The sequence below is a fragment of the Myotis daubentonii genome, chromosome 3 (assembly GCF_963259705.1).
Source record: "Myotis daubentonii chromosome 3, mMyoDau2.1, whole genome shotgun sequence".
NCBI classification, from domain to species: Eukaryota; Metazoa; Chordata; class Mammalia; order Chiroptera; family Vespertilionidae; genus Myotis; species Myotis daubentonii.
In genome coordinates this window covers 204,408,287-204,478,425 of record NC_081842.1, presented here as the reverse complement: position 1 = coordinate 204,478,425, position 70,139 = coordinate 204,408,287, and the positions used below count along the sequence as shown (strand labels likewise).

Below are 70,139 nucleotides of genomic sequence, written 5' to 3'. Positions count from 1 at the left end.
AGTCTCCATTTTACAGGTGAGAAAACAGAGGCACAGGCAGGTTAGATAACTCACCCAAAGTGTTGCAGCTAGTAAAAAGCAGAGCCAAGAGCTGAACCCTGGCAGCCTAGCTCTAGAACCAGTGTACAAAACCACCTGGTTTTACTGCGTCAATACAACAGAAAGACCAAGTAAACCACTTATGAAACAGCAGAGGTGTTTCTAACCTTTTTCTTTTCTTCCTCCCGTAGTTCCCATTCCAAGCGGGCTTTTCTGGCTTCCCAATTTGCAGGTAACTTCAGTCTTTTATCTTCTTCCACAACTTCCTGGTGATTTAATTTACGGGCTTCATTCTACAACGTAACGAAAGTTTATAGCTGAAGCATGAAAATCAATCCAAATAGATCTTGCCTTCTTTGAGGGTCAGGTAAGACACATTACCAAGGGGACCCCATTTTATCTTAAAGCAAGAGAGAGCCATCAAAGGATTTTAAGCAAGGGAACCACCTAGCTAGGTCTGCATTTGTATCGAGTCAAAAAAAAAAAAAAAAAGTGTTGGGCTGCACGGATCTGCTGCTCCAGAGGCCTGGAGGTTCATGTCAGCTTTACCTCTGTTTAGCGGTGCAGTCCCTTTGAGCAGGCCCCTTGGGGTTGGATGGGACAAGGTTTCACAAAGAGGAAGGACTACTACAGGGGCACTAAAGACTTCAGATGGCACGGAATGATGGTAAACACATTTGAGAATGACGTTCTACTTTCCAGTCTCTTTTCATCTTAACTCAGGAAAAAGCCTCAATTTGGGGCTGGGGCTCTAAAACCTATCTTAATAGGTATTTCTAATCCTTTCCAAGTCCTCCCTCATTTTTAAATATTTTAACAGTTTACATTATGGCAAATGAAAGAAGTTTTCCAGTTGGATTACTCTGTGAAGAGTCTGTTTTAAAATAAATTTAACTGCATATAATAAAATAAGTATACCATCTTAAGGAAAAATTAAGTTTGATGTTTCTTAGGTCACAGGCTGGTGGCAGTAAGTCCAGGAAGCCATGTCTCCTAATTTCCAACCAGATGTTTTTTACACAGTTCATCCAAGTAAACATTTAAGTGTGTTTAAGTCTTTATTATATTAACTTTTGGGGGGCAAAGAGAGAATGTCCTCTCAACTACCATCCCTTATTTATTCTTGACGCTGACAATACCCTCCAGGTGAAGACACCAAGGAAACACCTGAAATCAAACAAAGTCGTGTGTGTTGCCCTGAAAGAGACAGCAAACCAAAGGGAACTGTAGGCCATCTAGGTGAGAGTGTTAGGGGGTAGGTATAGGATTAGGGGGTAGGTGTCAGCGGCCTGGGGGGGAATTCGAGGAAGCGTGGTTGTGCTCTGGATTGGCACTGTCGGAAAGCCAACGCATTTTTGATTGAGCATCTTAAGTTTTTACAAATGAGGCAGGATTAATGGAGCAAGACTAATGTTTTATTTGATAATAACAGTCTATGATGTTAGCAGAAGAGGGGGACGTGTGGTCATTCTGTGGTTTGGAGAGTCTTGTTTTTGTCTCACTACAACAGTCAGAGTGATGCTGGGGTTTTGTGGAACCATGGCCGGGCTGTCAGGCCACTCCAAGTTGAGTCAAGGGCTGTTACTTTTTATTTCTCAGCTCCAACTGCAGCCAGTTATTTGCTGGACTCTTATCCCTAATATGAATTCTCTTCCTTTGTATTTGTCCCCTCTGCTTGGGTATTTTTTTCCTCCAACTTCTTTGTCTGATAACACCTTACTAATCTTTTAAGTAGTAGTTTAGGTGTCTTATATAAGACACTCCCTGGAGCCCTCCCCCGCCCCCCCATACTGTTTTAATCTCTCCTCTGTACTCCCCAGCCTTTGTTCCTAACTCTAGCATGGCATTTACCATAATGAAATTCCTAGCTGTAAAGTTGCCTCCTCTTTTAAGAACAGAAGCCTTATCTTAATCGTCTTGTTCCCCACTGACTAGCTCAACCATTGACACTAGACTTTTACTGAGCTTTTTCACGGATTCAACCAACCTGAGATCTAAAACAGCATTTTCATATTCACTGACACTACAGACTTTCAGAGATTTTTTATATTGATTTTGAGAGGGGGGGGGGGGGGAAGGAGACAGTAACATTGATAGTGAAACGTCCATCTGCTGCGTCTGGCAGGCACCCTACTGCAGTTGGAGCTCACAACCCCCGAATGTGCCCTGATCCAGAATGGAACCAACCTTTCCGAGCAAGGGAATGACGCCCTACCAACTGAGCCACACTGGCCAGGGCTGCTGCTTATTTTTGAATGAAGAGGCAACCAGCTCTCTTATTAGCGTTGGACAAGTTTCTACATATTTCCCTAGCAAAATACAGAGTTTATTAGAATACACCAAGGAGGCTGTTAGTAATAGAAACTCCCAAACCTAGTCTAGGTAAGTTAAACCAGATGTAGGGGGGAAGGAGGTTGGAGGGGGTATGTGTACAGTTGACCTCTGGACAGTGCAGGTTTGAACTGCGGAGGTCCACTTAAACCAGATGTCTTTCAGCACCTAAGTACACTCGGCCCTTCCTATCCCTGGGTTTCACACCCACAGATTCAACCAACCTCATATCTAAAACAGTATTTTCACATTCCCAATGGCAAACCAAAAATACAGCTGACCCGCTCTAGACGGTTTGGCTCAGTGCATAGCGTGTTGGCCTGCGAACTGAAGGGTCCTGGTTGGATTCTGGCCAAGGGCACATCCCGGGTTGTGGGCTTGATCCCCAGTAGGGGGCGTGCAGGAGGCAGCCAATCAATGATTCTCATCATTGTTGTTTCTATCTCTCTCTCCCTCTCCCTTCCTCTCTGAAATCAGTAAAAATATATTTATTTAAAAATACAGCTGACCCTTGAACAACGCCGGGACTATGGGTGCCGCCCCCGCACAGTCGAAAATGCGCGTATAGCTCATACTGTTTTCATTCTGCGCGGTTGGTTGAATCCAAGTGTGCGAAGGGGCAACTGTAGCGTCCCAAGTTATATATGGGTTTTCGACTGCGGGGTTCAGCACCCCTAAACCCAGATGCGATGTCCAAGGGTCAACTGTATTTTCAAAAGTGACTAACGTGCTACCAGCGTTGAGAACCACCGGGACAGATCTTGCATCGGGCCACGCGGGTTTGTTAGGCTCGCTGCTGCGATTTCCTCGTCCCCCCACCGACACCCAGGGGCCCGGCCAGTGCCAGGGCTCAGCACCTACTCACCCGCTTCAGGTGCAGCTCCCGGAACTTGCGCAGTCTCTGCTCGCGCTTCTGGGCGGACAGCTCCTCCGCCGCCGCGAGGGGCTGCTCCTCCTGCGCGCTGCTCGCCAGCACCTGCGACAGGGAGGGACGGCGGTTGGCAGGGCTGGTCGGCTTCTCTCGGGGCTGCCCAGGCCCAGTCCCGGCCGGGCCCGACCAGGCCGCGCCGGGCCCGCACTGCCGACCCCGACTCCACAGCGCCTACTCCTCCCTGTCCCAGCACCCAGGCATCTCCTCCACCTCTCGCCCCTGTCGGCCCCTGTGAGTCGCCCCACGAAATCCCCTGGGTAGAGCCGGCGGCACTTACCTTCTCGGTTAGAACCGCAGTCGCCATCACAACCCTCTCCTTCCCACTTCCGGCAACAACACAGCACTTCCGTCGGCCTTCTGATTGATGTTAATAACCTACGATAAGCCCCGCCCCTTCCTGGCAGCCTCGGAGGTTGGGACCAATCGCTGCTCTTTCTAGCAGTGAGCCGGTTTTCGATTGGGTAGGGCCTTGCGCAGCCGCAGAAGACAGTGGGGAGGGCGGGGAGGTGGGGAGAGAAGGGCTGGAAGCGCGCGGAGGGGGACGGGAAGGAAGAAAGGCGACTGCGGACCTGGTGAGGAGGTCACCTCCGCTGCGTGTTGCTCCCTGGGGCGGACAGTGCCTATCCTGACTGTCAGCTCGCCCCTGACTGCCTTGTCTCGCGTGCGCTTTCAGTACCGTCACAGATGGCCCCGTTTTAATTTTCTCAAGAGCGTAGGAGATTTCCCTTTGTTCGTTTTCCGTTTCCCGCGTCAGCGTTGTAAACAAGCAGCGCAGAAGCGTCCATCTTGTTTACTCTTCGTCTCCAGCAGGGAACCTGTGCGTTAAGTTAATAAAAGTAAGGTGCTGGATACAAGAGGCATATGTGAAAATGATTATTTTTTGCACTAATAACCACTAATTCGACGTAGAAATGAATAAGTAAGCCCCCAAATGAAAAGATACCTAAGTATAAAATTTAAACGGTAGCAGGAATAAAAGCATAATGTGAGGTACAAAAAAAATTAAGTTTGAATAGGTGAAGGATTTTCTGGTTCGAAGACAATATAGAAACGTATCCCAAAAGGAGTCTCTCAAGCAGTGTAACTAATGTTCCCATCAGAATCTCGGTGGGTTATTTTTTTCTGTTTGGGGAACTGTGCAATAATGGCAAAAATCCAAAAGCTCGGCCACACCGACATTGGTGAGACCGGTTGGACTGAACATCGGTGCAACCCCTAGGGCTCAGCTTCGCGGGTCTTGCTGGGCGGTGCGGGGAGAAGCCACCCGGCCGCCTGCAGCCCGCCCTCCCGCCGCAAGTGCCGGTTGGCAGCTCGGTGGGCGGCTCGGAGGAGGAGAGCCCCTCAGGGCAGCAGTTCCGGGACAAAACCGCCCCCTGTGCGTTTGTCCATATGTGACTGTCATTCGGTGGCATCTACAATCCTCAAGTAACTAAACAGTGACATTCATCCTTTGGGATTCCTGTTTCAAACCAATCCTAAGCAACGTGCTTACATCACACAGTCCTTGAATAGTCAGTCAGTATATCCCTCTGGCCTTCTTATTCAAGAACAATTGCTTTTCCATCCTTACCACATTGTCCCCTGAAGCAGTGAAGTAACATTTAAAGATATAATTCAGTTGAATGCCTCGTCTCCCCCTACAATAAAATCCAAAAGTCTGCTGTGAATGGCCTGTCATACAAGTAACATCTATTTGGGTTTATTTCCATCCCTGTGCTAACAAACTTGATTTGTCCTCGTGGTAGAATGAAGTTTGAAAATTAAGTCACCAAGAAGTTGTGGGGGAGATTACCTGCAAAAAAAGCTCTTGTGGAATGAGCATTGCAGGAAAAAAAGAAAAAGGTAAATACAACTCATACCATCCTCATAAGCTATAGCTCCAAAGATTGTGTTTTGTTGAGGCAGTGTACAGTCAAGCTTTCTGGCTCTGATTCCTCATCTGTAGCTCAGAAAACTGAGAATAAAATATGTAAAACATTGAGAACAGTGCCTGGTACTGGAAATTCACTCTAGCCCCAAAATGATAACCACCCACCATATGACTATTGATTACATGAAATGTGGCTAGGGCAAATTAAACTGTGCTTTAAGTGTAAAAATACACACTAGGTCACAACACACACACACACTAGTACACACACACAGTGTAAAATATCACAGTATTTCTTTTTATTTAAATAACTCTTTACTTTCCTTCTCCAGATAGGAAGCCTACAAAGTTTATTATGCTTTATCAGGAAAATACAAGGTCAGTCTTTCCTAAGAGGCCTTGTATTTCAATTCCCCGGGCCAGAAACTGCTACTGGACAGACTGAACCAAAGCCAAAGGGAAGATCCACTATAATCAATCTACTTTCTGACCAATGGCACAGGGTTCCTGACCTCCTCCATTCTCCGGATTCTATGTCTGTTCAGCCCTGTGAGCATGGGCACTTAGGAGAAATGTGCACATCACTTCAATGATTTCCCCACTCCTGGATTAATCTGGGTCCACTCAAAGTCTGCTTTCTGCCAACAGTGAACCCCAGGGGTCAGGAGGCCGAAGGTTCTCAGTGTCTACACGGGGTTCTTCTGGAGGCCCAGCGACGACCCTTTCCTTCCAGATCCATTCTAGCCGAAACCGGTGTTGCTCAGTGGATAGAGCATCGGCCTGCGGACTGAAGGGTCCCAGGTTCGATTCCGGTCAAGGGCATGTACCTGGGTTGCGGGCACATCCCCAGTAGGGGGTGTGCAGGAGGCGGCTGATCGATGTTTCTCTCTCATTGATGTTTCTAACTCTCTATCTTTCTCCCTTCCTCTCTGTAAAAAATCAATAAAATATATTAAAAAAAAAAAAAAAGATCCATTCTGTACCTTTGGATCATGCTAACCACACACAGTCATTACCCACGTTCCCGAGGCCAGATGACATCAGATGAGGATGAAGCCGGGACCAAGCCTGCTCAAGAGAAGGCGAGGTGGATGCCTCACAGCGTTCCTTATATTGTGTTGAAATATTTTAGACTAGAGGCCTGGTGCACAAAAATTTGTGCACTCGGGGGGAAAGAGGGGTCCCTCAGCCCGGCCTGTGCCCTCTCGCAGTCTGGGAGCCCTCGGGAGATAACGACCTGCTGGCTTAGGCCTGCTCCCGGGTGGCAGAGGGCAGGCCCAATCCCTAGGTGCAGCCCCTGGTCGGGCTCAGAGCAGGGCCGATTGGGGAATTGGGGCGCAGGCTCCTGTCATGCACAGAGCAGGGCAGATTGGGAGGTTGCAATGCCACCCTTAGTCACGCTCAGGGTAGGGCCGATTGGGGGGTTGGGGCACCGCCCCCTGTCACACTCAAGGCAGGGTCGATGGGGAGGTTGTGGCGCCACCCCCTGTCATGCACACAGCAGGGCCCATCAGGGGGGTTGGGGCTCCATACCCGGTCATGCACAGAGCAGGGCCCATCAGGGGGTTGGGGAGCTCCCCCCTGTCACACACAGAGCAGGGCCCATCAGGGGGTTGGGGAGCTCCCCCCTGTCACTCACAGAGTAGGGCTGATAGGGGAGTTGGGGCACTGCCCCCTGTCACAGAGCAAGGCAGATCAGCGGATTGGGGCGCCGCCCTCTATCACCCACAGAGCAGGGCCGATCAGGGTGTTTGGGTGCTGCCCCCTGTCAGGCTGATCCCAGTGCCGGGAGGCCTCGCGGCTCCGCTGATCCCGGTGCTGGGAGGCATATTACCCTTTTACTATATAGGGTAGAGGCCTGGTGCATGGGTGGGGGCCGGTGGGTTTGCCCTGAAGGGTGTCCTGGATCAGGGTGGGGGTCCCCACTGGGGTGCCTGGCCAGCCTGGGTGAGGGGATGATAGCTGTTTGCAGCTGGTCACACACCCTTCAGAGTAGGGGTCCCCACTGGGGTGCCTGGCCCATCTGGGTGAGGGGCTGAGGGCTGTTTGCAGCTGGTCACACACCCTTCAGGGTGGGGGTCCCCACTGGGGTGCCTGGCCAGTCTGGGTGAGGGGCTGAGGGCTGTTTCAAGGCTGGGGGTGACTGAAGCTCCCAACCGCTCCTTTTTTCCTTTTTTTTTTTTTTTTATTCTGGGCCAGCTTTAGCTTGAGGCTTGGCTCCAGCTCTTAGGCCTCCGCTGCTGAAAGTAGGTTTCTGGCCTTTGCTTACAATGTTGCGATTCTGCTGGCTGAAGTCCGGCAGTATTCGTTACAATGTTTCTTAAACTGCAGGCTCAGAGGCCTGCAGACGCAGGCGGGGAATGTTGGAGTCCTCCGTCACTGAGGCAAGCAAGCCTCATGTTAGTTTCAAGCTGCCTGGCTGCCAACCGCCATCTTGGCTGACAGTTAATTTGCATATCTCGCTGATTAGCCAATGAAAAGGGTAAGGGTCATACGCCAATTACCATGTTTCTTTTATTAGTGTAGATAGATATACTGGGATAAATTAATTTACTGGTGTGAATTAATACCGTATTTCTATTGGACAGCACTGAATCTAGACTCTTGATACAAATTCTCATCTTGCCATAGTCATGCAATGCATAACTGTTTCAGTTCATGATGGAATGCAAATATAAAGGGTGGTCCTATGAAATTACAATGGAGCTGAAAAATTCCTATTACCTAGGGAAGTAGTCATTGTAGCAAAACACATTACTCAGGTGTTCCTGGTGATGCTGTTAAACAAACCTAGTTAAGTATAGCACAATTACATACAGTACATAATATGTAACAAATGATTGTTACTGGTTTATGTATTTACTTTTTTTCTATTTTCTTTTTTAATGTTGCTTTTTAGAGGAAAGGAGAGAAACACACCCCACCACCACCACCAAGAACTGAGCCCACAGTCTGAGCATGTGCCCTGACCTGGAGTCAAACCTTGACCTGTTGGTTCCTGGGTCAACATTCAACCAGAGCCACACCAGCTGTGCTACTGGAAGTGTACTCTTAGTTTGCTGTAGAACACTAGGCCACGTTACATCATGTTTACACTCCTGGTTGCATTTGCTCGTGTGTGCTTGATTTCTAGCTCAGGAGCAATAGGCTAGCTAGACCAGTGGTCAGCAAACTCATTCGTCAACAGAGCCAAATTGTCAACAGCACAAGGATTGAAAATTTCTTTTGAGAGCCAAATTTTTTAAACTTAAACTATATAGGTAGGTACATTGTTATTATCTTAATTAGGGTACTCCTAAGGCTTAGGAAGAGCCACACTCAAGGGGCGGAAAAGCCGCAGGTGGCTCACGAGCCGCAGTTTGCTGACCACAGGATACCATCTAGCCTACGTGTGTAGGCTGTACTATCCAGGTTTGTGTAAGTGCCCTGTTTGCACAATGATGAAATCGGCTAACTACCCATTTCTCAGAACATGTTCCAGTGGTTGAAGCGGCACCCGACTGTATTGTCCACAGATTAGATGGTAACAGGGCATCACACTGAGTAATTGTATCCCAATTATGTAATGACAGTTTGTCTGGGGGTATGCAGTTTCTTCTGTGTTTCAAAGTATAGGAGAGATTAAACATAGTCCTGGCCAGGCTGAACTAATAAGGTTAAATTAGACAAGGATGGGGCAATTATGAAAAAAAAAAAACAAACAAATATAACTATATTCTTTTCAGCGTACTGGGAAGAGAAAATGAATAGACTAAGAGAAAATTAAATAGGGAAGTGTCAAGCATATTAAGAGGCTGAAGTCTACTTCAAAGCTAATGGTGAAGGCAGTTGAGATCACAGAAGTGCAATCTCAGAAGTGGCACAAATCTACAGCAACTACTAGCCAGACCTCTCCTCTGTTAAACAGCTATTTGAATGTAGGTCATAATCAGATTGGGTACTTTCCGTTACCAGCTAAGTGACAGTGAAAAAATCTAGTACTGTCCATTATTTCAAGTCTCCCTTACAAGGAAATCCTTGAGTTATGTAATTTTACTAAGAGACCAACTAATACCAACAGGATGCTCAGGTTAACCATATTTTCAGTTACAAATCTTAAAGCCAATCCTTGTTTTCTCTGACTTTACTGTCTAACCAGGCCAATGGCCACCATGTTCTGCACACACCTCCTGGTGGTCAGCGCACATCATAGTGGCCGGTTATTCCACTGTACAGTCTATTTGCGTATTAGGGTTTTATGTATATACTAGAGGCCCGATGCATGAAATTCGTGCAAGAGTAGGCCCTCCTTCCCCTGGATGCTGGCACGGGATTCCCTCTGGCAACCGGAACTCGGGCTTCCCTCGCAGCCCCCGCTTCATCTGGAAGGATGTCCAGTCTAATTAGCATATTACCCATTATTATAGATATAGACTAGTGGCCCGGTGCATGCACATTAAAAGGGAATTAGAGGAAATATTTTAATATTGCTATTTGCCCTTTCTCTGTAATAGAAGTGTCAGAGATGGAAGAAAATTAGTAAAATGTATATGAAAATCTCCCTCCTGTCACAGTCTGGGGTGCACCATGGGACCCAGAGTCAAGTCCCTGCCCACCCAAGTGCACCTCAAAATCCTGCCAAGACCCAGACCAGGCTGGCCCCACCCTGTCAAGCCTGGCAGGGCGGGAAGCTTGGCCTCAGGTCCCCTGGCCCAAGGGCATGACAACCATTTGCATATTAGCTCTTTATATAGGATGGCCAGTGCATGTCACGCAGCTCCTGCATTGACCATCTGCCTTCTGATGGTCACTGCACATCATAGCTACCGGTCAGACAGACAGACACTTAGCCTTTTATATATATAGATATATATAATAAAGTGAGACTAAAATAGTAAAGACAAAGATTTATTTACAAATATATATACACAATAGTTTAATTACTGTTTCTTATAAATTCCATTTCTATGTAACCAATTGATATTATACAAAACATTTACAAGTATATATACAAGACTCCCACCTGTACACAACTCTGGTCCATCTGTGCTACTATCTGCAAAATAAATCTAAGATGTTAACAATTACCACTGAGTTGCTCATAGGAATGAAATAATCCCATAGAAAACACAAACTTGCAGTAAAGTGCATTTCAAGAAACCTTAGCCATCAGTTCTCTTTTTAAATAGGTTTCCACAATTCATATGGACTTTTTTTCTGATTTATTTTTAGGGATCCTGAAGAGGTCTCTTCAGCGGATTTCTGTAAGAGAACAAATTTTCAAGTCAGCTTCCCAGACACATATATATTGTACATACTTTAAAATATTTGCTTTTCACAATACATTAAATAATTCCATTTAAGACTGAAATTTAAGAGACACCAACCAAATGCCAAGTGTGAACCTCATCTGTAACCTCACTCAAACCTAGGCCAAGAAACTGCCAAGTATAATCAAACATATGCAGGACATACTACAATTGTGAGGTGTTAAGACCTAGCCGGTTTGGCTTAGTGGATAGAGCATCAGCCTGTAAACTGAAGAGTCCCAGGTTTGATTCCAGTCAAGGACATATGCCTGGGTTGCAGGCTTGATCCCAAATGGGAGGCGTGCAGGAGGCAGCCAATCAATGAATGATTCTCTCATCATTGATGTTTCTGTCTCTCCCTCTCCCTTCCTCTCTCAAAAAAAAAAAAAAAAAAGGGGGGGGGGGGGTGACGGGACAAGCCCTGGCCAGTGTGGCTCGGTTGTGTGTCTTCCTATGCACCAAAAGGTTACCCATTCCATAGGAGATGTGCAGGAGGCAGCTGATTTCACTCTCACATCAATGTTTCCCTCTTCTCCTCCCTCCTCTCCCCTCCCTTCAATCCCTCTCTGAAAAGCAATGGAAAAAATATCCTTAGGTGACCTGAGAATTACAACTGTAGGTGGGTGTGTGTGTAGATACTAAGTCTATAAAGTGACTTAGTAGGCCCCCAATTATCACAGCGGACAAAACAATGTATCTTCCAATAAAAATAAAAGCCCACATAACAGATGTATGTTCCAAGTCCAATTTTTGAGTAGTCAGTGGTTAGATACTTACATTAGAGCTAATGCTTTTTTGCTGGGAAGACTTTTCATTGGCATTTTTAGTTCCATCTTCTGTTAGCTTTCCGGATAGCTAGACAGGAAGAGAAAATATATATTCTTAAAACCGTATTTTTGGTTTACAGTACTGTATACAAAGCAGCCCAACTGCATATAAATTTAGCTGTGGAGACACAGCAAATCAAGTTGGATCTAACCATACAGCTAGTATTATAAACACTGGACTGTTTTTCCCGTTAACAAAATTGATACAATAAATGGATCTGATGAAGACAGGCTTCCTCATAAAGCTGTATTGTATTCCCAAATACAAGTTAACTCTGAAAGTCAAGCCATACCAGAAAATACCTAGTTACAAAGAACTAAGCTGCGATTTTAAACCGGTGTACTTCAAGAATTTCTATAACATGCAATACCTGACTATTTAGTCAGGGGCACTGATCTCTTTTCCCTTTTATTTGGCAACAGCCAACACAATAGCCATCTGGTGTGAATGTATCAAAATAATACCTTTTAAGTCATATCAGCAAAGAAATATATTTTTTGGTGTGCCACAGAATTTTATTAATTATAATTTGTGTGTGCCATGAGATGAAAGAGGTTGAAAATCGCTGAACTAAGGCATTAATTAGCCCAGTTGTCGAAAAACCAACTAGTTGTCTGAAAAAGCAACTCAACTAAGATTTTGTCTACTAGTAATAAAGCATACCCATAACTGGGTCGGAATGATAGGATTACCTAGGTAATATCTTTCCTGTTTACATAGACTATCCATTCTTAACTACCTTAAATTTCAAAGCTATGGTTTTATGCTCTGGGTTTCAACATTAACTTAAAGAACAAAGTGCAGTTTGCCAATGCACATCCTGCACATTTCTGTAGAATTATAAACTTATCTGCAAGTGAAGCAGGCCTCTTCTTCTGTAATCTCTCAAAACATCTGGAATATATTGCATATATTATGAAATGGACATCCTGATCACAGATGCCCCAACATTACAAAGTGCACTTTAGTTTAAAACTGTCTTCAGTATCTTATCCAAATAGTACCTATCCCAAATTCTAACATGCACATGGATCTACCAATAAAAACTAAGCTTTCAGTGTGTGAATATAAACTTCAAATTAGTTAAACCTCTGATGCTTATGCCCATGTATCAATTACCAACAGATTTTCTTCAGCAATGTCTGGAGACCACATTCATGATTTCTATAAGACAGAAATAAAGCAGGTAAACTATACTGTATGTTGAGTACAGAATTTCTGGGAACATTATGCTGCAAATGAAAACTACAGATACTCTGTAAAGACAAGTTAGAAAAAATTGGTAACTACATAGGAATCACCAAAGTACCAGCTACAATCATGAAAGCAATTAATTCTGTGTCAACTGAAAATAATGGTCAATAATCTCCCACTTTTATGGAAGAGACTAAATCCAGTGATGTCAGATCTGCTATTTTTACTTTAACAAATTATATTTAGCTAGCCTTTCCAAGAAGGCTAAGAAACATTGAATAAAAATTGCTAATCAGGTCTGGCAGCAGCTTTCGGAAGATTCTGTCTGGATAAACCTAGAATACTTACCTCAAACTTTGCACCATTATTTGATACAGCTGTTCCATGGTTTGTTTCTTTAGATACAGGAACAATTCTGAGACTAGGGGGCAATTCAAAGTTGGTTGTTCCTAAGGCTTTTGCTGCATTGGCTTTTGCTATTTCTAACAGCTCCATTCGATCTACAAAAGAAACACCAAGATATTCCTTAATCTTATAGTATTCCCCAAGAGAACTCAGAATCACAAAATAAGGGTGCATTTGATTTATAATAGCAAGACAAACGTTTATGTAAAATATACCCTTATTCGTGAAACAATTTTCTACCTCTTTTGCTGAGTAAAATAAGCATCCCTAAATAATTTCAAGTTTTCAGTTTTCCTTATAAAAGTCCTAGCCTTCACTGTTTTTGCTTTCTCTTCAAATACGTATTCTGAACATCGTACTTAAAAAACTTTTCATACAGTACATTTCTCAACTAATGAACCATCATTGACAAATTACTAAATCCATCTTCAGACTTAAAAGTGTGTGTTTTTTTAAAAAACCTATCCTCTTTTCTGTTCCATGCTCCTGTCCTGGAAGTCATTTGTTTTGAAATACTGGAACAAAATCCTTGTGTGTGGTTTTTTTCGGTAATACAGTATTAACTTTTGAAAAAAGCAATGTTTTGACCCTGTCCTTCACGTTCTACAATGAACTTAGCAGAGACTTAGGGCCGGCAATGGAAGTCACTAAGACGCCTAAGTGCCGGCCCGAGCAGAGGAGGTCCCCTACCTCCTTGTGGCCAGAGCCGCTTACCGCCACGCTTAGTCCCAGGGCAAGAAATGTGTCCAGTTAAGAACCTGGGTGTCGCCTGTAGTGTAATTTAACTGGGAGCCTGATAATGTCTTCCTCCTAACAGAACTATTGAGACGTCAGGCACCAAAGAAAACCACACCGCAGCTTCTCATGCCGGCGGCGCACGCGTGGAGGGGAGCCCGGGGAGGCGTTAGCTGCGCTCGCTCACCTTTCTCACTCAGGCGGAAAGGCGTGGGGGACCGCGACCGCGACCTGGACCTCGACCTGGACCTTCCCCGCCAAGTCCCGTGCTCCTCCGGGTCCACCGTGCGGCCAAAGCCGTAGTAGCGGCGCCCCCGCGTGACCGCGTAGGCCCTTCGGTAGTACGACCGTCCCCGAGAGCGGGACCGGCTGCGCGACCGGTCTGGCGAGGGAGACCGGTACCGCCTGGAGGAGCCGTAGCGCCTCTCCCGGTACCGGCGGCTGCGGGAGCGCGACCGGCTCCGCGAGTAAGACCGCGAGTAGCGCCGGTACTTCCGCTGGTGGCGCCTTCGGGACCGAGACCGGGACCTGCTCCTGCGCCGGCTCCCGCTGCTGCTGGACCACCGACTGGAACCGCTGGAACGGGACCGCGAGCTTCTGGAAGAGCGGCTCCGGGTCGCCGAGGACAGCCGGCTGGACCCGCCCGAGGCCGCCGGGGACTGCAGGGGCGAGCCCGGCCACATGTCGTTCACGTAGTTTGACATCTGGGCCTGCGGTAGGGAGCTTCCTGGTCTCTGAGGAGCCTTCTCGGAGACTCGGTTCCTAGAACGGAGGGGGGAGGGGAGGAGTGACGTCCCGGAAGTAAGGCCCGCGGTGGTTGGGGGAGGGGGACGCGGGCCTGGACAAAGCAAACGAGACTCGCCAACTCCGGCGCAATCGACTCCAGACGCCGGCCTTCCCGCCCGGCCAGCGGCCCCCTTTGTGCACCAGGCCGGCCCCGCACTTTCCCCGCCACCCACGCCGAGGTGCCCGCGGGTCCGACCTCGCCACCAAAAAACTTACCACAGGCCGCCGACCTTCACGCAGGACGAAGAGAAGGGCCCAACGGACGCCTCCCTTCCTCAGCCAGGGACGAAGAGGGGATTTTTTTTCCACAGCCGCTCCGACCGCGAACACCAGACCCACACCTCCGACCTCCGGACGCGAACTGAGCTGGGCGGCAGCTGACGCGTCGAAAATACTAGAAGCTGACGTGTGGCGCATGCGCAGAGACGTTGGCGCCATGGGCGTGGCCTCCTCTTCGCCCAACCGCCGCCCTTCCTTCCTTACCCCGCCCTCCCTGCCTCCCGCCTGGCGCCGAGGCCTCCAGGATGCGCACGCGCGACCGAGCAGGCGGGGCTGGGAGGCGGGGTGCTCCATCCGGGGATCGGAGGCCTGCGGTGGTTTTGTTTTTCTGGTTGAGACTGCGAGGCGGGGCGTGGTCCCGGCCTCCCGGCCTCTGCCCGCCGATGGTGGCGGGGTCGTTGCCTCCGCCCTCTGGGGAGCTGCGGCCTGGCTGTGCCTCCCTGGACCTTCCTCCCGACCGGCGACGGGAGGGCGACCGCGTCGGGGACTCACAGGTTCCCTACACAGTCGGCGCTAACGTGATTTTGCTGGAAGATGTAAGAGAGGTGGAGACGGACGCCCAGACACCATGGCTGACCTTTAACAAGGAGGTCAGAGTGCGGGCTGGGATGTCATCCCCAGGGCACTGTGCTTGGTGTGGGGGGTTAACCAGCCATGACTATTTCCTATCCAAGGATTTATAAATAGGACACGTTCCAAACATACTTTTCCTTAATGACGCTTGTCTTGAAATAGCTTTTCATTGAGAACCGATCACAACTGTAGGGAGAGTTAGTTGTTCTATGAGCTTTGCAAGTCAAGGGTGGCATTTTTACAAAAGCCAGTTTCTTTGGAGGGAGATACAAGCTCACTTCTCTCTTGTGCACACACACCCCCCCACACACACACCCCCCACACACACACACCCCCACACCCCACCCCCAAACGTGCGATAGAGTCCGCCCCCCGCCCCGTGATGCCTCTTGCTTGGCACTGTCCACAGATTCACGCCACGTCTCCGAGGGAGCGTCCTAAGTGCCGTCACAAGCACGGGAAAGTGAAGACAGTGCCTACCACCAGGGATGTTTGCGTTTCAGACTTGACAGTGCAAACACGGTGTGTTAGGGGAAATAATGTGGAACTATGTGTACAAGACAATGCAATGTTGAGCTCTTGGTTATGAACAAGAAAAGGGTGGTAGGAGCCTCTGTAGAGAGTTCATGGTAACAGTCAAATATGTGCCTGAAAGAAGGTGACTAGAAAAATTCCGGGTGCTAAGAGTACTGAACCCATCACAGTGTTACTTTCCAGCTGCCTCCCTAAAACCAGCGGGAGTCTGCCATCCACAGTGGGGGGGGAGGGGGTGCCCCTTGATCACTCGGCTGACCTAGGGAGCTGGCCCTCCTGGGCTCCTCGGGGCAGTAACCATCAAAAAGACCGCTCTTGGCAGGCCACCACCCTCGGGCACTGGATAAACAGCAGACGGAAGCACTGGGAAGACTCTTCATTGGCATCTTTAGTTCCGTCTTCTGTTAGCTTTTCCAATAGCTAGACAGGAAGAGAAAAAATATATATTTACTAATTCTGGAGCTTCAGCCTAACAGACAGGCTTCCGGTTTCCCATACTAGAGACTGTGGAGGTGTTGGGACACACCATCCTGGGGGGTCTCTGGAAATTTGTTTCCTGGTGGCACCCTAAGAACTCTACTTCCACCGGTAGCACCTTCACCCCTTCCACCATGGGAGGACACAAGAAGGCTACCATCTGCCACCTGGAAGAAGGCCTTAACTAGAACCTGCCCACACTGGCACCCTGTTCTTGAACTTCGAGCCTTCAGAACTGTGAGCAATGTGCCTGGCTGGCGTGGCTCGGTGGTTGAGTGTCAACCTATGATCCAGGAGGTCACAGTTTGATTATTGGTCAGGGCACATGCCCAGGTTGTGGGCTCAATCCCCAGTGTGGGGCGTGCAGGAGGCAGCCAATCAATGATTCTCTCGTCATTGATGTTCCTGTCTCTCTCTCCCTTTCCCTTCCTCTCTGAAATCAATAAAAATACATTTTTTTAAAAAAAGAACTGTGAGAAATAAATTTCTCTTGTGAGAAGCCACCCAGTCTGTGATATGTTGTCATAGCAGCTGCCTTTATTTCTCTTGAGGATGTTGTTGCTGAATAAAGAAGGATGTAAAACTGACAATTAGCTTGAAATTTGTTCATTTACATATTATTTTCAGAAAAGAGGGAAACTAGAGTAAATGGTAACTTCTTTAAGGATCTCATATTAGTTCTCTAGAAATGTTCACCGTTTGGAACTATGCTTGATTATCCATTCAGCAAGCATTTCCCTCAAAAGCTCCTCCTCCTCCTCCTCCTCCTCCTTCTTCTTCTTCCTCCCAGGAAAATCACAACATGATTTCTACCTTGGAATAGATCATAGGCATTTGGATATTACACTGGCTTTAGAAGAGACAAATACTACTTTTAAAGAACTTGGTCTATGTAGTATCACATAAAATTAGGACCAGTAAAGAGAGGATTTTATGAAATTTGTAAAATGAAAAATTCAAACACATAAGTTTAAATTATATATATATATATATATATATATATATATATATATATATATATACACATACACATACACACTAGAGGCCCGGTGCACAAAAATTTGTGCACTCGGAGGGAAGGGGGGGTCCCTCAGCCTGGCCTGTGCCCTCTCACAGTCTGGGACCCCTCGGGAGATAACGACCTGCTGGCTGTCTTAGGCCTGCTCCTGGGTGGCAGAGGGCAGGCCCAATCCCTAGGTGCAGCCCCTGGTCGGGCTCAGAGCAGCGCCGATTGGGGAGTTGAGGCGCCGCCCCGTCATGCACAGAGCAGGGCGGATCGGGAGGTTGCAATGCCACCCTCAGTCACGCTCAGGGTAGGGCCGATTGGGGGGTTGGGGCACTGTCCCCTGTCACACTCAAGGCAGGGTCGATTGGGAGGTTGCGGCGCCACACCCTGCCACGCACAGAGCAGGGCCAATCAGGGGGTTGGGGCGCTGCCCCTGTCACACACAGAGCAGGGCCCATCAGGGGGTTGGGGCACCGCCCTCTATCATCCACAGAGCAGGGCCGAACGGGGTTGGGGCGCCGCCACACTCTCACTCAGGGCAGGGCCGATGGGGTGGGGGGTGGGGAGCTCCCCCCTATCAGGCACAGAGCAGGGCTTCTCAGGGGGTTGGGGTCCCACCCCCTGTCACACACAGAGCCGTAGGGCGATCAGGGGGTTTGGGCGCTGCCCCCTGTCACGCTGATCCCGGTGCCAGGAGGCATATTACCCTTTTACTATATAGGGTAGAGGCCTGGTGCATGGGTGGGGCCGGCTGGTTTGCCCTGAAGGGTGTCCTGGATCAGGGTGGGGGTCCCCACTGGGGTGCCTGGCCAGTCTGGGTGAGGGGCTGAGGGCTGTTTTCAGGCTGGGAGTGACTGAAGTTCCCAACTGCTCCTTTTTTTCTTTTTTTAATTCTGGGCCAGCTTTACCTTGAGGCTTGGCTCCAGCTCTTAGGCCTCGGCGGCTGAAAGTAGGTTTCTGGCCTTTGCTTACAATGTTGCGAATCTGCTGGCTGAAGTCCGGTGGTATTTGTTACAATGTTTCTTAAACAGCCCGCTCAGAGGCTGAACCGTTGGTTTCCTCCAACGATCCTCCGTCACTGAGGCAAGCAAGCCTCATGTTAGTTCCAAGCTGCCTGGCTGCCAGCTGCCATCTTGGCTGACAGTTAATTTGCATATCTCGCTGATTAGCCAATGAAAAGGGTAGTGGTCGTACGCCAATTACCATGTTTCTCTTTTATTAGTGTAGATATATATCTTTCTGGTAGGGTCTCTGTTTTTTTTTTAACAGGAAACTGTGCTCATAGAGACTGCCTTGTTACAACTACAGTCATGTGCTTCATGGAATCTAATGAGAATATACCATTAGAGTCTTAAGATTTTTATACTTCTCTTTTTGAAGACCACTTGGTGCATGTGAAGAATTAACAGTTTTGTGAACAGTGCTTGTGATTCATTTTTCCATTGAGACCAAGGAACGACGCAGTCACTCAACTGCAGGACACACAGACGGCCAGTGTGTGGCAGTGTTTGAATGCTCTTCTGAAAGTTGATGCCACAGCTCTGCATTGATTACAAATGCATCCCAGGGTTATATTTTTCTTTTGTTATTGCTCAGTTTGTCAAGGTTTGTTTGCCAAACAGAATATGAAAAATGAACATGAGATTTCCTTGCACAATTCTTAATAGATATATGATCAAAATGTAAGCTCAATTGCTTAAGAAAATCATAAACATGATTTTTTTATTTTTTAAATATATTTTTATTGATTTCAGAGAGAAAGGGAGAGGGAGAGAAGCATCAGTGATGAGAGAGAATCATTGACCTGCTGCCTCCTGCACGCCCCCTATTGGGGATCAGGCTACCCTGACCAGAATTGAACCATGACTTCTAACTGGTTCATAGGTCAACAACGCTCAACCACTGAGCCAGGCCAGCCGGTCATCATAAACACAATTTAGTCACTCATTATGGCTGTAAACAGGTTGTTACTGTGGAGTATCTTGGTATGGACAAAGTATTATTTTCACTGAAAATTCTGAAGACCACATTTCTTTTCCCCCCAATAAAACTTAAAAACAAACAAACAACAACAACAAATACATGCACACACACACAGACATTTTTTGGTACAAGAGAAAAGTAAGGAGACATAATAACTAAATGTAACATGATATTCTGGATGGGATTTTGGAACAGAAAAAAAGGGCATCAAGTAAAAACTAAGGAAATCTGAGTAAACTATTGACTTTAGTTAATAACAATGTATCAATAGGAGAGACAGATGGTGAGAGAAAATACAGTATCAATGTTAGTTCACTATTTGTAAGAAATGAACCACAAAAAATGCAAAATGTTAATACTGTGGTAGGGAAGCTGTGGGGGGAGGTAATATGGGAACTTTCTGTACTATTGATTCATTTTTACTGGGGGGCTGGCACAGCCCTAGAAAATTTACCGCCGCACTCCAGACGGGCACAAAGGCTCAACAGCGGCCTCCCTTTGGAAGCCTCAGTGCAAAGAGTCACTTCTCGCACCCGCCGCTGAAAGGTGAACCCTAAGGACTACTACTTCCGACGTCCAAGAGAGCAGCGCCGGGCGGAGAGCCCCGCCTGGCCGAGAGCCCCGCCTGGCCGCTGCCGGCGCGGAGCATGCGCAGAGACGTCGGCGTCGCGGGCGTGACTCCGACCCTAGCCCCGCCCCCCCTCCTCCCGCCCCGCCCTCTGCCCCCGTCTCCGCATGCGCGTCCCAGACCGGGGTGGCGCTGCTCCATCCGGGTATTCGGCGGCCTGTGGTGGTTTTGTTTTTCTGGCTGAAACCGGGAGCGCGAGGCGGCCCCGTGTGGCACGACACCGGGCTCCGGACCGACGGCACGGGCGGGGCTGGACGTAAGTGCCAGGTGGGAGCGGGGGAGGAAGGCATCGCCGCGGCAGGATAGTGCTCGGACCCGGACTCGGTGCCCGGCGGATGCTGAGTCGTTGTCTCCCACTCTGGGAGCTACAGACGGGCTGTGCCTGGCTGGACCTTCGGGGCTACCGACTTCGGACCGGACCGGCGGCGGTGGCGGGGGAGGGCAGCCGGGCCGCGCCCTTCCCAGGACTCCCAGGACCCCTGGAAAGCGCCTCGCCTACCCTACGGGAGAGCTGGAGAAACTGAGGCTCGGCGGGCTCACCCGGCGAGCCGGACCGGTCTCCAGACCGTCCCGGTCCACACCCCGCACCCGAACCCCCGCGTCTGTGGGCGGAGTTGGGCAGGAGAAGGGCTTCGAGGCGGGGTCGCCGGGAAGAACCGAAAGTAAACATACGAGGCGTGCTGTTCCTCCCGGGGAAGAGTAAAACGAGTGAATTTTCAAAATTAAAGGCTTATTAGCCCTGGTCATATCGCAGTTTTTAATATTTAATTTTAAGTGGGGGACCGTGCAGTTGGATTCATTGCTCTCTATTAGGACATCAGGTTTTTTAAAAATATATTTTATTGATTTTTTACAGAGAGGAAGGGAGAGGGATAGAGAGTTAGAAACATCCATCAGCTGCCTCCTGCACACTCCCCACGGGGGATGTGCCCGCAACCAAGGCACATGCCCTTGACCGGAGTCGAACCCGAGACCCTTCAGTCCGCAGGCCGGCGCTCTATCCACTGAGCAAAACCGGCCAGGGCTCGGAGGAATGTTTTATGTAACCTGGTCAACTATGGTAATTTAGCAGTGGATTTTTACGTCCGAATATTAATTTCAATGTTGTCCTTTCTTTTGGCTGGAAAATAGCTGTTAGAATCAGAGATGGAGATATCAAAATGAAATGGGTGTTCTTTTTGTAGAAATTACACCAAAAGCCAGGCTTGGAGAAGGAAAAAATAATGAAGTGATATGAGTAGAAGACCTGCAGTGCAGTGTTTAATTTCTTAATCTGAATGTGAAGAAACACATTTTAAATAAAATGTATAAATTCCTAAGAGAAATATTTTTCATCTGACTGCATGCTTTAACTCGAAGCCAAAGTTTATCATTTCTCTCTCCACTATGTTAGTGTTCCTGGACTGTACATATCAAAATCATGTGATAACTTAGGTTAGAATTAAAATTAATAATTATAAAAATTTTAAATACTCGGCTATCTACCTTTGTTCAGATTACTTAAATATACCAAAAAGATTTTTTAAAAAATATTTTATTGATTTTTTACAGAGAGGATGGGAGAGGGATAGAGAGTTAGAAACATCGATGAGAGAGAAACATCAACCAGCTGCCTCCTGCACACTCCCCACTTGGGATGTGCCCGCAACCAAGACACATGCCCTTGACTGGAATCGAACCTGGGGCCTCTCAGTCCGCAGGCCGACGCTCTATCCATGGAGCCAAACCAGCCAGGTCCCAAAAAGATTTTTTTATTGAGGTATAATTGAAATGTAACATTAGTTTATGGTATACAAAATAGTGGTATACAACATAATGGTGTACAATATAATGGTTGGGTATGCTTATATATTGCAAAATGAACACCACAATAAGTCTAATTAACATCCATCACCACATAGTTACAAAATTTTTCTTGTGATGAGAACTTTCAAAATCTACTCTCTTAGCAACTTTCAAATAATACAATGCAGTATTATTCACTGTATATTATATCCCTCCTCAGGACTTATTTATTTTATAAATGCAAGCCAAAGCCATCTTTTAAATTAAGAAAAATACTAAATAGAAAAAAAGGGAAAATAAATGAATCCAAATTTTATTTTCCAAAGTTATAATGTGGAAGTTTATCAAAACTTAAATTGAATGTTCTGAAGAAGCGTATGTAGCCAAACTACAGTACAGTTGAACTTTGCATACGTAACATGGTTTGAACTGTGCAGGTCCACTTATAGGCGGATTTTTTTCAATAAGTATACAGACCTCGGCATCCTGGGGTTTCCCATCCCAGGAATCCACAGATGTAGAGGACCTACTGTATGCATTGTTCTACACTATCTATAATAATGAAAGCGTAGTATGCTGATCAGACCCGATGTCCTTCTGTATGTCCTTACCAACAAAGCCCAGGCTGCGAGGGAAGCCAGGGTCCTGGGTGCCCGCAGCCGGGGGAGGAAGGCCTACTCTTGCACGAATTTCATGCATCAGGCCTCTAGTTTTATATAAGGGACTTGAGCATCCTTGGTTTTTGATTATCTTTGGAGATCCTGGAACCAATCTTGCTCCTCCCCCCCCCCCCCCTCGCTTACTGGGGGACTGTAGTTAAGTTTTTTATATATATATATATTTTATTGATTTTTTACAGAGAGGAAGGGAGAGAGATAGAGAGTTAGAAACATCGATGAGAGAGAAACATCGATCAGCTGCCCCCTGCACATCCCCCACTGAGGATATGCCCGCAACCCAGGCACATGCCCTTGACCGGAATCGAACCTGGGACCTTTCAGTCTGCAGGCCGACGCTCTATCCGCTGAGCCAAACCGGTTTCGGCATTAGTTAAGTTTTTGAGGAGTCAAAAAGTTATCCTCAGATTTTTCACTGCGTGAGTGTTGGGTTCCCCTAAACCCTCTTGCGTTCAGGTATCAACTATATTTGTAACTTCACTTTTATTAAGTTATTTCTGAGCTATTGATTATTTTCTAAGAACATAAGTCAGGTTTGAAACAAGTAAATAGAAGCGCTTTATTTAATTGTCCTTCTTTGTTTTTTTTAAAGTGACCTGAAAAAATGTCTGGATTTCTAGAAGGCTTGAGATGCTCAGAATGCATTGATTGGGGGGAAAAACGCAATACTATTGCTTCCATTGCTGCTGGTGTTCTAGTAAGTGTCACTGATAATTTGGGTCGTCACTATTTTGGTGTGTTTGTTTTTATGTTTTAAATTCTGTATGCTGTTTTAAATTAATGGTTTTCATTATATATTTGCCCTTGATAATATCCAGAACCAGATTAAAGTAAAATAAATTATCTTGTGGTGTTAAATTGACTTTAGCATCCTACCTGAAACCATCTGCAGACTGCACTGTAATTAATCAAAAGGAAAAGCAAAACTGCAGCCATTACTTATTCACAGTGTCAAGAGAATAGCTAAAATTCTATCAACAATAATTATTCTCCATATTACTTTGAAGTTTTGTTTTATTTTTCAATACGTATATCTTTCTGGAGGCTTATATCAGCAGCAGGCCATTCCTTTTGTCAGTTGGAATCTGAATCATTTTATTTCTTTCTCCTCCTTGAGATATTGTAACTGATTTCTAGTTCACAAAGTAAGATTATAGGCTTTATTATGAAAATATAAATATTGACTAAAGTAGACTTAGAAAAGTTTATGTTTATTCATTGCTGTCAGATTTAAGGGTATCTAATATTTAATTAGATATTAAACCATGTGCCAGTACATGTAAGAAATTGCTGGAACATTTAAGAAAAATTGGAAATTCATTGAAGGGACTCCTTCACTTTAATACCTTGCTTTCTTTTGCGCCAGTTATATATGAAATTTCTCCTTGATAATCACCTTTTTTGTTTGTTTTAGTTTTTTACAGGCTGGTGGATTATCATAGATGCAGCTGTCATTTACCCCACTATGGAAGACTTCAACCATTCATACCATGCCTGTGGCGTTATAGCAACCATCGCCTTCCTAATGTAAGTGTCATTGTCAGTGACACTAATTACATAGGTTGTCACAAAATAAAAATGTTTTACACATAGTTGAGTAGATTTAAATTTTTGAAATGTGAAATGAACAGGTTGGGCATCGTTTAAAAGTCAAACAATAGAGGACTTATAAAGAAAAGCCACAACGCTCTTTTCTATTCTTCCTTTTACCTCTCCTCTTCCACTTCTATCTCCCAGCTTCTCTCAGCTGTCCTGTTTCTATTCTATCAATGTTTATAACATTACTTTTAGGTCAGAAACCATGTAGTACTTTGTCTAAGGGTTTGTTTATTCATCTACCAAATACTTATTAAGGTTTTATAGTCCCAGACTCTGCTGTGGAAACAGGAAATAGAGTAGTGAATAAATCAGGAAAATCCTTGCCTTTTTGGAATTCATACTCTAATGAATGAGGCAGATAGTAACAAAAGAGGAAATAAATTAAATACATAGCATGTTAGATAACGGTAAGCACTAGCGAGAAAAAGCAGAGAAGGGAGATATGAAATGTCAACAGAGCGTGTAGAGATTTCATACCAAGTCAAGGAATGCCTCACTAAGAAGGTGGTTTTTGAGCAAAGACTTGTAGAAATGAAGGAACTTATCCTGAGGATATACTATAAGAGAGGATCATTTCAGACAGCAGCAAGTACCAGGACTCTATGGCATGGAGATCAGTAAGATTGGAGTGAAGGGCTAAGGTAATAAAAGCTAAAGAAGACTGAAGACTGTTCCAGACTGAGGAGACTAGAGAGACATTAGAATAAATATACCTCATGGTTCTGGGCAGGATTCTTTTGCTATTAAGAGCATTATTGGGGGGGGGGGGGAGCATTATTGGGACAGTTGGGAAACTTGAATGAGGTCTGAAGATTAAATGGTAATGAATCATTGTTCATTTCCTGCTTTTGATGGTTGTATTGTGGTTCTTTAGAACTGTCTTGTTTGTGGGAAATACATATAATTGTATGCCTTGTTTGTAGGAAGTACAGTTCCTGGGATTGTGGGTCATCACGTTGACAACTTTAAAATACTCAGGGTCAAAAATTTAAAGTACTTGTAACTTTTCTGTAAGTTTGAGATTACATATAAAACTAGTAATATCAGAGAACAAATAGAGATTGTTTGAGAATGTGCTGAATAGTTAAGACTGACAAGACGGGGTCATGGCTATCTAATAGAAAATTGTGAATTTTATTCAAATGTCTTAGCAAGGAAAAACAAGAGCTAAGAACCACTAACGCAGGAACATCTATATTTTTAAAAATATGAAGCTTGTTTTAAAATATATCTATTTTCCTGGCCTGTGTGGCTCAGTGGTTGAGCATCAACCTGTGAACCAGGAGGTCGCAGGTTTGATTCCTGGTCAGGGCACATGCCTGGGTTGCTGACTTGATTCCCAGTAGGGGGCATGCAGGAGGCAGCCGATCAATAATTCTCATTGATGTTTCTATCTCTCTCTCCCTCATCCTTCCTCTCTGAAATCAATAAAAATATATTAAAAAATATATCTATTTTATGTACCAAGTAATTTAGTTAATGTCATTGAAAATAATTATGAGTATTTTGATCATTCTAAAACTTAGATTTGAGTCCTTCTCAGTGGTTAGAGTGTCAGCCCAAAGACTGGAGGGTTCCTGGTTCGATTCCTATGAAGGGCACATACCTCGATTGCAGGCTCGATCCCCGGCCCTGGTCAGGGCCCTTGTGGGAGGCAACCAATCGATATGTCTCTCTCACGTCAATGTTTCTCTGCCTCTGTCTCTCTCTTTCCCTTCCACTCTCTCTCAAAATCAATGGAAAAGTATCCTCAAATGAGAATTAACAAAAACAAACAAACTAAAATTTAGATTTGAATGAATAAATTAAGACTATATTATTGAGAAAAAAATTAGGGTTCAAATATTCAGTACATTTATTGAGCACCTACCATGTGTTAAGCCCTGTGCTAGACACTGAAAATAAAAATGGGAAACAAGATAGAGCTCCTGCCTTCATGAAGCTTATATTCTAGTGGTATATGTGTGTGTGCTAAATGTATATAATGTTTAACTTGATATATTGTGAACATTTTCCCATGACATTTATTTATTTATTTATTTTTTAAATATATTTTATTGATTTTTTACAGAGAGGAAGGGAGAGGGATAGAGAGTTAGAAACATTGATGAGAGAGAAACATCAATCAGCTGCCTCCTGCACACTCCCTACTGGGGATGTGCCCGCAACCAAGGTACATGCCCTTGACCAGAATCGAACCTGGGACCTTTCAGTCTGCAGGCTGACGCTCTATCCACTGAGCCAAACCGGTTAGGGCTTCCCATGACATTTAAACATTTTTTAAAGGATACTTCTAACGAAGGCAAGGCTATCTCAGTCTAGAGTTGTACTCTATGAAAGTCAGTGAGACTTTTTATGTTTGGAAAACCTATCAGGAAGTGAAAAAAAGATTTTACCCCTTGATTCTCTTTGTTTTGAGTATGTCCGATATGTACAAATGGAAAACTAGATGAGACCAAGCTAAAGATTATTCTAGTCTTAGCAAGATAAAAATTTTTTATTGAGGTATACTTGACTATTTTGAGAATTTCACTCTCACATTTTAAAAAGCATCAGAATCATCTAAAGGACCTGTTAAAACTCAGATTGCTAAGCTGCATACCCAGAGTTTTGCTTCATAAGTTTCGATGGGGCTGGGAATTTTCTTTCTAATGTGTTCCCAGGTGATGGCTGATTCTGCCAGTCTTGTGACTATAACTGCTGCTTTAGAGCATATCTGGTTGAAGGGACTTGCTTAAGATCATATGAACCCATTACTCTAGACCAGCCGTGGGCAAACTACGGCCCGCGGGCCGGATCCGGCCCGTTTGAAATGAATAAAACTAAAAAAAAAATAAAAAAGACCGTACCCTTTTATGTAATGATGTTTACTTTGAATTTGTATTAGTTCACACAAACACTCCATCCATGCTTTTGTTCCGGCCCTCCGGTCCAGTTTAAGAACCCATTGTGGCCCTTGAGTCAAAAAGTTTGCCCACCCCTGCTCTAGACTCATGAGGCCTAAGCTTAAATTTGAGGAACTCTAGCTTATTGTATCTGATAATCTGATGTCATGGATAGTCTCCTCTTGGCATCGGAAACCCTGATTTCTTGGTTTTATTTGTACAGGATTAATGCAGTATCAAATGGACAAGTCCGAGGAGATAGTTACAGTGAAGGTTGCCTGGGTCAAACAGGTAAATAGGTACAAATAATGTCTTACTATGCATCCTTAAAATAAGAATATATATGGAGAACATATATAACTCCTTCAGATCAGGAATAGAATGAAGGTGTATCTAGAGCAGAAGTTACAGGTTCCAAGGCATAAGGTAAAAGTTGCATTTGGTTAGATTTGGCTTTAAAGTACAGAATATGCAGTTTTGAATATATAACACTGTGCAATAATGTAGATATAAATGTACACAATAAAGAACAGTATGTAACGAATGTATATGCAAAATAGAACTTACCTTACTTTCCAGCTATCCCATATAAATTTTCTTCTCTTTTTTGCCAACATTATTTGATTGAACTAGCATTTTGAAATAGTTTAGAATCATAGGTTTTAGTGTTTGTTTTAAAATACACAACATAAAAATTGCCATCTTAACCATTTCTAAATGTAGTTAGTAGTGTTAGTATATTCACATTGTTGTGCAGCCAACCTCCAGAACTTCTTTTTATCTTGCATACTGAATATAATAATAGAATTTTAGTGTGGGGGTTCATCCAGGCCCTTCCTCCTGAGCTGAGGAAATCATATCCCCTAGACTCCATTGCCATGCATCCGAGGTAAGCAGGATACAGGACATGTGTGGCAGTTTCTAGAGTCCAGTTTGCTCAAAGAATTGAGGGGACAAATATTTATTAAGCAATGTAAATGGTAAACTGAGTGTATTACATCCATACAGAAATAAACTTGGATGTAGGCAAATTGCAAGGTTTTTTGTTGTTTGTATAATGAAACTAGAGGCCTGATGCACGAAATCATGCAAGGGCTTTAGCCCCAGCCCCTGCCTGTTGTGGCTTTATCCAGGAGGAAGGACGTCTGGTCTAATTAGCATATTGTGCTTTTATTATTATAGATAGGAGAAACCACTAGTCAGCTATGGATCTCTCTTTGGTTCGTTCACTGTCTTCGTAGATGAACTTAAGTAGAAGAGATCCAGAAACATGTACCTACCATAACTTTATAAACTAAAGGAATAGGTGAATGTTAGTAGTTAGTGTTGATAATAATCTTCTGTATAGACTAGAGGCCAGTTGCATGAAGATTCGCGCAATAGGCCTTCCTTCCCCTGGCTGCCTGCCCTGGTTTTCCTCCGGCACCTGGGACCCAGGCCTTTGGTCCAGCCGCAGCGGAGAAGCCAAGCCTCGAGCTGCTCCGGCCACAGCAGCGAGGCTTCAGTCGTCTTCAGTTTTTGCTCTGCGCCTGCATATGCAAATTAACCACCATCTTTGTTGGGTTAATTTGTATACTCATCCTGATTGGCTGGTGGGTGTAGCAGAGTGAAACCAATTTGCATGTTTCTCTTTTATTAGTGTAGATAAAAGGCTAATATGCAAAGTGTCCCCTTGGGAGTTCAACCGGGAGACCGGGAGTTCAATTGCTCACTATGACGTGCACTGACCACCAGGGGGTGGCGCAGAACGAAGGAAGGCCCCAGCTGGCAGCTGGAAGGTCCTGATCGCCGGCCAGGCCTAGGGACCCTACCCGTGCACGAATTTTGTGCACCCGGCCTCTAGGAAGACAATAATAGCTAGAACTAAGACTAGAAGAATATGGCCATCGTATCTTTAAATAAAATTTGTTAGCATAGCTTTGGGGGGGGTTCACAGACAGTTGTATTTGTTTTGTGTGTGTGTTTTAATATCACATCTGTGAGTAACAGCTTATTTCATAACTATTATTTTATGTTTGTATATTAAATAAGAAATATATATGTAGCATTCTATTTGCCATGCTAATTAAATAAACTCAGCTTGGAGTTCATTTTAGGCAGTGTAATGATTTATAGCAGATCTTCATAAATATTATTTAAATGTGATTTAAGTCTTCCTCTATTAACATAATTTTAATGCAGCTTTTCTAAAGTGCCAGCCACAATAAATATGTATTTATTTTGCTGCCAAACTTCCCTGAAAGTGAAATACGATAGTGTTTAGATTCAGATATCACTGAATATGAATCTTTTGTAAGTATACCTATGTTTTTGTTTGAAAGTTCTCTTGGAGGACTTTAAATTTTGCAGCACAATTTCTAAAAATATATGAAAAATGAGTCTAAATACGGTGAAACATATTTTGTAAGATTTTTATTGGACAGTTGAGGACAGTTTTTCTTAGTGTAGATATTTAGGGAAAATAAATATAGGCACTTAAAATACACAGATCAGCCAACAAGAAAAAGGCCCACATCTTCACTGTTGAAAGATACTCAACACATCTGGTCTTTTTATTTTAGACTTTAATGATAACTACACATTTTTTCTGTTTGAGTTTTTGAAAAGTTAATTGAATTGACTGCTGCCATATGAAAAACAATTCTGGTAAAATGTTAATTCTTTTAAGGTGCTCGCATTTGGCTGTTCATTGGTTTCATGTTGGCCTTTGGCTCTCTGATTGCGTCTATGTGGATTCTCTTTGGTGGTTATGTTGCTAAAGGTAAGAGAGAGCACAGCTTATATTTTACTTCAATGGAATACTGAAATTGAGCATTAAAGTTGGTTATTTTTTTCATTAAGCTAGGCCAGCTACTAGCAATACATTTATGCCTGGGAACTCCCCTCTCCCTATCAGTATTTTGTTTTGTTTGGATGTTTTTAGTATCTTGGAAGGAATAGGACATAGCTTGCTATTCTTCGGCTTCCTAAAACCTCAAAAGCAGAATATATATGTTCTCCAGCTACTTGGCAGGTTTTGATTTGCTGAATAATATCCATGCAAAACTCTAATATCCTAGAATTAGAATTTATTGAGCTAATAAATTTCTGATAATGACATCATTTCCTTTTAGATAGCAAAGTAAATTAACATTTCATGTGCATCTGTTACATGAGGCCAGTTTAAGGCAAGCTCAGATAAAGGCCTGCTCTTAGATTCTTGGCTGCAATTTCGCCTGAGGGATATCAGAAAAATATGCAAAACCACTTAATGTTCCAAGTAAAATTGACTATGTTTATCATAGTAAAAATACAATATTAATGATTTGTAGAAACTGGACTAGCAGAGATATAATCTAACCCTTCTTTGAACAAAACGTGATTCTTAAACTAAAATCATGAGTTTCCTGAATTTTTATTAAAATCTTTTTAAGTCTTACAGATAAGAATGATAGGCATTTTAAAATATTTATATCTTTATTTTGTTTATATGTTTATTATTAAAATCATGTTGCCAAAAATGTAAAAAAAGAAAAAATAGAAAAAAAGAAACTATAATAATCTTACTGCTCTTAAATATTTTGGTACATTTTCTTTGTTCTCTTCTGTTGTTTATGTAGTTATAATTATAGTATAAATAAACTTTTGAAGCCTGCTTTTGCATGTTACATATGGTTCTCTTGCTGCTACAAAATCTTTGTCAACATCATATTAGAAAGAAAAAAAAATTACTTTTTTTATTTGAATTGCATACTTGCTCATTGTATAAAACTGAGACTATAAAAGAGCTCAAAGAAGATTTTAAAATTACTGATAATTCTTCTTTCCCAGATAATCTATTAATACAGAGTTCCTTTATATAGGAATGTGTTTATATCATAGAATTTTAAGATTTCTTTCCAAAAGGTTTTTGGAGCCAGGTTATGCTTTGAGAATCATTAGTAGCAGATCTATAGTTTTATAAAGTTGCCTTTCTACAGGATCTTCATGAGCCATTCTATTTTTTATTTTATTTTATTGACTTCAGAGAGGAAGGGAAAGGGAGAGAGAAATAGCAACATCAGTGATGAGAGAGAATCATCGATCGGCCGCCTTCTGCCTGCCCCCTACTGGGGATTGAGCCCATAACCCAGGCATATGCCCTGACCAGGAATCAAAGTGGTGACCTCTTAGTTCCTGGGTCAACACTCAACCACTGAGCCACGCCGGTTGGATGTTCCTCAAACAATGTCAAACATAGTATGTAATCAGTATTTGTTAAATGAACGAAGGGATCTGTCAACTACTAAACCAATACTAGCCTCTGTCATGTATTATGTCATTTAATACTCAAACCAACCATAGTTATCATCAAAGTCAGTTATATTAGGAAAACTGATATGCATCATATTATCAGAAACTAAAATGTTTTGAGATGATAAACCTCTAAAATTATTATTATTATTTTACATTAACATTAGTATATTATTATTATTTTTACAGAAAAAGCCGTAGTATACCCTGGAATTGCTGTATTTTTCCAAAATGCCTTCATCTTTTTTGGGTAAGTTTGTTTTGCATTTTTCATCCTATCTTTTTTTTTTTTTAAATGCTTTTTTAATAATAGTTTCTTTTATGTCATTTACATATTTAGTTGCTTTATTTACCCCTGTTCAGTGCCTCTCCATGTTATTATCATCCTATATAATAAAAGGGTAATATGCAAATTGACCCTAAAGGCAGAACAACTGGGAACGACCAGTCACTATGACATGCACTGACCACCAGGGGTCAGACGATCAATGCAGGAGCTGTCCCCTGGTGGTCAGTGTGCTACCACAGGGGGAGGTCTGCTCAGCCATAAGCCGGGGAACAGGCCTAAGCTGGCAGGTGGACATCCCCAAGGGCTCCTGGGCTGCCAGAGGGATGTCTAACTGCCAACTTAGGCCTGACCCCCCCAGAGAGCGGGCCTAAGCCGGCAGGTGGACATCCCCCGAGGGGCCCCAGACTGCGAGAGAGTGCAGGCAAGGCTGAGGGCCCCCCCCCAGCTCAGGGCCCACCCCCCCCCGACACCCAAGTGCACAAATTTTCATGTACCGGGCCTCTAGTAAAATAGAAAGAATGAGAAAGGTTGTTTTTTTTTAAAGAATAACTTATTGACTTTTAGAGAGAGGGGAAAAGAGAGAAAGAGAGAGAGAGAGAGAGACATCGATGTTCTTTCTACTGCCTTCTGCACGCCCCCATCGGAGACCCTGTCTGCAACCTGAGCATGTGCCCTTGATCAAGAATTGAACCAGCAACCTCCTGGTGCAAGGGATGGCGCCCAACAATTGAGCCACACCGGCCAGGGCAAGAAAGATATTTTTAATACATGGGTTAGTTTACTGCCAACCTTTGGAATATACATTGATTTTTAAAATTGCTACCACCATCCTGGCTGGGTAGCTCAGTTGGTAGGAGCATCATCCTGATATGCCAAGGTTTCGGGTTTGATCCCTGCTCAGGGCACATACAAGAATTAACCAGTGAATGCATAAATAAGTGGAACAACATATCAGTGTTTCTCTTTTTCCTTCTCTCTCTTCTCCCTCCCCCATTCCTCTCTCTCTCAAATCAATAAATAAAAATAATTTTTTAAAAGAGTAGAGAAATATATTGAAGAGTGACCTGTTAAACAAGAATCAAGAATCAGAATTTTTTTTTATATGATTCTTTTTTTTTAAAATTAATTTTGAGAGAGAGAGAGAGAGAAACAGCGATGTGAGAGCGATATATTGACCAGCTGCCTCCTGCACACCCTCTACTGGGGATGAGGCCCGCAACTTGGGCACATTCCCTGATCGGGAATCGAACCAGCAACCTTTCAGTGCACAGGTTAACCTTCCAACCAACTGAGCCACACTGGTCAGGCTCTAAATCCTTTTCTAACACATTCAGACAGAATAAATTCTCTATGTTTCTGTGCTCCCTTAACATTTGGTATATATACCTCTTCCCTCCTCCCTGAATACTTACCACATTGGATCATCAAGAATGTGAGCAGCTTGCCCTGGCTGGTGTTGCTAAGTGGTTAGAGCATAGGCCTGTGCACTGAAGAGTCTGGTTTAATTTCCAGTCAAGGGCACATACGTGGGTTGTAGGTTTGATTCTCTGCTCTGGTTGGGGCACGTTCGGGAGGCAACCAATCAATGTGTTTCTCTCACATCGATGTTTCTCCCCCACCCACTCCTTCCTTTCCACTCTAAAAAAATCCTCACCAGAGGATTTTTTTTAAAAAGGAACAACTTGAGAGCGAGGACTATATCTTATTTATCTTTATAGCCCTAGCATTTAGCACCTAGTACCTTGATACTCAAAAAAGGTTTGTTGATTCCTAGCCAGTTTGACTCAGTGGATAGAGGGGCAGCCTGTGGACGGAAGCTGTCCCGGGTTCGATTCCTGTCAAGGGCACATGCTCAGGTTGTGGGCTTGATCCCCAGTAGGGGGATAAGGTTTGTTGAATGAATTTGATAAAAGTCATACATACAATGGTTACATACTAAGCCTTGATTAACTTTTTAAGAGTGACATATGTCCCCAATACTCATAGTTAAGGATGCAGGGATGCTGGTGATAAATAGCACAGCTGAGCACAGTGAAGAATTTACTGCCTTAAGAGTGATCAGCTTCTGTTCTGACAAAGGGCATGGTTTTTTTAATACAGCTCATCAATTATTCTTTGGAGCTAGTTTCCCATGATTCTAAGTCTCACATATCTTTTCTTTTCCCAAACATAACTAGTCACGTGATGCTTCTTGTTTTATTCACAGAGGACTGGTTTTTAAGTTTGGCCGCACTGAAGACTTATGGCAGTGAAAACATCTGACTTATTGCTCCTGTACAATAGCCCTGCATGGGTTTGTTCTGTTGTGTTTGTTTTTATTTTTAATACTAACTCCCAATCTTTTGTAATGGCATTTTCTAAACTTATTTCTGAGTGTAGTCTCAGCTTACATTTGTGTGATACTAAAATCATGAGAAATCACTATTTAAACAATAACAACAAAAATCTATTGTGGTATGCATTTGATTAACATCAAATGTTAAGGAAAAGTATTCCACGTGAGTAAGTTTTGTTAAGTTTTATCATGGTATAATTGTAAAAATAAAAATAAATCAGAAAAGAAATTGTGGATACATCTTATCTGTGTATTTGTCATAGCCAAGATCCAAAATGCAATTGAAGTGCTCTTAAAATACGATGTGTCTATTTAAATGTGGGCTCTTAGGTGTCAAATATTAGGTGAAATATAAACATTTTCTTGTTTTTAAAAACTATTCAGTGGTCAGAATTCCTTCTCACTATACTTTGTGTTGGGTTTATTCAGTTTTGCCAAGTTCTGAAAATGTTTCAGTGTAAGTAAGTAGCTATTAAAAGTCTCCCAAGGGGTGAGTGAGCATGTCGGGAGCAGCTCCTGATCCAGCCACCAGGCTCCTCAAAAGTGTCCCTTCTGGCCCTGGCTGGTTTGGCTCAGTCCTTCGGCCTATGAACTGAAGGGTCCTGGGTTCAATTCTGGTCAAGGGCACATGCCCGGGTTATGGGCTTGACCCCCAGTAGGGGGCATGCAGGAGGCAGCCGATCAGTGATTCTCTCTCGTCATTGATGTTTCTCTCTCTCTCTCCCTCTCCCTTCCGCTCTGAAATCAATAAAAAATATATATTAAAAAAAAGTGTCCCTTCTGAGCCACTGATCCGTGATCAGTTGTGCCACATGGTTCTGGTGGGACACACAGTCACTCCACAGCTACCATTGAAGGAAAGTTACAATTACAGCCGTTAACCACCCGGAGTGCTCATAGTCTCTTCCTCTCTGGAACCTGCTATCCCTTCCCTCCCGCCCCCACCTCCCTCCCAGGCTCTCCACTTTAGCCAAGTGGGATTTTTTTTTAAAGGAGCTAGCTAACTATGGGTACATGTTCTTCAGAACTACAGTTTGAAATGTTTTATTTTATAAAATTTGCTACAATTAGCCTTCATTAAACACGAAATATCAGATGATTTAAACCTGTGGTACTCCTTTTCTTGTCAGCCACAGTTACCTCCCTGTATGTATGTTTTAAATAAGCCATGGTGAGTTTCAGATCCATAGGCTGTGAGAATTGGAGGGGATCTTAGAGGTTGAAGTCCACCTTCTCTTTTCACAGATGAGAGAACTCAGACCATGCAAATTTAAATGATTTCCTCAAGGTCATGGAACTAGTGTTTTTTTGTTGTTTTTTTTAAAATATATTTTATTGGTTGTTTTTTTTTTGGTTTTTTTTTTTTTTACAGAGAGGAAGGGAGAGGGAAAGAGAGCCAGAAACATCGATGAGATAGAAACATTGATCAGCTGCCTCCTGCACACTCCCTACTGGGGATGTGCCCGCAACCAAGGTACATGTCCTTGACCGGAATTGAACCTGGGACCCTTCAGTCCGCAGGCCAATGCTCTATCCACTGAGCCAAACCAGTCAGGGCCATGGATGGAACTAGTGTTTTCATGTTGAGGCAGTGCACCTCGACCATGATGTCTTTCCCCACAGTTAATTCAGAATGTGTTCAGGGAATAAGAACTACTGTACCTTGAAAACTGTTGGAATAAAATCAAGGTCTGCAAGGATTAAATTTAAGTGAGCTCATTTCCCCCTATTTTTTATCATCTGCTCTGCTGGTGTAGACAAGAATTAATTGGGTAGCATACTTTATTAAGCATGAAAAAGAATCTATGGATTGTCAAGAAATTTAACCCAAACCTTAATGAGGTGCCTGCATCCAAGAAAATATTGGTAGCATCATTTTTAATGAAACCAAACATTTATTTAAAATTGTTATGAGCCCTAACCAGTTTGGCTCAGTGGATAGAGCATCAGCCTGCGGACTCAAGGGTACCAGGTTCGATTCCAGTCAAGGGCATGTACCTTGGTTGCAGGCACATCCCCAGTGGGGAGTGTGCAGGAGGCAGCTCATCGATGTTTCTCTCTCATCGATGTTTCTAACTCTATCCCTCTCCCTTCCTCTCTATAAAAATCAATAAAATATATTTAAAAATAAATTAAAAATATTGTTATGAAATTACCATTTAAACAAGTCTTTAGTCTTTTATTTTTAATATCAAATCTATTTCTGACCTTGTTTCATTGTACATAGGGAGACTGCAGTAACGAGTTTGTCACACAGAAAAAATGTGGGCAACAGTGAAAGGAAGCTCTCTTGTTTAGGAACAGGCCTTGTTTTTCTTGGATGCCTTTGCTTAAAATCCAACAGCCAAATGAGGAAACTGTAAAAGCAAAGCAAACATTTTTGTTACAGATGAATCCTTCCACTCTTAAAATTTGTGCACATATTGATTCTGCCTTGATCTTTTGAAATTTATATTGACCAAAATGTCTCATCACAGAGGTTTTTGAATTGGAAGAGCTCCTAGACCAGCGGTTTTCAACCTGTGGGTTGCGATCCCTTTGGGGGTCGAACGACCCTTTCACAGGGGTCGCCTAAATACATCCTGCATATCAGATATTTACATTACGATTCATAACAGTAGCAACATTACAGTTATGAAGTAGCAACGAAAGTAGTTTTATGGTTGGGAGTCACAACAACATGAGGAACTGTATTAAAGGGTCGCGCCTTAGAAAGGTTGAGAACCACTGTCCTAGACAGATCTCATTTCGTATAGCTCCTTACATGGATCATTGCCAAATAGTCCTCTGGGTGTTTTTTTGAACACCTCCAGTAGCAATGGACTCACTACCATGTAAAGGAGCTAATTCCATTTTGCAGACAGTTCAAATAGCTAACAATTCACACTGCATTACTTACTGGGCCCTGGTACACTGTTTGGAGAAGCATAGAAAAGAATCTTTTTTCTCTCTTACACAACAGCTTCTTAGTATTTGAAGATAGTTCTTAGGTCTCCTTTGGGTCTTCTCTTCTGCCAGCTGACTACATCCTGAATTCTCTAGTTGTGCCTTACAATATCACTACTCATTGAGGCGCTTGGATCACAGAATTCTAGAGTTGGAACTCAGTAGCTAACATGTGGGGTATATTCTATGGATCAGGGTGCTAACATTCACACACATCTCCTTTGAATCCTTACAACAACTTAGACGTTATTATCTCCATTTCAGAGATGGGAGGCTGATTCTCTGAGAGGTCACAGAGTTAGAGGTGGTAGAACCCAGATCTGTCTGAATGCAGAATGTGGAATTTGATCTCATTCTATCAATGAGGAAACAGCCCCAGAGAAGTAAAGCGATTTGCCTGAAGGCACCAACTTGCCTGGGGTGAGCTAGGACTAGAATTCAGATCTGCTTCTGCTAAAAGGGTAAGAACACTTGCAGGGCATGGGAAGAGACTGGCTGTTGGGAAAAGCCAAGAGCCAATGACGAGAGAGAAGCAGATGCAGGATGAGGCAGGTTACACACAACAGTGTGGATGGCTCTCGGAATAATGCCGAGTGAAAGAAGCCAGGTGAAGAAGGGCATGTATCCTATGGTTGGTTCCATTGATGTAAGTTTATAGAAAATGCAAACTAGTCTGTAGTGACAGAAAGCAGGTCAATGGGATGCCTGGAGATGGGTGGGGTGGGGTAGGAAGGGAGTCATTCCAAGGAGGCAGGAGGAAATGTTTGGTGGTGATGGGTATGTTCGTTATCTTGATTGCAGTGATAGTTTTCACAGGTGTAGAGTACATTTAAAAGTATAAAATTGTAGGCTTTAAATGTGTGTGGTTCATTGCCAGTTACAAAGCTGTTAGAAGAGGAGGGAGGAGGAAAGAAGAGGCAGGTCCTCTGTTTTGCCCCTACAGAGACAGGTGTCAAGGCCCATCCTAACGCTGGTGTGACCCTTTAGTGATCAGTGGATCGGCAAGCGGGTGGAGAAAGGATTGGCCTGGGACTCAGGGCCTGGTTCCTGGTCTTGTCTCTGCCACTCCCAGAGTATGATACTGGGCACTAGGGTGACCTCCGTCAGCTCCCACTTCCCATTTGTAACAGGCAATATTGATCCCTGCTTCCCCAACCTCAGCTTTGATTGGAAGATTACCCACGGCAACATACATCAGAGTGCTTTGTGAACTATGAGTATAGGTCAAAGGGAGGAGGGCAGGGGGTGACAGTGTCTAGCCCAGTTATAGCAACTGCTACAATGTAATGCAGGTGACTAGTTGGAGCTCTGTGTCCCTTGGCTAAATGACCCCAGGTTCTATACTAAAAGTTTCCTTGTGTCCACCAGCTATAATTTATCAGGAGTTGTTTTAGAGTCAGCTCTGCCACTCAATCACTGTGAGAACTTGGTCAGTCCTGGCTCCACTCTGAGCATCTGTCAAATGAGGGTATTAGACTTGCTGGCCCCGGCAGTCCTCCTGGCTCTTGCATTCAGGATTCTGTCACCTTCACGTCACACTGTTTGCCCATGTTGACAACTCCAGGTGGAAAGAAGTGTGGCCAGAGACAGCTCTCTTATCCCTGGCCCTCACTGACTCTGAGGCACCAGGGAAATGGTGACCGTTACCATGTCGTGGATTTGCTCCTCCTTCCTTACTCTTCATTTTCATTTGTTCTTATTTTACTCTCATAAACACCAAGTTAACATGCCCCAATACCTTTTTAAGTTCATTCACTCAACATCTATGACATTAAGAGGTTAAAAAAAACCTTACCTCCCAGAAAGCTTGGTCATCAAAATATTTAGCCACATGAGGTGCTTTCCATATTTTGAGGTTTAAGATGAGACCTGTTTAAATTCATTAAAAAATGTTGAACATCCAGAGCACAGCATTTGTTATCTCAAAATATCATGTCAACTATAGTATCTCAACAGAAATCCTTTTTTTTCCTCCCACAACCAGGAGAGAGACAAATGGAAGCACTGTTCTTCCTGGGCCCGCTTAATTGATCCTATAGATCTTTTAACAGGAACTGGCTAGAGCAATTATTTCTAAAAGATTTCAATTACTCTGAGAGGTGTAGGAAAACCATGGATCTGACACGATTCCCGAGATGGAATAGAACGGCCCTACCAGACAGTGTCCCCACATGAAAGCTTATCCATTTGAAACGCAAGAGCTGCCATGGAGAGCGGCTCAAAGTAGGCACCTTGTAGGTCCAATAAACTCCCACCAGCCTCAGCTCAAGGTTCCACTTGTGTAGTTAGGAAAGTAATTTATAACCACTGGCTTTTGTCCCTGTTCTTTTCACCTGTCCAGGCTCTGCCTCGAGGGCTTGGCCCTATGCATTCTGCCACTGAGTAAAACCTGCCGAATCTCCCCGAATCCATGAAGTGAGCGCTTACCTTTCACAGGAAGCAGGGACATGCCATTCATCGATTTATCTGTGTGTTTTTAATGATGATCAGTCTCGATGTATTCAGGAGTAAGATTAACAAGAGTAGGCGCATGCATAGTCATATTTTCCTGTTGTTGTGCATGCCTTTAACTGATATTGGCAGGTAAAGTACAATTAGCATGTCTCATTTTGCTAGAATTACTCAGGAATGAGCTCTATCACCGACATGAATTTTCCAGGTAGTTGAGGCTTACTCATCACTAATGAAAATCCATCTAAATACATAAATCCATATTGCATTTTCTTATGAATCATCACTGAATACATTTAGATTCTTAAAAAAATCAGAACTGTTGCTTATAAAATCAGAACTGATTTTATAGCACTTAGGAATTGCTATAGAACTCAGGTAGATAGCTGTCGAGGGTTGTCGGCCTGCTCTCCGGCAGCCCAAGCTTTTCGTGTTCTTGTGTCTGATTTTAAGAATTTCTTGTCCTCTGTGAGACTCTCTGCTTTCACTTCTAACATACTAGTGTGCCTTATCTTGGGGAACCAACCCCACTTCTAATCCATTTCTAATCTTCCTGAATTGGAGACCCAACAACCATACCTGATGGGGTTGTACCTTAAATAGTATAGACAGATTACAAGTAATGGGTCTCTTGACAAGTAAAATGCTCGGCTTTCAGAGGGCTATGGGTGCTATTTTGGTTGCTTGGAGGCCACTTTCCCCTTCTGTTGTCCAAGTTCTTTTTTTTTTTTTAATATGTTTTATTGATTTTTTTACAGAGAGGAAGGGAGAGGAATAGAGAGTTAGAAACATCGATGAGAAAGAAACATTGATCAGCCGCCTCCTGCACACCCCCTACTGGGGATGTGCCCGCAACCAAGGTACATGCCCTTGGCCAGAATCGAACCTGGGACCCTTCAGTCCGCAGGCTGGCGCTCTATCCACTGAGCCAAACCGGTTAGGGCTGTCCAAGTTCTTTTTCATCAGTTCCCTTATGTCCAAAGCAACATGTAAGGAGGAAAGCCATTGGTTTTAACTCTTCGAGGAATAATCCAGGTGTCTTTCCCACTCTTCTCTTTCTTAACCCCATTAGAGTATAAGGAACACCCCGCCCCAGAGTCCTTTCCAAGTCCCTGAGTCAGTGTCCCTTTGGTAGTATCGGTGAAGGGGGGAAGAGCCCCGGTGCAGGTTGCCAGATAAAGTACAGAATGCTCAGCTAATTTGAATTCAAAAGAATGGGCACCTTATACTTCCCTTTGCTAAATAGGACCACTCTACCCAGGATAGAATGTAAACTTATGGATGAAAGCATTTTCTCATCTGTATTTAGTTAATCACCTCAGACTCAAAAGCTGAGGCCAGATGGTACATTAAGGTAATTCTAGACAGTTTTACTCTCTAAAACCACCCAGGGAACTCCAAAAAGTCCGTTCCTACATGTTTCAGAGCTGAAAGGAAGCCAAACGGTTAGTTACCATAATCCTTCCATTATACAGAGGAGCCAGCCAAGCCCAGAGAAATGGTAATGTGACTAACACCACCCAGTTCATTAGTGTCTGCTTATGCTACTTGGTCTCTTGTTTGGCATCCACTGCCTGCCTAGGGACACAGTATATGAGTGTCCATAAAAGCTGTTCACTTAAAGAATAAAAGTGAACGTTTCTGAAAGGATGCATATTTTCCCCTGGCATATAAGTAAGACTGGCAAATTAGCAACTCTCTCAGATTCTTTGCTGTTCTATCATATTGCAGAAGCAAAAACATACTTTAACTCTCCATTTAAAGATCGCCAGTAGCTCCCCACCTCTCAGAGTGATCTGACTCCTTGCTACCACTCTGCCCTCAACCCTGGCCACTCTCCCCCCTCACTCTATCCACATCAGCTACGCTGACTTCCTTGCTGTTCCCCAAACATACAAAGCATGTTCCTGCCTCAGGGCCTTTGCACATGCTGTTCGGTCTCGTAGAATGCTCTTCTCCCAAATAAGCATGTTGTATGTCTCCCTCCTCTCCATTCAGGTCTCTGCTCAAAGCTTTACTAGCTAGGCCTTCCCTTACCACCCTTCCAAAAGAGCAGACTACCCCCACACTGACTAGTTCCCCCACTCTGGTTTATTTATCTTCATAGCACTTATCACCATCTTGCATAGTATGCATTTATTTGCCTTTTTATTGTCAACTAGAATGTCAGCTCCATGAGATCAGGGCATTGTTTTATTCACTGCTTTGTCCCTAGCACTTAAGAATAGTGCCAGGCTCATAGTTGATACTGAATAAATACTTGCTGAACCAAATATTATTATGGATGGCCCCAGGTCAGCATTTTGGCATAAGGATTTCCTTGGCCTTCTGTACAAAATTGGGTGCAATCACCAGTCCTGGCTCTAAGAGGCTGCAGTGTTGCCACTCTTCCTTTTCCTGTTGCAGGTGACCTCTGAGGGCCTTTCCAGTTCTGAAATGATGTGATTCTGTTTGTGTGTTTTTTCATCGTTTGGCTGGAGCTGAGGAGGTGGACTCACAGGAAACTGGATGGGCTCGTGCACACCCAGCGATGGGGTGGAAGCACTCTGACCCTGGGCCCTGTGCCTGGGCCGTGATGGGCGGGTGAGCGCACACTGACCTGTTAGGAGACCAGATGCTAGACCCATTGCCATGGACAAGCTGAGTACCCCAGTGTCGAAGAGCACCTGGAAGCCGAACCTGGAAATGACAAAGCAAAGATGGTCGTGTTCAGGTGTCAGGATGCAGAGGTGATGGGGACAAAAAACACTGCTTGCACGAGTAGTGACCCGGTCACGAAGGGCCATCAGGGCAACAAGTGTCCTCTTCCTGGTGGTATATTCCCCTGTCATTTTCCTGCAAAGCCATGCAGACATGGAGGAGGGGCATTCCAAGAACCTCTTTGGCTTACTTTAATCCTCAGACCCCTGGATCATGAACTAGATCAGGAGCTAGAAAGACCAAGTTCAAGTCCCAGTTCTGTTACCAGCTGTGTGGCCTGGAAAAGTCACTTACCCTCTCAGAGCCCTGAGTTTCCTCATTAGGCCATTAAAGATGAGGCTTTATTTCTATCAAGTCAAGGAGGGGTACAGTTTGGCTATCAGATCCATCTCCCCTGCCTACCCATCTTGAACATGCTTCCCTGTTCGTTGTCCTTCAAGGCAACCCCCGGACTTCACTTCAAACAATTAAACAGCCCTGGTAGGACATTGACATGCCCTTGCAGTAGAAATATAGGGAGCAGTGATAAACTGGACTATATTAAAGTTAAGAACTCTTCGACAAATACACCATTAAAGAGGTGAAAGATAACCCACAAAGTGGAAGAAGGTATTCACAGTATATCTGATAAAGGATCTATATCCAGAACAGATAAAGAATTCCTAAAAATCATTAAGAAAAAGACAAAACAACACAAAATGGGCAAAAGAACTTGAATAGACATTTCAAAAGAAAAAATGTCCTAAAAGCGTATGAAAAGTGCTCCACTTAGTCATCAGGGAAATTAAAATCCAAACAATAAGTTTGATGGCTACATGGCTAACATACAGTATAAAAGAAGGAAACTATGGAGAGTGTTAGAGAATATATGGGGTAAAGGGAACTCTCATGTGTATAGATGGGTGCAAATCACAATGGAAACTGATAGTATCCAATAAAATGGATGTATGCAGCTGTATGACTCAACAATCCACTTCTAGGCATATATTCACTTGAAGTGCATCCATGTGTTCCCCCAAAACATTAGACTGTTTATAGCAGCAATACTAGAATGTTCCTAATAGCTCCAAACTAGAAACTGCCCACATGGTCATCAATAATGGATCAATGAATTGTGCTGTATTCACACAGTGGAACACTTGTTTTAACTGTGTTTTCTTAGGCTCTGTAATTTGTCTACAACTTGGTACTCATTTATCACAGGGCCAAACTAATGGGCCAAGCTGTTTACCTCTCTCTCTTGCAAGTCAGCTTTTGTGGGAATGCAAAACTCATATTACAAACCCCCCCAACCACAAACTCTAACACGTATTTTCACTTCCTGCCCGTTAGGGGATGTCCCCACCGCTATACTCCCACAGGCATAGTCTCAGTTCCCCCGTCCTCTGCCGCCTGGTCCCGTGGGACATGTGGCCTTGCGTGGTATGCCGTGCCTCTCATTTCGAGGGGTCCTGTGAGTAACATTAAATTGTCCTTTCAGTGGTATTGGCCTCTCCATGTTGTCACTCAGTCACCTTTATAAATTAAACCTAAGCACAGTTCAACACTACACCCCAATGAAAATGTACAATCTGCAGAGATACTCAACAACATGGGTGAATCTCACAATTACAATGTTGCGTAAGGGAAGCCAGGCACACAGGACACAGACTTCCAGTATGACTCCATGTGTATAAAGGACAAAAGCAGGCAAAACTGATCAATGCTGTTAGAAGTTAGAATAGTGGTTACCCTCGGACAGGACACAAAGGAGCTCTGGGTGCCTGTTATACGGATGTGTCAGAACATTGATCAAGTGACACTCTTACGATATTTGCACTTTTCTGGAAGTCGACTGTACCAAATAAATAGTTTGCTTGTTTTTAAGTAAATTAAGTGGCAGAATAGAAGCTAAATCCAAGTCTGCTGACTGCCAACCCATAATTCATTCTATCCTGGTGCCATCTGAGAGCAAATGGATGAAGCAGAAATCACCATACAACAGTCCCCACGCAAGATGGACCCCCTGTGCCAGGCCCTCGATGCCTTTCCAGCTAATTTCACGTGATCCTCACAGCAGCCCTGTGACCAGGTGTTTCACCAATGGGGAGGGCCGGGTTAGGGAAGTGGGCCAAGGGTTCCAATGTCACAGGCTTGGAATGGATGGTGCTTGGGACTCAAACCAGGCAGGTCTGTCTACCCACCAAGGCTGGCCAGATCTGTCCCAGCTTTCAGCATTTGAGGGTTCCTTTCACAATATGGCCATTCTGACATTCCAGAAATAGTTTTTAAAAGTATTTTTCTTTAAATAGGCTTTTTTTGTTATGTTTAAATAGACATTTAAAACAAAACTTTGTGTCACTAAAGTGGAAGAGAAACGAGAGGCAACTATAAAAAAATACAATGAAAACAAAACGTAGCTAGAATCTCTCCAAGATGTGGCAGCGTGGGCAAGTCTCTCAGCCTGAGACTTCCTCTGCTGTCGCTAAAACCGAGGTCATCGTGTGAGCACGTGTCCAAAGGGCGCAGAGACTCCTCGAACCCAGTGGAGACTTTCTCCCTGATATAATCAAAGGTCTGGATGGGAATTGAGAAAGAGCCAGTGCACTCTGTGATTCAATGTTCTTCAAGTGTGTCCTTACACCTCTTAAAATCCTACATTTTGTGAAAATTCCTCCGTCCTGGCATGGAGCACTGCCTCCGACTCATTCACATCCACTGACCTGAATAGGAAATTGGCAGATACTGTTTGTGGAATGAATGAAGGTCAACTGGTTTGCCCAATGACACCACACGAGTACAGTAGCTGGTCCCCATTGCGTATGAGGTATGCCTGCCTGCCCGCTCCGTGCTTTCTCCATCTTCCTACGGAAGCAGCGGCATCCATAATCCTAAGGAAAGGGGCCATTGTTGGATATTTACTCCACACCAAGCACCGTCCTGAGCCCTTTAATTATATGTTGCTGAATCTTCACAGCAGTCCCGAGATGTAGATCTTATTATCCCATTTTACAGATAGAAAACTGAATCTTAAGGAGCCATGCCTGCCTAAGGTCACACAACAGATAAAATGCGACCTCGGTCTGTCTGTCCCTGAAGCCTGTGCCCTTTACTTCCAGCAGAACGAAGGCCTCCTACGAGGTCATGGCTGCCACTGTGCCCTTCCCTTTGCTGGGTTCCTGCAGAGGAGGAAGAACAACTTCTTGGTCCTCAGCTGTCTTGTCCTGACGAGGGCTGACTTGCAGAGTGTGCTGGAGGCAGGCCACACAGGCTCTGGGCCAGCCGTGGGCAAACTACGGTCCGCAGGCCGGATCCGGCCCGTTTGAAATGAATAAAAAAAACTAAAAAAAAAAAAAAAGACCGTACCCTTTTATGTAATGATGTTTACTTTGAATGTATATTAGTTCACACAAACACTCCATCCATGCTTTTGTTCTGGCCCTCCGGTCCAGTTTAAGAACCCATTGTGGCCCTCGAGTCAAAAAGTTTGCCCACCCCTGGTCTGGGCCCTTGTTCTCATCTCCCCAACTCCATGTTCAGTGATGTCCCCTTGATGGCAGCCGTGGTGGGGGTGTTAGCACCAGAGAAATCAGCAAATGTGCTAAGTCAGGATTTTGTTTTCTTGGAGAGTGGGTTGTTCATCCTTTACCGATATACCATTGGTTGACTCTTTTGTTTTGTTTTGTTTTCTCTAGGCCAGTAATAGCCAAGCTTACATGAGAATCACCGGGAAGGCTTGTTGAGACACAGACTCCTGGGCCCTACCTCCAGATTCCTAATTGGGCAGATCTAGGTGGGCTGGAATTTGCATTTCTTAAAAAATATATATATATATATATATATATATATATATATATATATATATATATATATATATATATATATATATATATTGATTTCAGAGAGGAAGGGAGAGGGAGAGAGAGATAGAAACATCAATGATAAAAAAAGAAAAAGAAACATCAATGATGAGAGAGAATCATTGATTGGCTGCCTCCTGCACATCCTGCTGGGGATCTAGCCCCAACCCGGCAGGTACCCCTGACCAGAATCAAACCTGGGACCCTTCAGTCCACAGGCTGATGCTCTATCCACTGAGCCAAACCAGCGAGGGCTCCTTTTTTTAAAATTTAAATTTTATTTTTCAATTACATTCAAAATTATTTTGTACTAGAGGCCTGATGCACAAAATTTGTGCAAGAGTAGGTCTTCGCAGCCCCGGCTGCCTCTCGGCCCTGTGCCCCCCTATCCCCCCCCGCCCACTGGTAACTGGTCATTCTGGAAGGTCGTTCCGCCATCTGGTCTAATTAGCATATTAGCTCTTTATTATATAGGATGAGTTTCAGGTTTATAGCATAGTGGTTGGACAATCATATACTTTACAGATTGAACCCCTGATATTAGAATTTGCATTTCTAACCAATGCCCAGGTGATGTTGATGCTGTTGAGAGCCACTGCTCTAGGAGAGCCACGGAATCACAGAATTTGGGATCTAGAAGGACAAATGGTCCAGATGTTCCCGATTAGCAGCCTGGAATTCGGCCCACACAATTTTTCTAATGATTTTGAATCTTTTGCTAATGCTTAGGAGAGTGTCTACCGTTTTCCTACATTCACTTATTTAATCCTCTAAACCACATGGTTCCTGGCCTCAGGCAGCCTCCAACAATCCTATAAGGGGAGGTATTGTCATTATCTTCATTTAAAACCAGGTGACCAAAGCTCAGAGAAGTTAGGGAGCGTGCCCAGCCTGTAAGAGGTCAAGACCAGTCTGACTCCACGGCAAGTCTTCACATCACCTACACCATCAAAGGTTGAAACATGGACTCACTCAACTGGCTTGGGCCTGGTTGTCCTGCTCCGTCTGTTTGGGGGGTGGGGGGGACCTCGGGGCTATCTGCCTTGGCCTTGCACCCAAGCTGCCCGCTTTGGGAAAAATAACCTGAAGAGGTGATGACTCCACACAAGTTAGGGGCTCGGAAGAATTTCTGAAGAAGTTGGCCAACAAATGCTCATGGAGGCCGGCTTAGTGCCTGGCCCTGAATGCATGCACCTCGGCTAATGGCTCTGGGCACACTGCTTCCTGAGTCAGGTGCCGGTATGAAGGGAATAAGTCAAGTGACTCACAGGGGATCCTTGGCCCAGTTTATCTTATGCATCATCAGCCCGATGTAGGCGATCCCTCCGAGCAGGCCCGGCAAGCCAAAGGTGTAGTGCACGCCGCACGTGTCGTGGATCCCCAGCACGCGGTTAAAACACACCTGGGGACAGACAGCATTGTCAGTAGATCTGCATGTGAGACTGACATTCCCTACGACTCTTAACACCCGGGCCACCCAAAGGGATGGGCTTTAGAGCTCACGTAAGAAGCACTTCTCAACCTGACCGGTTTGGCTCAGTGGCTAGAGCGTCGGCCTGCGGACTGAAAGGTCCCAGGTTTGATTCCGGTCAAGGGCATGGACCTTGGTTGTGGGCACATCCCCAGTAGGAGGTGTGCAAAAGGCAGCTGATCGATGTTTCTGTCTCATCAGTGTTTCTAATTCTCTATCCCTCTCCTTCTTCCCCGTAAAAAATCAATAAAATATATTTTTTAAAAAGAAGCACTTCTCAGACTTGCACGTGGGCTCGCATTACCTGGGGAGCCTGGTCAACCACACGGTTGGATTTGGAAGGTCTGGGGCCTGAGATTCTGCATTTCTAACAGAGTCCCAGGGAATGCCAGTGCTGCTGGTCCACTGACTGCCCTTTGAGAAGCAAGGATCTAACCCAGGCACTACTCACATTTTGGGCTCTAATTCTGTGTTGTGAGTGTGCTGTCCTGTGCAACGTAGGATGCTTAGCAGCATCCTTGGCCTGTACCCTTTAGACGCCAGTAGCACCCCCAACCCAGTGTGTCAACCAAGGATGTCTCCAAATATCATCACATGTCCCAGGGAGGTGATCGAGACCTACTGGTCTGGCCCAAAGACAAATGCCATCCAAAGACAAATGGCTGATTAGAATAAAAGTCAGAAGAAAAGGATGTGACCACACCCTCAGACTCCCATTCAAATGCTCCTCCACCTCAACACTTAGCCTCCCAGATGGCCATCAGCCAACAGATACGGCTACAACTGAGAATTTGTTCAGGCTGCTTTCTCCTTAGATTCCCCATTGTCTGCAGAATAAAACCCCAGACTCCTCAACCTGGTCAGGAGATATACCTGAGCACCAGCCATCTCTCAAGACTCTGGTCCCACCGCACTCCTAGGTGAACCCAACGCTTCAGTCAAGAGAACATCTGTCTGTTTCCTGGCTGGGCCACCTGCCCTTCTCCCTGTTGAGCCTCTGAGCACACTGCTCCTCTGCCTGGAACACACTTCCCACTTCTCCGCCTGGCTAATCTTAGTTACTTGTCAGTGCTCAGCGGAGACAACCTCTGCTCTGGGAAGCATTTCCTGACACGTCTCAGGCTGGCGTGGATGTGCCCTGGAGCAGCCATCGCACTGAGCGGTCTTGTTTGTCCATTTTCTTCTCTGCGTTACAGCTTGGGAAGCAGGATAAATGTGAAGACATAGGTGATGAGTGAATGAATAAGTGAATGAGTGAATGAATGAGTGAGTGAATCATCCTTGAATTGTTCCCCCAGTGATAGAGTCAAGGAAATTGAAGCACAGGTAGAGTGATGGACTCTAAGACGGATGATAACTTACACATTTTAAAATACGGTTTTAAAATTTGATTTTTAGAGAGAGAGGAAGGGAGAGGAATAGAGAGAAACATAGATGCAAAATGAACGTCATCAATCTGTTGCCTCCTGCAGGCCCCCTACTGGGCTCTGACCAGGAATTGGACCAGTGACCCCTTGGTTTCTGGCTAGACGCTCAACTGCTCAGCCACACCTGCTGGACAAAGTATGCTTTTTTTTTTTTTTTTCCTGTGTACTTCCTCCTTTCATCATAGGGCCTCCAAGCCAGAGGAGGTAAAAGACATCTGTTCCCATTCCAAAGATGAAAATCAGACTCGGCTCAAATCAAACTATTGGTAATTTCCTCCTTATCTGGAGTTGAAACTGCCTCCCTGAATATCCACTGTCAGTCAAATTCAGCTTCCTTCACCACCCAAAAGTATACTCCTTTATTCTCCACCAAGCCTTCAAAAGCCATGCCGATTTGTGGTTCCTAAATATTTCCTTTAGAAGTGTATCAATAACAAACTGGCTAGAATGAAGTATTCTGGTAGTATCTGTGCCTGTTGAATTTTGAAGGAAGAAAAGCCCATCCACTTAGAAGAACTAAACAATCAGAAGTGGGCATGCCCTGATGATGAGCCAGCATCTTTCTTCTAGGCACTGCCCTTCCCACCCCCATTCTCACGGTGTGCAGCATGCCCACCCCCACCCAGCCAAAGACGGGCACAGGATCCAAGCTAGACCAATGAGCTCCTTCTTCAAAGAACTTGGAATCAGGGCCAAGAGATGTTACCCAGCTGCTTTCTTGCAAAGAGATACGACACTCCACCATGTGGAGGAGCAGTAGGAGAACAGGAAGTCTCCAGAGTGAGAATAAAGCAGATATTCGGGAAAAACAAAGAAAGGAGATCAGGGACTTCTTGGGCTCCCCAAAACACTCCCATCCCCTGTGGACGAAAGGGGCCACACGCTGACCTGACAAGCTCAGGGGAGGCCTGCATAGCAGTTTTTCAGACTTAGAGACCTAAAGTAACCACAAAGGATGGTCTGAAATTAAACTTTAACTAAAGCAGTTATGGTGGGCAGTTACGTCCTAAGCCGATATCTTCACTGACAAGGTCAACCTTTACCGTAACTGAGCCTATCTGTCTTTTTGCATCTATGAGAACACACCCTTGAAATGTCTGGGTACCTTGTGACTTCCCTTTTCATGGAGCCCCTGGGGCACAGCCAGGTGTGCTGGGCCCAGGACAGATACCACAGATTCCTTCATTTATCATGTTACTTGCTCCTGCACCCACCTAAGTATGTGTCCATCATTTTACTTTTTATCCAATCTCAGGGGTTCCCTGCTTTGCTTTATCCCTCCTCCTTAGTCTATCACCAATGAATTTCATGTAACCCACCTACGTCCCTCCTTTGATTGAAATGTATAAATACAATTGTAACCCCGCCATTCTCCGGAGCACTATCTCAATTCGTTGAGGTTCTGCTTCCCGGCATATGTCGACAGTTTGGCTCAAATAAACTCACAAAAATTCTTTACAGGTTTCAATGATTTTTTACGTTAACACCCGATACCAGCCACTCCGGGGCTCCCAGGAGCATTTCTGTCCTTGGGTCCCATGACAACCCAGGGGCCCTTATAAAAACTTCCCCCAATGTCTGAGCAAGCTTGAGTGGGTTCTGCTACTTGCTCCCCAGATCCTAACACATGCACCATCCAGCCTGGGCGGGTCCTTCACCCCAAGCTTTTTTTTTTTTTTTTTAATATATTTTATTGATTTTTTACAGAGAGGAAGGGAGAGAGACAGAGAGCTAGAAACATCGATGAGAGAGAAACATCGATCAGCCGCCTCCTGCACATCTCCCACTGGGGATGTGCCCGCAACCAAGGTACATGCCCTTGACCGGAATCGAACCCGGGACCCTTCAGTCCGCAGGCCGACGCTCCATCCACTGAGCCAAACCGGTTTTGGCCACCCCAAGCTTTTAAACCGAGAGGGTGCCAACACCTGTCGGGTGCAGCCTCTGGCACCACCTGGTGGTCCGCCATGGCCCCAGGGTCCTCTGGCCCAAGACAAATGCCCAGCTCCTTACCGGCAGGCATTTGGCTCCCCCGATGGAGATCAGCCCAGCCACAAGGCCCAGCACCATGGCCAGCCAAGGAGAAGGGATCAGGTGGCACGAGGCACCCACAGCCACGCCTCCCGCCAGCACTGCGTTGTGGATATGAGTCTGCAAGGAAACAGCTTGTGGGTGAATGAAGTGAGACACAGAGAGGACACAGCATCCTCCCCAAGGTTCCTCAGCCAGCTGGTAGGCCCCACTGTCAGGTCCTCCCTCCTTCCGTGATCCTGAAACCATCCACTCCCCTGTTAAACTACTGGACTTCACCAATGGTCTCCTCTCCCCCCACTTCTCAGGCTCAGGGAACAGTCACCCTGATTGGGTGGCATTTAGAGAATCAGCTTGAAAGTCTAGTTTCTCGGCGTTCAGCCACCCTCACGCTCATTAGTGACGTGTCCTTGGGCACTTAACAGCTCAGTGCTTCAACTTTTCTACCAGGTAATGGGGTTTTGATTGTACCTGCTGAATGCAGGTTATTGTAAGAAATAAATGAGTTACCACATGTAAAAAGAAAAAAGCCCTTAGCCCCGTGCCTGGCATAGGACACGGGTAAATGCCCATTAAATATAAGCCATTATTATAGTTTTTATTATTTTTATTATTAGTATTTGCTCCTTGGCGCCTATGCCACTTGTATGGACCCAATAAGCTGAGTCCCGGATCACACCTCTGCTCTGTCCTTCATTCCTCTCAACTGGGCCTTGCCTCCTCTTACGCTTCTTCCCTCCCCCCCCCCCCCCTCCACTCTGACCAGGCCTAGGAGCTCGGCCCTCGGACCAGCTTTAGGGCTTCCCTGACCTGATGGCCAAACTTGCCTCCCTGGATGACCCCACCTTGCTGACCTAGAGTCCTTGTCACCATGGAGCTCACCTGTGGGGACACCTGCCTCCCCTTAGTACTGTTAGCCTGTCATCGTGGCCACATTCTCTCCACTCCAGGCCCCACTGCCTGTCTAGAATTTTCCCCACCACCTCTGGCCGGCTGACTCCATGCCCTGAGCATCACGGGAACTTGTTTTGTCTTTAGCTCTACGCTCCCACCATCTCCCCCACCCAAAACTCACACGATCTCCCAGCTCCATTGATAATAGCTGCTAATGTTTGCCCAGAACTTATTCCGCATGAAGGGTGTTACATACAACGTCGATGGCTTCACCAAGGCCATGTGGCTGGGTTAACCTACTTCTCTACTTCTGATTCTTATTCCAATCTCGACATTTCTTGGGTTAAGAGGAAAGGCTGACACATTCTATTCTAGTCTCCCCTCCCCTCCACCCCTCACTGACTCTTGCTCCTGGCGGCTGGCTTTAATAACTAGCAGGAAGGGGGGTCAACCCTGGGTCTGTTTGATGCCAGCGCTGCTGGACTAAATCCCTTCCCCTAGGAAGCCTTTGACCACTGCGCAGTCTCCTAAGTTCCAGTGCCCATTTTACAAGCTGCTGCTCCCCCTTGGGCCCCCTGACACAGCGGACGAGGCTCCCCCACCCAAACTTGAGGGCTGGGGCTGGGGCTGGGGGGCAGGGCGTGAACACGTGTGGGGGGCCTGGGAGACCCAAGTGCGGCCCAGGGGCAGCCCCCCTCCTCACCATGCTGATCTTCCCTTGGGGGTGAGTCAAGGCCGACAGGGAGATGGCGGTGACGGCGCTGACCGCAAGAGCATAGTAGGTGTTGAACACGCCTTTCTTCCTTTCCTGTGGCATGGTCAGCAGAGCAGAGTTGAAACTCGGCCAGAACATCCACAAGAAGAGGGTGCCTGGGGGCCAGAGAGGGTCAGTGGCCAGAACCAGAACTCCTGCTCCAGAGCCTGAGCCTCGGCGGACTTCAGGCGGGAGCAGCCCGGGGCAGGCAGATCTCAGCTTGATCACTCTCCAGCTCTGTGGCTTCAGGCAAGACACGCGTCCTTCCTGAAATCTCAGGTTGCTAGGGCCCGGCTAACATACTTCACAGGCCGCGAAGCCACGGCCCCGCGAGCTGAATCACCAAACCCCAGGCCTCCGGACCCCAGCGTGGGATGGCCAAATGCTTATCGTAAAAGTTAGCATGAGACTTGACAGTTTCCCCCAATGAGACCCCATGTACAGTTAGTGACACACATCAGTCGCTTTCATTCAGCCCTGTGGCCTGACACCCAGTCGCCTGCTGTGGAGTTCATCGTTTTCACCGCAGCTTGTCAAAATACACCGTTTTTACTTTTCAGTCCCTACCCTCTCCATGCCTCGACTTCAGGGCCCTTCACTTGTCCAATTCCCTCCTTTAAGTTGAGGCCAAACAGATTGGATAAACTTATTGAAACTCCAATGGAGGGAGTTCTCCTCTCCTTTGGATAAGAATGAAGAGAGGTACCCCGGAGGGGAAGGCTTCCCTCAAAGGTCTGAATTCATCCAACGCCACGTGGGGAGATGAGTCGTGGCGGAGGGCTTCAGACACCGGGGCAGGCTGGTGACAGAGATTTCCTGTGGAGTTTGGAGCCTCTTGCTCACCCAGGTACCAGATCTCCCCTCCGCCTCGCCCTTACCCAGCATGGCAAACAGGCTGGGGCTCGTCGTCCTCCGCTCTTTCTCCTCGGCTTCCTTGGGGAGAGGTCTTGAGAGGCACCAGGCCACGGTCAGCCCAAAGTAGGCCGCAAACACGTGGATGTACATCATGCTTAAGTGGTTGTCCGCCTGCAACCAACCCAGCGGGAGCAGTGAGTGTCGGCACCCTCTGCCCACGGGCGAACCCCCATGATCCTTGGAGAAAGATCTGAGCTTCACAGAGGAGGGGTGACTTGAAGTCATGAGACGGGTGTTTGAAAAGCTTATCCAGCCCAGCAGTTCCCTTTCAGAGGAGCCCTGTGAGTAGCTGAGTGTCTATTCCAGGGAGGTTGCTGGTTGGTCTTATCAGTAGCTTTTATTTTTATTTCATATATATGTATTTTAATTTATTGTCTAAAGTTTTACATATGTCTCTTTTTTTTTTTTTTTTACATATGTCTCTTTCCCCCCCAATTGACCCCCTCCCCCAACCATTCCCACCCCAGGCAAGCCCCCACCGCCCCAGTGTCTGTGGCCATGGGTTATGCTAATATGCATGCGTACAGTCCTTTGGTTGCTCTCTAACCGCCCCCTCCTCTGCCATTTGTGTCTGGATCTATTTTTGTTCATCAGATTATATCGACCATTATATCCCACATATGAGTGAGATCATGTGATATTTATCTTCTCTGACTGGCTTATTTCTCTTAGCATAATGCTCTCCAGTTCCATCCATGCTGTTGCAAATGGTAAAAGTTCCTTCTTTTTTATAGCAGTGTAGTATTCCATTGTGTAGATGTACCACTGTTTTTTAATTGACTCATCTGCTGATGGGCACTTAGGTTGTTTCCAAATCTTAGCCATTGTAAATTGTGCTGCTATGAACATAGGGGTGCATAGATCCTTTTTGATTGGTGTTTTTTTCTGGTTTCTTGGGATATAGTCCTAGAAGTGGGATTACTGGGTCAAATGCGAGTTCTGTTTTTAGGAAACTCCATACTGTCTTCCACGGTGGCTTAAAATATATTTTTATTCATTTCAGAGAGGAAGGGAGAGGGAGGGAGGGAGGGAGAGAAACATCAATGATGAGAGACAACTATTGATCGGCTGCCTCCTGCATGCCCTAAACTGGGGACTGAGCCCGTAACCCCAGTATGTGCCCTGACCAGGAATTGAACTGTGACCGCCTGGTTCATAGGTCGACACTCAACCACTAAACACTGGCTGGACTACCGGCAGCTTTTTAAATGCTTTTGGCCAGCCCTGGCTGGTGTGGCTCAGTTGGTTGGAGTGTACATCGGAAGGTCACAGGTTCGATTCCCAGTCAGGGTACATACCCAGTTGTGGGTTTGATCCCTAGCTGGGGGGTCTGGGGTGTGTGGGGGAGGCAACCGAATGTTTCTCTCTCACATTGATGTTTCTTTTCTCTCTCTCTCCCTCTCCCTTCCTTTCTCTAAAATCAATTTTAAAAAATATATCCCCAGGTGAGGATTAACATAAATAAATAAATAAATAAATAAATAAATAAATAAATAAATAAATATTCTTGGCCGAGGTCCACTAAGGTGGGGCCAGAAGCCACACGGCCATGCCCCCGCTGCTCCCTACTTCTCAGCAGAACTTCATGGAGTGATAAGTGCTGTAAACTTTGCAACATGAAATAGCCAGACTTCTCATCGCTGAACTGAAGTCCTTAGTAAATCCTAGATGTATGCTAATTTTGCTGTATCGATATCAAATTTAGTAATCCTTACTAACTCATTTAGTGGGCTACTCCTCAATCCTGTCAACTGTGCCTTAAAAAAATATCCAGAATTGGCGGAATTTTCACCACCATACCTCAGTGACCTCACTTTGGTTTAAGCCACCATCCCCGAAAACCAAAATGATTGAAATAACCTTCTTAACAAGTGATCAAAGCTAACGTCCTCAGTCATGAGACAAATGCCACCACCTTGCTGTGTGGTCTTGGGCGTCAGCTTTCTCATCTGTGACCACCCGACCACAGGGTCACAACTATCGCAGAAGAGCTGGGAGAACCGTCTGGCCTGGCCCCACCCTCACCAGTGGCCTCAGCCTGAGGCTTTGGACAGTTTCCCCAGTGAGGTCCCATGTCCAGTTAGTGACACACATCGGCTGGTTTGAAAGAAGACGCTGGCCATGCAGCTAGCTGGACCACAGCTGGGGGCGATGGGGGAATGGGAATGATCTTTTCATATGTCCCATAATTAGCTTGTGATTCCTACAGTGTCATATTTTGGAAGTGAAAGGCATTCATTTGCCATGTTTAAACATTTAGCATAGACCCCACTTTTGTCACCCCATTTGGGCCTGGCCGTATTATTTGAAATTCCAGAAGCCTCACCCAGTGGAGGCCCCCCTTTGCACCTCCTCGCCCGCCCTCACAGCACCATGACTCACAACGAGGAATTGCCGGCTGAGCATCCTCGTGGCACTAAAGGCGGTCACCTCCATCAGCACCATCAGCACCAGCTGCGCCAGGTTGGCCTTCCCCAGGATGGCACCCGCAGAGATCAGCACAGACATAGCACTCATGGTCGCCTGCTGAATCCTGGGGAGAGAGGGTGAGACGGGAGGACGAAGAAGGATGACTCTCATTCCTTCACTCGTTCGTTCACTCATCTAACAAACACTTGCTGAGGGTCTTCTTACTCTCCGCCTGGCACTGTTCAAGACACTCGGGACACAGTGGGAGCACAGAAGGCAAGATTTCCGCCCACATGGGGGCTGATGGGGCCCAGCCTGGGGTTTCCTTCGTCCCTTTCCCCCATCAGGGTGGCGTCTACACTCGGGGAGATTGGTCTCTCATCCACCCTGGGGGTGCTCGGCGGTTCTCCTAGGAATGTCACTGTGAGTTACAGGCCAAAGGTTCCCTCAGCTCCCTTCTGGGATCTGACCCCTGGGACTCTGCCCACGGCTTTTCTTCTGCCGTCATTGCGCCCAAACGCTCAATAGAGGGCGCTCTTCACCTGCCGCCCCAGCCTCTCCCTCTCCCAGGTAGTGGAGAAACACTGGGTCTGGAAGTAGGACAAGCCTGGCTTCCAGTCTCAGCCTTTCCACTGGAGCGGCTGTTTAACCTCACTGAGCCTGTTTCCCTGTCTGCGGGCTGAGAGTGATAATAGATCTCACGGTAGTACTGTGGGGCTTAGAAGGAATATTCGTGCACGTGTGTCTGGCACGGTGATGGCGCAAAGAACGAAGGAGGAGTAGAAGCCGGCATTCTTAGCGCTATTACTGATTTCTTCCTCCTCTTGACAAATGAGCAAGCTCAGTGTGAGGATTCAGGATAAAACAATTTTTGTTTTTGAGGAACTCACGATTCAGCTGGGGAGATAAGGCTGACTGACGTTATGAACCCTGATATAACGAGGCTAGAGAGGGAGACATTGAAGGGAAAGAACAGTATAGAGTGGACTCATCAAGGAGGGCTTCCTGGGGGCGGTGGCACTGACTACTAGAGCAATACATGGTGATTAAACCAACCCATCCTCCCTGGGCACCTTGCTGTGAGACACCCCCTTCCACCTGGGAGCTGATAATGATGATGCTACAACCAACATCACAACAATAATAATTTATTAAGCGTCATGTATAACAGGCTTGCAACTACATCACCTCATTTAAATTTTTTTCCAATTACAGTCGGCATTCAATATTATTTTATATTAGTTTCAGGTGTACGGCATAGTGATTAGACATTTATATAATTTATGAGGTGATCACCCCCTAATTCCAGCACCAACCTGGCACCATCCATAGTTATTACAACATTATTGACTATATTCCCTCTGCTGTATTTTACGTCCCCAAGAGTATATTGTAACTACCAATTTGTACTTATTAATCCTTTCACCTTTTTCACCCAGCCTCCCAACCCCCCTCCCATCGGCAGCCATTAGTTTGTTCTCTGTATCTATGAGCCTGTTTCTGTTTTATTTAGTTCTTTAGATTCCACATGTAAGTGAAATAATATGGTATTTATCTTTCTCTGTCTGACTTTTTTCCCTTAGCATAATATTCTATAGGTCCATCCATGTTTTTATAAATGGTAAGATTTCATTCTTTTTTATGGCCAAGTAATATTTCATTGTATATATGGACCACATTTTAATCTAGTTGTTTATTTATGGGCACTTGGGCTGCTTCCAATCTTGGCTATTGTAAATAATGCTGCCATGAACAGAGGGGTGCATACATATATCTTTTAAGATTAGTGTTTTGGATTTCTTCAAATGTATACTCGGAAGTGGAATTGCTGGGTCATAAGGTAGTTCTATTTTTAATTTTTTGAGGAAACTCCGTACTGTTTCCATAGTGGCTGTACCAATTTGCAGTCCCACTAACAATGCACCAGGATTCCCTTTCCTCCACATTTTCACCAACATTTGTTGTTTGTTGATTTAATGACAATAGCCATTCTGACAGGTGTGAGGTGATACCTTACTATGGCTTTAATTTTCATTTATCTGATGATTAGTGACGCTGTATCATTAATGAATATAATCTCCCCTTCAGTAGGTTGACTTTTCATTTTGTTGATAGTTTCCTTTGCTGTGCAAAACTTTAATTTGATGTAGTCCTACTTGTTTATTTTTTCTTTTGTTTTTCTTGCAAGGGGAGATATACCAGAAAAAAAAATATTCCTAAGAGTAATGTCAGAGATTTTACTACCTATGTTTTCTAGGATTTTTATGGTTTCAGGTCTTACATTTAAGTTTTCAATCCATTTTGAATTTATTCTTGTGTATGGTGGAAGAAGGTGGTCTAGTTTCTTTTCTTCTTCCTTTTTTTTTTTTTTTGGCACATATCTGTTCAATTTTCCCAATGCCATTTATTGAATAGACTGTCTTAACCCCATTGTATATTCTTGGCTCCTTTGATATATGTTAATTTAACATATAGGAGTGGATTTATTTCTGGCTCTCTATTCTGCTCCATTGATCTGTTTTTTATCCCAGTACAAAGCTGTTTTGATTACTATAACTTTGTAGTATAGTTTGATATCAGATAGCATGATACCTCCAACTTTGTTCTTTTTTCCCTCATGATTGCTGTGACTATTTGGGGTCTTTTGTGGTTCCATATAAATTTTAGGATTATTTGATCTAGTTCTGTGAAAAAATGTCATTGGTATTTTGTTAGGGATTGCATTGAATCTAGTGGTTGCTTTGGGTAGCATTTTAATGATGCATCATTTTAATGATGAGCATTTTAATGATGCAACATTTTAATGATGAACATTTTAATGATGCAAATTCTTCCTATCCATGAACACAAGATATGCTTCCACTTATTTATTTTGTCTTCAATTTCTTCAATATCTTATAATTTTCTGAGCACAGGTCTTTTACCTCCTTGGTTAAATTTATTCCTAGATATTTTATTTTATTTTTTGATGCAATTGTAAATGAGGTTTTCTTAATTTCTCTTTCTGATAGTTCTTTATTGGTGTATAAAAATGCTACCAATTTCTGGATATTAATTTTGTATCCTGCCACTTTATTGAATTTATTTATTAGTTCTAGTAGTTTTCTTTATATACAGTATCATGTCATCTGCAAATAATGACAACTTTACTTCTTTACAATTTGGATGCCTTTTTTTCTTTTTCTTGTCTGATTGCTGTGGCTAGGACTTCCTCATTTAAATTTTAATCCAAGTAACCCTCTGAAAATGGTGCTAGGGTACCACTCAGCCTCTCCATCTTACACAAGAGCACACTGAGGCTAGAAGGGGAGCCTTTTTTTGGCAATGACCACATGGCCAGTTAATGACTCACATGAGGTTCAAACCTAGTTGGCCTGATTCAAAGACTGTGCTCTGAAGTCTGGACACAGCTCCCCCAGTGCTTGCTGCCAATGTAGGGTCCCGCTTAAGGTCAAGGACTTCAGAGGGAAGGTCAGGGGGCAAAGGGCAAGGGGAGGCGTCTCTCAGGGACCAGGAATTATTTAGAATCCCTTACTATGTGAGGAAAACAAAGGACAAAGCTGACTAAGTCAGGGCTCTGCCCTGAAGGAACTGGTCATGGATGACTCAGGCTGAACCAACTCCCTGCCAAGTCAGGCTCCACAGCGCGGGTGAGGCTGAGGGAGAGGACCCATCGGGGAGGCCGGCCTGGGCGCCACGCACCAGCCCAGTCCAGCTGGAAAGGTCAGGAAGGAGCCCATTGTTCACATCTGTGATGCCAGGCTCACCAGGCGTCACAACTGGGGAGGATCCACTGGTCAGAGGCGGGGCAGGGAAGTTCACTCAGACTGTAAATGACCTCTTCTTGTCTTTCTAGGTTGAGTCAAGAACAAACAGGTCCCTGCGGGCAGGACCTCAAAGAAGGGAGCAGCCCAGAGATGCCGGTGGACTGAAACACGGGAGGCGGAAGGTTTGTGTGGCCTTATGCCCAGGCGGCAGGAACCCCAAGACCAGGGCCACCACTGTCAGAGCCCCCTAGAGTGCCCTGTGTTGCATCCCATGTGATTACTGGGGTGATTGAGTCCCCATGGGGGTTAGTGCTAAAACTTTCTAGATAGAAGAAAAAATGTGGAGAGTACTTTTTTTCAGGGCCAGTAGGGAGCTGACTATTCTATGTTTCATATCCTGACTACCTGGAGTGTGACAAAGCTAAAGCCATGTCACCACTTAGCTGTGTGACCCTACACAAGTGCCTTACCCTCTCTGAGCCTGTTTCCTTGCCTGTACACCAGGTTAGACCTCGACTAGAAGGCTTACACAAAATCGTGTTTGTCCGGTGCCTGGCTCATAGACAGATAGATGTTCCACAGCAGTGCTCAGAGGTTTAGCAGGGTCTTCGAGGGGAGGATGGAGTGGCCTTGAGAGGTGACCAGTTCCACAAGATGCCTAAAATGGTATTTACCATCATCTGGGCAGGACAGAGATTCGGAGTTCCATAAAACAAACAAAAATAATGCGTTTTAAGGAAAATTTTTACCTCGTTCCTCCTGTCAAGTGCTAATATCATTTTTAAAAAGTGTATAGCTCAATATATTAGTATATACCTGTGTGTACCCATTACTCAAGATAACAGAAATAACATTTACTGTACCCTATAAGGCTCTTTGTGCTCCTTCCTAATCAGTAACTACCACCTTCCCTGGGCAACCATTATTCTGACTTCTAGTAACACGGGTTAATTTTTCTGGTTCTTAGAATTTCATAAAAATGCATCTAAATTGGTCAAAACTGATTTATAGAAAGTAAAGCTATGGCTATGTCTTGTTGATCAGCATTTAAGGACTGAGAATACTTCTTTCTTTCCAAGAGACTCTCTTGCTGAGTGTGACGTTTCTATTTCTTTTTGTCTTAACTCTATTCATTTCTATTTGAATCCTTATTAACTGGGTAACTTTCCAAAATTACACCCAATAATGAAGAAAAGACTTAGGGATCTGAATTTGAATTTGAGATGAACAATGAGCAATTTGCTACTAGAAGTATGTCCTAGATATGGCATAGGTTTGATGCTAAGAAGAGAAGTAGACATCTGGCTTTTCTAGAATCCACCCTCACGGGCCCCATACCCTCCAGAACCCAAAAGGAATCCAGCAGCCATGGGGTTACCTGGACAGTTTGATGACCACTTTCCAAGAGGGGGGATGTTCCAGAAAGCCATCCAGCAGGACTGCCCACTGCACCCCGAGGGCCAGCGTGCAGAGGCTGAAGGCCACGCTGCTCCAGCCGTATCTCCACAAAGACGAGGTGAGGAAGCCCAAGCCGAGGGCCGCCATGACCATAACATCCTGGAGGACCGCTGAGGGAGGCGATGCCGAGGAGGAGGAAGAGAAGCAGACGAGAGAGAGCAGTGATTTCCAGCCCTTTTCATCACAGGGCACCCAGGAACTAATCACCAAAATTCTGCAGCACATCAAAAAATACATTCTATTTTTTTGCCGATCTGACAAAAACGGTGTAATTTTGATTCGTTCACACCAGAGGGCTATTGTTGTGTTGGCTGTTGTCATTTTAAGAAATATGTATTTTTATGGATTTTAGAGAGGAAGGGAGAGAGAGAGATTGAAACATCCATGATGAGAGAGAATCATTGATTAACTGCCTCCTGCACGCCCCCCATTAGGGATTGAGTCTGCAACCTGGGCATATGCCCTGACCCGTATTCGAACCGTGACCTTCTGGTTCATAGGTTGATGCTCAACCAGCGAGTCACACCAGCCTGGCATGTTGTCATTTTTTTAAATTTGGCAATCTAAGGGGAAAGAGGTCAGTGCCCCTGACTCAATAGTCAGGTATTGCAAGCTTTAAAAATTCTTGTGGCGCCCGGCCGATGTGTCTCAGTGGTTGAGCATCGACCTATGAACCAGGAGGTCACGGTTCAATTCCCAGTCAGGGCTGCTCTCGTTGCCACCTCGATCCCTAGCAGGAGGCAACCGATCCATGATTCTCTCATCATCGATGTTCCTCTCTCTCTCCTTCTCTCTTCCTCTCTGAAATCAATAAAAATATATTTTAAAAAATTATTGTGGCACACAGGTTCAAAATCGCTGAGGTAGAGGGTTGCATGAAATTAGAGTTTTACAGAATGGCAGCTGGAAGTGATGTTAAAGGTCATTTGAGAGTGCTTGGTCAAGTTACTTCACCTCTTTGAGCCTCAGTTTTCTCATCTGAATAATGGGGATAGTACATGCATGCCATGCAGGGTTGAGGGAAGGATTAGATGAGCTAAGCTGGTTAAGCATAAAGTCAGAGCTTGCTTGGCCCATTTGTGAGCGCTCAGGAAATGTAGCAACTATTGCTATTATTAAGCATAATGATATGAGCAAGTGTAGAGCCTCAGGACCAGTACTTGGCACATACTAGTAGCTGACACTCAGGAAAGGTAATTATTGCTGCTATTGAGGACCCAGTTCAACCTCCTGATCTCAGCACAAGAAAATAAGGCCCAGGAGCCAGTGGCTTGGCTCAGATCATGCAGAAAAGAGGGAAGAGAAGCTCACCAGCGGGGCCCAACATTGTTTTAAGCATTTTACACAGACTATCTGGTTTAGTTCTCACAACGACCCACAAGGTGGGTGCTATTCTTAGGATAATTTTACAGATAGGAAAACTGAGGCACAGAGGAGTTAAGACACTGGCCACAGCCCGGCCTGTGTGGCTCAGTGGTTGAGTGTCAACCTTTGATCCAGGAGGTCACGGTGCGATTCCCGGTCAGAGCACAGGCCCAGGTTGTGGGCTTGATCCCCAGTGTGGGGCAAGCAGGAGGCAGCTGATCAATGACTCTCTTTCATCATTGATGTGCCTATCTCTTGCTCCCTCTCCCTTCCTCTCTGAAATCAATAATATATTTTTTTAAAAAGAAACTTGCCTCTCAGCTGGTAGAGCCAGAATGTATACCTAGAGGACCAGCTTTGAAGCCTGTGCCTTTAACTAAAACACTATCTTCCCTTTAGTTTTGTCATCTGTTAAATGGGAAAAATACTCATACCACCTTTGTCAGGCCGCCAGAATCCAGTGGTATAGTGCACAGAATCACTCTGAACAGGAAAGACTATTTTATCAACAAACACCCACTGCTTTTACACGTGTGTAAATGCCTGGAGAGAGATCTTGAAGGAAACCACCCCCCACTCCCACCCCCTGCCCATGGAGGTTATCTCTGGTTTGGGAGAGTTTTACTTTTAAAGATTATAAACAACTTTAAAAAAAGCAAAAGAAAAAAAGCATGGCTTTGAGTTTAGACAGTTCTATTTGACTCCAGCTCTATCATTCCCTTTAGGTAAACCATATTAAACTGCCAATATTTGGCCATTTTTGATGTATAAAAATAGCAGTTTACGTGTTTCAACTTCATAGTCATGTGGCCTTGTAGGTTGCTTACTTCCCTCATCAGCTGAATATTGGCAAAGTGCTTGGCACACTGCCTGGCACATGGAGAACACTCATAACCAGAACTCTCCAAAGCCTCAAAAAGCCCCTTCAATTTACATTTAAATTCACTTTCATTGCAGAAAACACACCTAGGGTCTTGCACATGGGGCTTGGGTGGGTGATGATGTTCCCAGATCCATCTGACAGCACTGGGATGTAGGAGACCCCTGAGGCCCACCATGGAATCCGGGGACGTGGGGAATGGGTGAGAAGTGGGCATTCAGGAGGATTCAACGTCCTGCACCTTCTTCTCTGACATGACGGAGGGGTGCAGGCAATGTCTCATTCTCCTGTATGCATCCCCTTAGAAATGGGGGTGGGATGGAGGTGGGAGGGGGGCATTTTGGAGAGGGGTTCATCCTGGGATTGTTCAGATTCCTTCAGAAGCCACGCAGAAAACCATGTGTGGGAAGGGTGCAATGCCTACTTGGGAGTGGTGAGGCCTGTAGCCAACTGGGCACTGCACACCCCACTGTAGATATTCAAATTCAATCTTTTATTAAACACTGCTGTTAAAAAACCATACCTGCCATTTGCAGCAACACTATATGCATAGGGTTCAGACTTATTGAAGATTTCATGAATAGGGAGACCCTTCAATTTCCTCCCATTCTATATAATAAAAGGCTAATATGCAAATTGTCCCCTTGGGAGTTTGACCTACCTGGAGTTCGGCTGCTCGCTATGATGTGCGGTGACCACCAGGGGGCGGCACAGAATGAAGGAAGGCCCTGGCCACCAGCAGGGGCAAGGAAGCCCCTGATCAGCTCTGATCCCCATCCTGGCCTAGGGACCCTCCCCATGCACGAATTTCGTGCACCAGGCCTCTAGTTTTATAGAAAGAGACCAGGGAAAGCCTGTGACTTCCCCAAGGCACACAGCATGCCAGCAGGTACGGTGCCCTTCCACAGGCTAGGCCATCTCTTGTTCCTGTTTGCCCTCACCTCCCTAAGGGACCTTAGTAAGCCCCTTGCCCGCTTTGGGCCTCAGTTTCCCTATCTGTAATACCTGGGAGTTGGACTTGATATTCTCTAAAGACCTCACTGCTCTGGGATATTCAGAGGAGGGGATCAGTATGGAGGCACACGGGGTGGGGGGAGGAGGGTAACCAGGATTAGGGCAGAGGTGGGGCCCTAAATGTGAGAAAGATCTTGGGTGGGGGCTTCATCAGGCATAGCAGCCACCGCTGCTGGGTACAGGAGCTCCGCCCCCCCCATGGCCCCACACTGTCCCTGAGGGGAGGTGTGCTTCAGCCAGGGGGATGGGATTGGGGTGGCAGTTTCTGGGAGCTGTTGACAGAGCCCATTCACCCCATACTGGTCAGTAAATAACATGATTTCAGGCCCCCTCTTTCCTCACCCCCTGCTTCCTCCCCCTTCCTCTCCCAGGGCACTAGGCCCACACCTGCTCCTCCCACATCTCACTGCCTGGACCCCCCTTCAAGGCTGGGTCCCAGCTCCAGGTGTCCTCATTGGCGTCAGCCTCCACCTCTCAGAGCCTGTGCTGCACCTGCACCAGCCGCTGGTCTGATAAGCTAGTGACTCTAAGGTGTTCCTGGCTGATAAGGAATTTATGTGCTCCAGGGGCCCCAGTGACTGGGCGCCCGAGGGGAATTTCACCATCTAAGGCAGGCCTTCCGCAGATGTTTACAGAAGTCCCAGGAGCCTGAGATGAGGCAATAATTACTATCGTGGTAACAGCAGGCACATACACGGCGCCCTCCACAGACCAGCTTCTGTTCCAAGCGCCTGACAGCCTTAACTGGCAACAACCTCACACAGTAGGTATTACATATTATCATCCCCATTTTACAGATGGGGAAAGGGAGGCACAGAGATGCCAAGGTCACACAGCTAGCAAACAGTGGTGGGAGATCTGAATCCCGACTATCCGGGCATAATCACTACACCATCCTGCCTCACCATATAGTGTATGAAGTGTAATGGTGAAGAGTGTGGGCCTCTGAGTAAGGTTGTTCAAGTTCACAGCTTGGCTCTGCCTCTGTGTCCCAGCCTTCTAATCCGTAAAATGGGTATGAAAACAATGGTGCCTGATCCGAGGATTGCTGTGAATACTGGACTTTCTGGTTAGCATTGGAAATCACTCCACTTAGCACTGGATGCATGGTAAATACTAGTACGTATTATCCCATGCCTGCCACTGGTTAGCTGTGTGACTTTGGGTAAGGCTGTACCCCCCAACCCCCCCTTGGGCCTGGATGCCCCAGGGATCCTGGCTCTGGGTTCCCACCCACCCTTGCCTCTCCTTCTGGCCTGTCGATACTACGGCCGCACCATCAGCTCTGATGCCAGGACCTCCTTCTGCCTCAGACTGTGGGCTTGACCTCCACACTGTGTTCTCCACTGCTGATTGGGAAGATTGTTGCGGCCCCGACTGGGACCATCCATGGAGCCGCGTGCTGCCTTCCCCTCCCCACAGACTCTATCCCACCCTCATCCCTGCAGCAGAGAAAAAGAGATTTCCCAACCAGAGGAGCAGCCAAAGCTAAGATGTGGAAGGTACCAGGATTTGGGGGTGTTCCCGTGTCACTGGCAAAGCCCTCTTGTCTTTCAGTAGCTCTTCCTCCTGCTTCTGAGGAGTACAGGGGGAGGACCTGGGTGGTAGTCACAGTGCAGGGCCCAGGCTGCACCCCCACCCCCGCCCCCAATTTGGCAGTCTTAGAGCAGGCTCTGTGTGACAGATTGTTACAGTAATGCCTCCAATGAATCATGCCTTTTAATGTAGATCCCTCCCAACCTGGGTTGGGCCTTGCGATTTGCTTTGGCAAATGAGACATTAGTAAACATGATACAAGCAGAGTCTTGAAAAGTTCCTGCACATTGGGGCTTGCCCTCTGTTACTGCAGTAACTCTTCTGTTGCCATGTGAAGAATTCCGGGCTCGTCTGCTGGCAGCACACGGGCTAGCTGCCAACTAGCTAGCTATCTGACATGTGAATGAGGCCATCTGAGGCTATCTGCCCAGGTAATCCTCCAGGCTGGAGTTACATGAGTGGCCTCAGGTGAAACCAGCAGAAGAACCTCATTGCTGAGCACAGCCCCAGGTGCTCAACCATAGGCTCATGATCATGAGCAAATTAAATGGTTGCTATTTTAAGCCACTAAGTTTGGGAGTGGTTTGTTCTGCAGCAACAGATAACTGATACACTCTGCCTTTCTTAATTATCTCATAGGCACCGCAGCCCCAAGCCTAAAATGAACATAACCTTATCCATTTGCCCCACAATCTGCCCTTCCCTTTGCTTGTCATCTCAGGAACTAGCACCTTCATCTGCCAAACCACACATCTAAAGCCATCTTTGACAACTCCATTTTCACCAAGTGCAGCTGATTTTACCTCCTAAATATCTCTCAGATCTGACTCTGCTTCTCCTTCTCTCCCCTTGCCCATCGGCCTCATCACAGGTTACCCAGACCCGTTGTCATCAGAGTAGGGGACACACCTCAGGAGATGCTCCAGAGAGGCTCAGACAACCCATAGAGGCCGGAGGAAGATATTAGCACCTCCAGTTTTACTTAATTTTATTTATTTATTAGTTAGTTAGTTAGTTAGTTAGTTAATCCTCACCTGAGGATATTTTTTCCTTTTTTATTTTATTTTTTAGAAAGAGTGGAAAGGGGAAGGGAGGGTGGGAGAGAGAGAGAGAAAACTTTCGTATGAGCGAGGAACATTGGTTGCCCCCACCAGGACTGAGATTGAACGTGCAATACACACAGTGATTCCTGCTGTGCTCTCCGCCTTCCATTTTCACATGATTAACTCCTGCTGAGCCTCCCGACCTGGCTGGGTAGTCATCTGCCCCCTTGGCTGTGGGCCCTCCTCTGTGCGTCTATATAAAGTAGGTGTCTGAGGACACTGTATATCCACGTTAGCAGCACAGCATAGGGGTGAAGACCCTGGAGCCATTCAATGGAGCTGGAACACCGGCCCCAATGCCTACTGGTTATATGAGAAGTGACTCCACCCACTATAAAATGGGGTCATGAAGAATAATGGCTAAGTGCATGCAAACTAAAACCTAGCTGCCCAAATTGAAATGTGCTGTGCTATTGCTAGCTGAGTGACCTTGGGCAAATGACTTAATGTCCATAAGAAAAACAGAGATCGTGAGAGTGCCTATCTCCTGGGGTTATTGTGAGGGTTCAGTGAAAGCATTTAGAATAGTGGCTGGTATATAGTAAGAGCTCAATAAATACCAGCTCTAACCAGCATGTGCCTGGATCCCACACTGGTTGTAATAGAGGGATGAATGAATGAATGAATGAATGAATGCATGCATTGAATTACACTGTTTTGGACTGAGAAGAATTAAAGTAAATGGAAATGAATTAGAACTGTGCCCAGGCCTCGTTTGCCTGTAAGGGCCCCCTGTGCCAGCCCATTAAGTGGTGTAGGGGCTTCCCTCTCTAAGTCATCTCTTTGTCCTACTTTCTTTGTACTCCACTGCTGGGGGCCTAGGAGTACCTTCCGTCTGCTTCCAGTGAACTAGTCATTTGACATCACTGAGGAACAAGCAAGGACTCGACCAGACTCAAGGGTCAGCTTTGTCTCAGGAACCTCACAAGGAGGTCTGTCCATTATCAGGAGATGCTTGAAAACTCATCTCAATTTTTGTGAAAAACAAAAGCCACATCACGGTGGACATCTGTCTTGTGGACACCTGCGTTGCTCTCATCATCATCTGTAAATATTTTTAGCTGTATATAAAATAACAACCATCCTACACTCCCTTTCAGCCGTACCTTATGGCTTTGGATTTGCTCACAGAATGCAGACTTTTCAGCCTCAAAGTGAGAAGAGGGCTGGGGATGGAGAAGGGGCAATAGACTAAAGCTTCCAAAAGGTGGTTGATACAGAAATAAGCATGAGAGACCTCGAAAAGATAACAAAGCCCCCAAACCCCACAATGTGAAGTTCTGCTGCTAAGGAGAGAGAAGTTGGGGGAAGCAGAGAATGATGAAGACTACTTGTCAAAGGGAATTCTGGGAACACAGAAGAAGAGGCTCCTCACTCTGTCCTGAGAAATCAAGGCAGGCTTCCTAGAAGAGGTGATGCCTACATTGTTAGCTGCATCTTTGTGCAACCTGTGGAACAAGATCAGAGAATCCCTTTCCTTGGAGACTTGGTGGAAAGGACCATTCAGGCTCCCGGAGGACCACAGACCTCCTTTCCCCGCCCCTATTTGCCTGTGACCACCTCCCCTCTGGGCACTCACCTCCATGAGTCACCACAATCTTCGGATCCTTTGAGGAGCTGTCATAGTTGGCGAAAAAGAAGAAGATGACAATGAGAGCTGCCTCCAGTATTAAGGTCCACAGGGGCAGGCAGCACCGCATAGACCGTGGGTACTTAGAGCCCATCCTGGGTGCGTCTCTGTGCGTGGTTCTGCGGGCACCGGCATTACCCCTCGGTCCCCACACCCCTTTGAGGGAGTGATGGGGAGCCACCCGCCAAAAGCCTTATCTTGGGCTGCAAGGCTGGCTCTGCTGGCCTGTCTATGAAGTTAACATGGGAGCAGAGAAACTATGACAGGGAGGGGGAGGAAATGCATGTATTCCAACATTCATTCATTTATTTATTCACTCAACAAGTAGTTGCTGCATTCCTACTAAGGGCAGACGATGTGCTCAGTTTCAAAGGGGGCATTCATTCACTCGGCCCCCAACCATCAGAATCCTCCTTTGTTCGTTGCTTTACTTTATCCTCACCATAGTCCTGCAAGAAAGGCAGAGAATGGATCAACAATCCCGTTTTACAAATCAGGAAACTAAGGCTCAGAGGAGGCTTTAGATTGGCAAAATTGTACTTTAAAACTTCACCTAGGGCAGCAGTTCTCAACCTGTGGGTCGCGACCCCTTTGGGGGTCAAACGACCCTTTCACAGGGGTTGCCTAAGACCATCGGAAAACACATATTGAATATATAATTACATATTGTTTTTGTGATTAATCACTATGCTTTAATTATGTTCAATTTGTAACAATGAAAATACATCCCGCATATCAGATATTTACATTACGATTCATAACAGTAGCAACATTACAGTTATGAAGTAGTAATGAAAATAATTTTATGGTTGGAGGTCACCACAACATGAGGAACTGTATTAAAGGGTCGCGGCATTAGGAAGGTTGAGAACCATTGATCTAGGGCATCTAGTGAGCTCTTAATAAGAATGTATTAAACGAGAATGAATGAATAAATGAATGAAAGCAAGGAATAATACTAAGCCCTAGGGAGGATATAGATATGCCCCATGGAGAACTAACTCCTTAGAGTTACACAGATGAAGTTATTTATATTTGAATCTGTATTTAAATCTACTTATTTCTAAACTAGAGGCCTGCTGCACAGATTTGTGCACCGGTGGGGTCCCTTGGCCCTGCCTATGGCCTCTTAAAATGTGGGACCCCTTGGGGGATGTCAGAGGTCCAGTGCACAGATTTGGCCCAATCCCCACAGGCCAGGCCAAGGGGCCTCTAGTATGCATAAAAGATCTTTGGTTAATCTCTTCCAGCCCTCCCCCCTCTCCCCTTTCCTCTGAGATTCATCAGTCTGTTCCATGTTTCCATGCCTGTGCATTGAGCGTCTGCCCCCTGGTGGTCAGTGTGTGTCATAGCTACTGGTTGTTAGGCTTTTATATATATAGAGATCTTTTAAGGGTAGGTGGGAGAAAAGAAAGGAAATTTGGCCCAGTAAGAACCTGGTGGGAGACCTGGTCACTTCCTCACAGGGCAGCCTAGGAATCTGTAGGGGCATGAGCACTTAGAGGAAAGACACCAGCCTCAGCATCCCCATCCCACAGTGGTGGGCAGTCCCTGAACGGGATTTAGGCCAACTGATTTCTGATCCGACCCTGCAGCTAATTTCTCCCGTGACCCACATGCATGAGCCTAGCAGAAGGTCTGACATATACTAAGCATCAACAAAGGAGGGAGGGAGGAGGGAGGAAAAGGAAAGAATGACATAAGGAAAGAAGGAAGGAAGGAAGGTTACTCTTATTTTAGATGCTTTCGGGAGCTAACATTTACTAAGCGTTTACCATTGCTAGGCACTGATCTAGGTGCTTAACATGTGTGGACTCAGT

The 70,139-nt window shown here is 45.3% G+C and overlaps 4 protein-coding genes and 1 long non-coding RNA gene across 14 annotated transcripts in view; 2 read left to right on the top strand and 3 right to left on the bottom strand.

Annotated features, from left to right (window-relative positions):
- SYF2 (SYF2 pre-mRNA splicing factor) overlaps positions 1–3,695 on the bottom strand; it is a 7,734-nt gene extending 4,039 nt beyond the window's left edge. For both annotated transcript variants that reach the window (XM_059690801.1, XM_059690802.1), the window contains exons 1-3: positions 3,579–3,695; positions 3,236–3,346; positions 207–332 (exon numbers count right to left, since the gene is read on the bottom strand). In XM_059690801.1, coding sequence (XP_059546784.1) covers positions 207–332; positions 3,236–3,346; positions 3,579–3,605 — 264 coding nt within the window. In that variant the 5' untranslated portion in view covers positions 3,606–3,695. The remainder of the gene's footprint in view (positions 1–206; positions 333–3,235; positions 3,347–3,578) is intronic.
- LOC132231524 (uncharacterized) lies at positions 3,342–5,907 on the top strand. Of its 2 annotated transcripts, none has more exons than XR_009452075.1 (3): positions 3,342–3,532; positions 5,047–5,143; positions 5,504–5,907. It is a non-coding gene; the product is annotated as an uncharacterized LOC132231524 (long non-coding RNA). The 2 variants fall into 2 exon arrangements; XR_009452074.1 differs by lacking the exon at positions 3,342–3,532 and adding an exon at positions 3,820–4,013.
- Positions 5,908–10,042: 4,135 nt separating this feature from the next.
- Positions 10,043–14,787, bottom strand: RSRP1 (arginine and serine rich protein 1). 7 transcript variants are annotated; one of them, XR_009452070.1, is made up of 6 exons: positions 14,624–14,787; positions 13,809–14,383; positions 12,830–12,981; positions 12,407–12,451; positions 11,237–12,181; positions 10,320–10,412 (listed from the first exon to the last, which is right to left on the bottom strand). XR_009452070.1 is itself a non-coding variant. In XM_059690765.1 (5 exons), the coding sequence occupies exons 2-5, from the start codon at positions 14,323–14,325 to the stop codon at positions 10,332–10,334; spliced, it is 828 nt and encodes a 275-aa protein (XP_059546748.1). In that variant the 5' UTR covers positions 14,326–14,383; positions 14,624–14,787; the 3' UTR covers positions 10,043–10,331. The 7 variants fall into 7 exon arrangements, 1 of the variants encoding a protein (XP_059546748.1); XR_009452072.1 differs by having other exon boundaries at positions 11,237–11,314; XM_059690765.1 differs by lacking the exon at positions 12,407–12,451 and having other exon boundaries at positions 10,043–10,412; positions 11,237–11,314.
- A 5,196-nt stretch (positions 14,788–19,983) lies between these two features.
- TMEM50A (transmembrane protein 50A) lies at positions 19,984–34,108 on the top strand. Its single transcript, XM_059690764.1, has 7 exons — positions 19,984–20,143; positions 22,942–23,046; positions 23,764–23,876; positions 27,057–27,124; positions 29,502–29,594; positions 31,295–31,355; positions 33,601–34,108. The coding sequence occupies exons 2-7, from the start codon at positions 22,954–22,956 to the stop codon at positions 33,644–33,646; spliced, it is 474 nt and encodes a 157-aa protein (XP_059546747.1). The 5' UTR covers positions 19,984–20,143; positions 22,942–22,953; the 3' UTR covers positions 33,647–34,108.
- Positions 34,109–35,893: 1,785 nt separating this feature from the next.
- Positions 35,894–68,456, bottom strand: LOC132231513 (RH-like protein). 2 transcript variants are annotated; one of them, XM_059690762.1, is made up of 10 exons: positions 68,269–68,456; positions 60,712–60,901; positions 55,540–55,690; positions 53,121–53,268; positions 52,192–52,358; positions 50,577–50,714; positions 46,934–47,067; positions 41,726–41,805; positions 38,471–38,544; positions 35,927–36,086 (listed from the first exon to the last, which is right to left on the bottom strand). In XM_059690762.1, the coding sequence occupies exons 1-10, from the start codon at positions 68,411–68,413 to the stop codon at positions 36,060–36,062; spliced, it is 1,254 nt and encodes a 417-aa protein (XP_059546745.1). In that variant the 5' UTR covers positions 68,414–68,456; the 3' UTR covers positions 35,927–36,059. The 2 variants fall into 2 exon arrangements, with proteins under 2 accessions (XP_059546746.1, XP_059546745.1); XM_059690763.1 differs by lacking the exon at positions 38,471–38,544 and having other exon boundaries at positions 35,894–36,086.
- Positions 68,457–70,139: the final 1,683 nt, after the last annotated feature.

Bases quoted from the DNA above. Each gene is read 5' to 3' on its own strand.
- TMEM50A (XM_059690764.1), top strand. From the start codon at position 22,954: ATGTCTGGATTTCTAGAAGGCTTGAGATGCTCAGAATGCATTGATTGG. The intron at 27,125-29,501 runs GTAAATAGGTAC...AATTCTTTTAAG, and splicing joins AGGTTGCCTGGGTCAAACAG to GTGCTCGCATTTGGCTGTTC. The intron at 29,595-31,294 runs GTAAGAGAGAGC...TTATTTTTACAG, and splicing joins TGGTGGTTATGTTGCTAAAG to AAAAAGCCGTAGTATACCCT.
- LOC132231513 (XM_059690763.1), bottom strand. From the start codon at position 68,413: ATGGGCTCTAAGTACCCACGGTCTATGCGGTGCTGCCTGCCCCTGTGG. The intron at 60,902-68,268 runs GTGAGTGCCCAG...CGCCTCCCTCAG, and splicing joins GATTGTGGTGACTCATGGAG to CGGTCCTCCAGGATGTTATG. The intron at 52,359-53,120 runs GTAAGGGCGAGG...TCTGGCCCCCAG, and splicing joins CAGCCTGTTTGCCATGCTGG to GCACCCTCTTCTTGTGGATG.
- RSRP1 (XM_059690765.1), bottom strand. From the start codon at position 14,325: ATGTCAAACTACGTGAACGACATGTGGCCGGGCTCGCCCCTGCAGTCC. The intron at 12,982-13,808 runs GTGAGCGAGCGC...TTTCTTTTGTAG, and splicing joins TTTCCGCCTGAGTGAGAAAG to ATCGAATGGAGCTGTTAGAA. The intron at 11,315-12,829 runs GTAAGTATTCTA...CTTCCTGTCTAG, and splicing joins ATAATGGTGCAAAGTTTGAG to CTATCCGGAAAGCTAACAGA.